This window comes from Eleutherodactylus coqui, chromosome 2, assembly GCF_035609145.1.
Source record: "Eleutherodactylus coqui strain aEleCoq1 chromosome 2, aEleCoq1.hap1, whole genome shotgun sequence".
NCBI classification, from domain to species: Eukaryota; Metazoa; Chordata; class Amphibia; order Anura; family Eleutherodactylidae; genus Eleutherodactylus; species Eleutherodactylus coqui.
In genome coordinates this window covers 326,728,455-326,782,991 of record NC_089838.1, presented here as the reverse complement: position 1 = coordinate 326,782,991, position 54,537 = coordinate 326,728,455, and the positions used below count along the sequence as shown (strand labels likewise).

At 44.9% G+C, this 54,537-nt stretch overlaps 1 protein-coding gene across 1 annotated transcript; it reads left to right on the top strand.

Moving 5' to 3' along the window:
- The first annotated feature begins 9,724 nt into the window (after positions 1-9,724).
- Positions 9,725-53,572, top strand: LOC136610888 (uncharacterized). The gene is made up of 5 exons (XM_066590088.1): positions 9,725-9,765; positions 24,196-24,597; positions 41,685-42,017; positions 44,582-44,968; positions 52,501-53,572. The coding sequence occupies exons 1-5, from the start codon at positions 9,732-9,734 to the stop codon at positions 52,662-52,664; spliced, it is 1,320 nt and encodes a 439-aa protein (XP_066446185.1). The 5' UTR covers positions 9,725-9,731; the 3' UTR covers positions 52,665-53,572.
- The last annotated feature ends 965 nt before the right edge of the window (positions 53,573-54,537 follow it).

Genomic DNA, 54,537 nt, shown 5'->3' with positions numbered 1-54,537 from the left:
AATGTTTGCTATTGTTTGTTTATATATTCTTTTAGACTTATTTTTCTGATTTATATATATTTCTGATTTACATATAGTGGTACTGTATACTTTGTGATCTAGTTGCTAGTTGGGATATTTCGTATACTTTATACTAAATATTCATCTAATAAGCCTTGTGGTAAATACTATGTAGTTTTGCTTGCAGAAAACTGAAAGCTGTTTTGAGGAAGACAGAACATTTAAACAGTGTAGACATAGTTTGCAATCTTTATCCTTTTGATACTTTTGAGATCCCGTAGTTGTCCTGTACAACGCAGGCATGGCAGCCATCTCTATGGCATTCCACTGTTTGTGGATCTGTCTGTGATGGGATTCCGGCACATGCATAATGGGTAGCGTAGTGACGTGTGGTTAGAACGCCCTATACTACCGTGAGATGTGGCGCGTTCTCGCGCCTGTGCAGGATGACGGTGGGACGCCGGGCTACTATGTTCTCAGCATGGAGCGGATGGGAATGATACACGGCAGACTCCGGATTAACACCTGTAAGTCTTTTAATTAATTGTGGGTGTGTACAGATTTTGTGATTGGGTTTTGTCACTATTTATTCAGTGCATTGCTTTGTTTGGTATATGCTTGACAAAGACCAAAGACTGTTGGTCGAAACGTTGCGTTTTAATGTTTGGACTACAATAAAGATTTGGATTTTACCATGAAAACAGTCTGGTAAGAGGTTGGAATCCCTTTTGCTGCCTTACCTTCCTATTCTGCTGCACTATTGAAGATTCCTGAAGTCCGGTGTTGCGTCCTCCAGAAATGCAACCTCAAAAACACAAACAAAAGGCACAACTGTGCAATAGGAAGCAAAAACTAAAGGGGAATGCTCTCCCTATCGTCCCCTAACCCAGGAGGGGGCCCTGCCTACTCGGCGGACCAACCGCTCTGACAAGTGCGAGCCCGCACGCGTGCCTGGGCCACTGACAAGTCCCTATAGGGGAGCCCTGGCACAACAGAAAGACAAAACCAAAAACCAAACAAAGCATAAAAGAACTTAGCTAGGAGCTTCAGCCAAGGTGTGTTCCTCCGTCGCTGTCCACAGGTAACTGAAGGATTGACCAGCACAGCAGATCATGCTGGCACAGTTTAAGTAGGAGCCAAGCTACTCAGCACCAGGTGCTGACTGACGTTACTCCTGCAACTATCATGCCCCTCAGCTCCAGGAGAAGCAAGGGCACACCCAAAACCTGGTCTGGCCTGCAAGCCTAGTGCAGGCCTCAGAACGGCTGCAACAGTACCTCCCCTTCTAGAAGGGGCCCCAGGACCCTTAGGACCAGGACGACCAGGGTTTGATCTATGAAATTTTTTTTCTAGCCGATCTGCATGAACATCCGCTGCAGGAACCCATGACCTTTCTTCTGGGCCATAACCACGCCAGTGCACCAGGTATTGCAGGGAATTCCTGACTAGACGGGAGTCCAGAATGCGACTGATTACAAACTGCTCCTCCCCATCCACTAGCACGGGGCCAGATGTGGTGAGTCATTCCCAGAATCAATGAATCTTTTGAGCAGAGATTTATGGAACACATTGTTGATTTTCATCGTGCTGGGAATTTCTAACCGGAAGGCCACCGCGTTAATCTTTTCAATTATTTTAAACGGACCGATAAATTGCGGGCCCAGTTTAGCCGATGGTTGTTTGAGTTTTTTATTTCTGGTAGACAACCATACCAAGTCTCCAACACAGAATCCCGCCGCCTCAGAGCGGTGACTGTCTGCAACTCGCTTGCTGCGCCGAACGGATCGCTGTAAACTTTTCTGGACCTCCGCCCACCCGGCCTCAATATTGGAACAAAAATCATTTGCTCCTGATACCTCCGCAACCCTCTTGGAAAGGGGGCGAAAACATGGGTGAAATCCGTAGTTACAAAAGAACGGTGAGGTCCCCGTAGCCTCCAGTGGTCTATTGTTTAGAGCAAACTCGGCTAGGGGTAAGAACTTCGACCAGTCCTCCTGATTTTCTGAGGCATAACAAAATAAATACTGCTCCAGGTTCTGATTACACCTCTCCGTTTGCCCATTGGTCTCAGGATAGTATGCCGAGGAAAACTTAAAGCTGGACACCCAAACGAGAGCAGACTATTCGCCAAAAGCTAGACACAAATTATACGCCGTGATCAGAGACAATATTCTCTGGCAAACCATGTAGTCTAACAATGTGGCAAATGAACAAACTCGCCAACATCTTGGCATTAGGTAAACCGGGGAGTGCCACAAAATTGCACATTTTACTTAACCGGTCCACTACCACCCACACAACCGTGTTGCCATCGGAAAGTGGTAAATCCGTAATGAAGTCCATGGACAAATGCGTCCATGGTCTCTTAGGAATAGGCAGCGGCACTAACATACCGGCTGGCCGACTGCGGGATGACTTGGTTCTGGCACACACCTCACATGCCGAAACAAAACTGAATGTATCCCGTCGTAATGACGGCCACCATTAGGTTCGCGAGAGTAACTTACGGGTATTATTAATCCTCGGATGCCCGGCCAACACTGAACTGTGAATCTTGGCCAGCACCTGTAACCTTAGATGAACTGGAACAAAAAGCTTCCCAGCAGGAAGCTTTGACAGGGCCAAATTTTGTGCTTTACGGACTTGCTCCTCTAACTCTAATGACACTGCCGACACCACCACTCCTTCAGACAGGATAGGGGCAGGAGGTTCCTCAGAAACCACTGGAAGAAAACTTCTGGAAAGATCATCGACCTTCACATTCTTCCAGCCTGGATGATATGTAACTAAAAAATTGAAACGGGAAAAGAAAAGCGACCAGCGTGCCTGTCTGGAATTAAGTCTCTTGGCAGATTCCAGATATATGAGGTTTTTGTGATCCGTGAAAACCGTTACTTTGTGTCGTGCCCCCTCTAGAAAATGGCACCACTCCTCGAATGCCCATTTAATCGCCAGCAATTCCCTGTCCCCAATGTCATAATTTCGCTCTGAAGACGAAAATTTATGGAAGAAGAATGCACACGGGTGGAGATCTTGTAATGTCTCCGTTCCCTGAGATAGAACTGCTCCAACCCCCACCTCAGAAGCATCGACCTCAACAATAAAGGGCCTGGAAGAGTCTGGCTGCACCAGAATCGGAGCAGTAGCAAAACACCTCTTCAATCTCTGAAATGACTGCATAGCTTCCGTCAACCATTTAGTAGGAAAGCACTCCTTCTTTGTCATATCAGCGAGAGGTTTAACTATCACCGAAAAATTCCTAATGAATCTACGGTAATAGTTGGCGAACCCCAAGAACCTTTGTAAGGCCTTCACATTTTCTGGTAGGACCCAATCCTGTACAGCTCGGACGTTCTCAGGATCCATGATGAACCCCTCGTGGGTAATTATATGCCCCAAAAATGTGATTTCTTGTACAGCAAACACACACTTTTCTCTTTTGGCGAACAAACAATTCTCACGCAAAGCTTGGAGGACCTGGCGAACATGAGAAACATGGGACTCGAAATCCGGATAAAAGATCAAAATATCATCCAAGTATACTAGTACAAATCTGCCCAAAAATTGAGGGAGAACCTCATTGATCAAGGACTGGAATACAGCATGGGCATTAGTGAGACCAAAATGCATCACCAGACTCTCAAAATGCCCCTCTGGGGTATTAAACGCAGTCTTCCACTTGTCCCGCTCCCTAATCCGGATTAAATTATATGCCCTGCGCAAGTCCAGTTTGAAAAACCAGTTGGAGCCATTCAACTGCCAAAATAGATCCGGAATAAGGGGGAGAGGGTATGGATTGCATTTCGTGATTTTGTTTAAATCCCTAAAGTCAACACAGGGACGTAACCCGCCATCTTTTTTCTTTACAAAAAAGAAACCCGCTGCTAGTGGGGAATTAGATGGCCGTATATGATTCCTTCTCAAGCTGTCCTGGATATAATCTTTGAGCGCCTGTCTCTCAGGGGCAGATATGTTGAACATGCGACTCTTGGGGTACTTGCAGTCAGGGAGAAGTTCAATGGCACAATCCCCCTCTCTGTGCGGTGGTAATTTGTCTGCCCCCTCTTGGGAAAACACATCAGAGAAGTCAGCGATAAATTCAGGCAACTCCTCTGCCTGAATGGAGGCTATATCAGCAGAAATGCAACCGGACAGACAACCAAGGCTCCATTTAACAATATCCCCCTTTTCCCAGTCCACTACTGGGTTGTGTAGGCACAGCCAGGGCAACCCCAGAACTACTTGCGTAGGGAGGGATTCCATGACATATAGTGTTATACATTCCGTGTGGAACAGCCCAATCTTTAAATGGACATTAGGTACACAAAAGCTCAGATTTCTCTGAGATAGTGGAGCAGCATCAATGGCGGACACAGGGATGGGAGAATCCAAAGCACTCATCTCTAAGCCTAAACGTTTGACAGTCTCCTGATGTATTAAATTAATACTAGCTCCACAATCCAAAAAGACTCGTATGGGACTGTCACCACTGCCACAACGAATTTCAGCGGGAAGTACCAGCCTGGAAGAGGATGCCCAAGCAATCTGATGGCCCAGAGGAACCTTCCCTCTAACCTCCAGGCCATCTAGTTTTTCCCACTGGGCATTACGACGTGGGCAAAACTGACCCATATGACCTGTATGATTACAGACAACGCATCTGCCATTAAACTGTACCGTCCTTCTCCTCCTAACCCCGCCAGCCAGAGACCCCAGCTGCATGGGCTCTTCCATACCTGTAGGTAGGAGGTCGGGATCCGTAGACGGTTCCTGATGTCTCTCCCTGATCCGTCTCCCAACTTTAATAGCCAGAGACATGGCCTTATCTAGACTGTGAGGTACTGGATGTCCTACCAGTACGTCCTTGATCTCATTGGACAGACCACAATGGAACTGGCTCTTTAAAGCAGGGTCATTCCACTGAGTTTATGCTGCCCAACGTCGAAACTTAGCACAGTAATCCTCAACAGTGGAATCTCTCTGTCGTAAACGTCTGATATTTCCCTCAGCCACCGCTATCTTATCGGGGTCATCATAAATAAGACCCAAAGCAGCAAAAAAGTTATCCACTGAGGTCAGAGCCTCAGACGTCGGGGGTAATGAAAACGCCCATGCCTGTGGCGCCCCCTGCAGGCTGGACATCACAATGCCCACCCTCTGGGCGTCGTCCCCTGAAGAGCTAGGACGCAGTCTGAGGGTGCGGTCACACGAGCGTAGGCGTATTTACGTTCGCACGTGCGCAGCGTTTAATCGCCGGAAAGAACGTTTTTCGGCAATCATGACCGGAGCTAGAAAGCGTATTATCGTTTGTTCCTACTTTGCAAACTATCTTTTCGGTCATCGAATATGCGTTGGCGCGTATTTCGGTCGCGTATGTTCCGTCTTTTTTTCGGGTTGCCGTTTTTACGCGCCGTAAAATCGTCCGTGCGAACAAATACATTGGAAACCAATGCCTCAGATGGTCACGTTTATACGATTGGGCTCAAAAACGCGCCGTTTATGCGCTCGTGTGAACGCACCCTGAAATAGAGCTTACAGGCCTCTCGAAAGGATCCGAATGTCTGCCTATAATCAGAAAAACGGTCCGGTAGCTCAATTTTTGGTTCCTTGCTGGGAACCTGCAGCGTAAGTTGTCGCTGTTTAATCTCAGCAACCTCCGCAGCCAGCGTGCCAAGCTGGTGCAACAAAACCTCAAGGGGATTCATGTTAACAGCACAGAATCTCCCTGAGTAGGTAAGGGCTGGTCAATCTATTGCGTCCTCCGGAAATGCAACCTCAAAAACACAAACAAAAGGCACAACTGTGCAAAAGGAAACAAAAACTAAAGGGGAATGCTCTCCCTATCGTCCCCTAACCCAGGAGGGGGCCCTGCCTACTCAGCGGACCGACCGCTCTGACAAGTGCGAGCCCGCACGTGTGCCTGGGCCACTGACAAGTCCCTATAGGGGAGCCCTGGCACAACAGAAAGACAAAACCGAAAACCAAACAAAGCATAAAAGAACCTAGCTAGGAGCTTCAGCCAAGGTGTGTTCCTCCGTCGCTGTCCACAGGTAACTGAAGGATTGACCAGCACAGGAGATCATGCTGGCACAGTTTAAGTAGGAGCCAAGCTACTCAGCACCAGGTGCTGACGGACGTTACTCCTGCAACTATCATGCCCCTCAGCTCCAGGAGAAGCAAGGGCACACCAGCACTGAGCCACTATGTACCACACAGAAATGAGCCAGCACCCACTCTTATGAAAGCTGTCCAAAAGGAAATCTGTGTTGCCCATAGCAACCAATCACAGTGCAGCTTTCATTTTCCCTTTAGCAATATAGGAAATAGCAAATTGGCAACAAAAATTACAGGGGAAGTCTGTGAGTTTAAAAAGAAAATACACAGGCATCGCCGGGTAATCAGCTAGTCTTTGATAAAGTCCTCCTGGTGATTTTGGATTAGATTTGGAAGAATATCTAAAAGTCTGAAAGCTAAAATCTTGGCATAGATCTTAGCATCAGAATTTAGCAATAATTTGGGTTTAAAATTTGCAGAGAGTCTTCGATTCTTCCGGTTTGAGAAGCGCAATAATTAAAGCATTCAAGATTTCAGGAAGAAAGGAACTACGCGCAGTAACGCAATTAACAATTCTTAAAAAGTATGGAGCAAAAAGTTAGCAAATGTTTTATTGTATTCCTTTGTGAGACCATCAGGTCCACGGGATCTATTAATTTTCAAAGAGGCTACAGTGTTTACAACTTCTGTAATAGAAAACCCTTTATTAAGGAATTCAATTTAAGCATTAAAAATGACGGAAGAGACATGCCCTTTAAGAATTCGTCAAAAAGTTGTGAGTTGGGATGGAAAATGTTTTTAGCATCTTGCAGGTTACGGCGCGGCACACATTTCTGTCTTTCCTTATTCCTTGGAATCTAGCCGGATGGCAGCAGCATAGACAGATTGTTCTTTCTGCTCTTGGTAGGAAGTTGGATCTCATTTCTAGAGCTGAGTTTTGTTTAGTTCAGTAATGAAAGTTCTCCTAGACCGGAAAATATAATTCGTATTAATGCAAGAATAGACATATAATTAACAGAACTGAATACAGTGTTACACACAGGGGCATAGCTAATGGCTCATTGATGCCGGTGCAAACGTTCAGCTTGCACCCCCTCTCCACAAACGGCCCTTCATGGTTGCCGGCTGTGGTCCGCCTGGGAGCTTCCCTTGCATCAAAATAAATTATAAATAAAAGGCAGCATATTTATAAAACAATTTTTATAACATAATGGACTTAAAGGGGTTGTCCGGCCACACAGGGTAAAAATTTTTATAATGCTGCTGCTTTCCTTTAAGTAAGGATAGTAACAGACAGCATACAGGGGCTCAAACCGGCCAGCAGATCAGCTGCAATGTCAGTTTCTTACCTTAGATTCTGATCTTCACTGCAGCTTTCAAAGATGGCGCCTCTGTGCTGCCTTCCCACAGTCTCTCCCCGCCCAGGCCCCGCCCCCTGCTGCATACTATAATCAGAGGGGTTGTGGCCAGGGGAGACTGTCATGGTTCACGATAAAATCCTACCATGAGTGTAAACAGACACCACGAACACACACACACATCACTGCACCCCCCCCCTCACACATCCATCCATCTCTCCCTCTCCACCCCCCCTCCTTCCCCCGGGACTTCTGACAGCCGGGTCTCCAGACACCACGAACACACACACACACATCACTGCACCCCCCCCCCTGCACACATCCATCCATCCATCTCTCCCTCTCCACCCCCCCCCCCCCCGCGAGAGCCCCTCCCTCCACTCATTCTTACCTTGGAGATGAAGAGCCAGCAGCCATGCCTCCCCTGAGCTTCCCAGCGGCTGAAGTTCTTCTGCACATGCGCAGAGCTGTGCTGGAGAAGCTTGTCCCCATCGTTCCGACAAGAAGAGGAGAAGAGACTTATCGGAACCCATGGCAACCGAGGAGCAACACGGGAAGGGGGGGGGGGAGGCAGCACAAGAGGTAAGTGAATAACTTCTGTTTGCCTAATTTACAATGCACAATGTATATTACAAAGTGCATTGTATTGGGCAAACAGAAGTAATGAGACCTAATGTTTATGGCCGGACAACCCCTTTAAATACAACAGCTCAGCTCCCACAAATAATGCAGTCACCATATAATAGGCTCTACACAGTGATAGTGATTACAGTGCAGTTACCTCCAATGATCACAGGTTGACACCTCCTCTGTGATGACTGTATTCAATGTTCTTCTCTAGCTCAGCCCAGACTACCATGTAGCCTTCCAGCCACAACTCCTTTTTCTGCACACACACACTCTCCATCCTGATGCAATCCCCTCTGCTCAGTGTCTCCCCATAATAACAGTGCCCCCTTTGTAATCCCAATACAGAAACTCTACTCTTTTGTACCCTCCACAAGGTGATAATGCTCTGTGCCACCACAAACCTATATTGCCCCAGCCGCACCCCTACAAATAGTGGTCCCTCTGTGCCCCCACAGAACAAAGTTATTTCCTTTCCTACTCTTACTGGTACATATAGTGCCCACAGCATTGTTCACATGCCAATAACATAAGGGGAGGGAAAAGGGCACGTACAAAAATATATATCTGGGAAATGGGGAGCCTGAAAATTTTCTTGAACCTTTCAGCAAAGCTTTGATTTTTATTCTGTAATTCCCCTAAGTGCTCCTGTGGGCCTGTAATGATAAGCGTTGGCTGCTGGGACCTGGTTCCTGTTCACGATGTTCGCGGGGTCCAACTGGGAAGATTATAGATTTTTCTCTTTTCATGACTGTTTCTGCCACTGCTGGGGATCAGATGACTGATGGAGGAGAATGGAGACCCTTTTACAACTGGCGCTTCCCTCTATAAAAATTTTCCCCATGACCCCGGAGTGCAGCATAAAATGAAGTGACAGGTTTTCTGCAATTCCGTTCAGTGTGGATCCACATTTGATGGGAAGATCCAGGGATTAGAGCGACATCCTGGTCATCGGTGCTGGACTAGCTGGGGACAGGATTTTATTGCCAGCCTTGTTGGGTTGAAACAGAGTGGGTGGTGTGTAATAGCGCTGCGGTTACCGATGGTAAGAAAGGGATGGTCCAGGAATATGGTGTTCAGGTGGTCATCCTTATGTAGGATATGATGGATTTCTTTGCGGTTTTCCTTTGGACCCTCTAGCTGCGGATTGTAGGTCACTACTAGAGGTGCACAACCAGTTTTTTCTTTCTCCGTGTATTGGAGTAATTGATTTCTGGGTATCCTGGTGACTCTGGTGATTTCTGGATATCCTGGTGGCTCTGGTGATTCCTGGGTATCCTGGTGGCTCTGGTGATTTGGCCATCAGTTGAGGTGGGATGGTAGCCCTGATTTATGTCCTTGCTGTAATTGATGACCAAATCACCAGAGCCACCAGGATACCCAGGAATCACCTACTAACTTCATGTAGTTTTGTTAGCCATTAAAAGGTCTTATATCTACAGGATTACTTGGTTTCTCTTACTGAGAACAATCACATTTTGCTCCACTGCCGACACCGGACCAAACCTTTTTCTTTTTAGTAGACTTTTGAAATTCATAACAAGTTCTTCATTTCCTATTTCCTGTATATTGCATCTATATTTATCTTGCAAGAAGAAGTGCATGTCCCAACGTCTTCTAGGTTATTTCACATTTTCTGCTCCTTTTTAGTTCCTCTTTCCTCTTGGCACTCTCACAGAAGCCTCCATCACTATGAGCGGTGCGCTGCTTCTAGGCTTACTATGGGGTAGGTGATATACAGTCTGTCTTATATGGTTTATATTGTGCTGTTTGGGAGTGTGTGATATGTACTAAGGGTTGTGGCCACCATCTAGGCACGGCCTACAGACAGCATCAAAATGTAGAATTTTTTCATTTTTATTTCACTTATTTTGTATTTCATGTTATATATAAGATAATCACCACGGGCAGGAGCATGGCTGATGAATGTTAATGTTGATACTGTAAGTGTAAAGTGATGCACAGTGGCCACACAGATTATATTACTGTAAAAACATTAACCACTTCAGGACCAGAGATTTATCACTTAATTTTTTTTTCCATCTACGCCTTTCAAGAACCCTATTTAATTTTTCCATTGACATTAATGGTAATGGTAAGGCCGGCTGCACCTGACCAGATTTGCATTGTGGAATCTGGAGCTTTCCCTGCACATGGGTGGAAATCAATTGTGATTGAGGAAAAATTGCAGCACGTTCTATTTTGGTGCGGTGCCCACACTGACGGCTTCCATTGAAGTCAATGGAAGCCATCTGACTCAAGGCCTGTCTGCAATTAACACTTCGACAGGTCGCAGATTCTGCGGTAAAATCTGTACTGTGCATATCCGACGGCGAGCCAGCCAGATCATCCGCAGTACAGAAGAAAGAAAACGACTGACAGGTACGCGGGGGACACAGCCGGGCACAGGGTCAGATTCCGCTGCGGGATCTGGCATCTGGAATTTGATCCGGCCGCGTGCAGCCAGCCTGAGAGGGCTTGTTGGTTTTTGTGAGGGACGAGTTGTATTTTTAAATGGTACCATTTAATGTATGAAAAAACTTTTTAAGTGGACAGAAATGAAAAAAAATGCAATCGCGCCAATTTTGGTAGGTTTAGTTTTTACAGCGTTCACAAGGCAGTAAAAATGACATATGAGCTTTGTTCTATGGGTTAATACGATTACAGGAATGTCAAATTTCTATAGTTTTTTTATGTTTTTCTATTTTTAAAAAGTCAATCAAATTTTTTCTTAAACAAAAATTAGTTTGTCATCGTGATTTGAAAACCAAAACTTATTTAGTATTTTTTGTTCATTGTGCTTTGCCAGAACATCTTTCCCCGGTGACCTTTAGTTTTTGTTAGTTTGGGGTACATGTATCTTTTTAGTCCGGATTCCAAAAAATATCACAATTCTGTCCTTTTTTACAATTTCATCATGCCGGATAAATGTGATATTTTAATATTATAAGCAATCAAATTATCACAATTTCAACTGTTTACTGCACAGGTGTCAAACACAAGGCCCGCGGGCCGAATCCGGCCCGCTGCCTCGTTTTTTTGTGGCCCGCCGGCTGTGCAGTAAGTTCCCTCACCTCCGTGCTGCTGTCAGTATGCGATCTTCTCTCGGCTTGTACTGTCTAGTGCAGACATTAATAGAGGAGTGCCGATAGCAGACTGAAAATGGCAGCGGAGGAGGGAAGAAGACTGCAGAGAACATGAGAGCGAGGCTGAGGAGGAGCAGCTGCAGGGTGAGAGCCTGGTCAGCCCGGACCTCCCCTCACTGGCCCTTCCTCTGTTGCAGGCCTGGGAGACATCAGGGGCCCAAAAAGGACTAAGAGCAGCCAGTACACCTGCCGATGGGACCATATTGGATGCAGGTAAGTATAAAAATGTGTATAGAAATGCAGAAGTGTGTGTATATGTGTTTATATATATATATATATATATATATATATATATATAGTGTGCATGCATCTGTGCGCATGTGTGTGTAATAGTGTGCATCTGTGCGCATGTGTGGGTAAGAGTGTGCGTCTGTGAGCATGTGTGGGTAAGTGTGTGCGTCTGTGCGCATGTGTGGGTAAGAGTGTGCGTCTGTGCGCATGTGTGTGTAATATTGTGCGTCTGTGCGCATGTGTGTGTAATATTGTGCGTCTGTGCGCATGTGTGTGTAACAGTGTGCGTCTGTGAGCATGTGTGGGTAAGAGTGTGCGTCTGTGCGCATGTGTGGGTAAGAGTGTGCGTCTGTGCGCATGTGTGGGTAAGAGTGTGCGTCTGTGCGCATGTGTGGGTAAGAGTGTGCGTCTGTGCGCATGTGTGGGTAAGAATGTGCGTCTGTACGCATGTGTGGGTAAGAGTGTGCGCCTGTGTGCATGTGTGGGTAATAGTGTGCGTCTGTACGCATGTGTGGGTAAGAGTGTGCGTCTGTACGCATGTGTGTGTGTAATAGTGTGCGTCTGTGCACATGTGTGTGTAATAGTGTGCGTCTGTGAACATGTGTGGGTAGGTGTGTGCGTCTGTGCGCATGTGTGGGTAAGAGTGTGCGTCTGTGCGCATGTGTGGGTAAGAGTGTGCATCTGTGCGCATGTGTGGGTAATAGTGTGCGTCTGTGCGCATGTGTGGGTAAGAGTGTGCGTCTGTGCGCATGTGTGTGTAATAGTGTGCGTCTGTGCGCATGTGTGTGTAATAGTGTGCGTCTGTGCACATGTGTGTGTAATAGTGTGCGTCTGTGTGCATGTGTGGGTAAGAGTGTGCGTCTGTGCGCATGTGTGTGTAATAGTGTGCGTCTGTGCGCATGTGTGGGTAATAGTGTGCGTCTGTGCGCATGTGTGGGTAAGAGTGTGCGTCTGTACGCATATGTGGGTAATAGTGTGCGTCTGTGTGCATGTGTGGGTAAGAGTGTGCGTCTGTGCGCATGTGTGGGTAATAGTGTGCGTCTGTGCACATGTGTGGGTAATAGTCTGCGTCTGTGTGCATGTGTGGGTAATAGTGTGCGTCTGTACGCATATGTGGGTAATAGTGTGCGTCTGTGTGCATGTGTGGGTAAGAGTGTGCGTCTGTGCGCATGTGTGGGTAATAGTGTGCGTCTGTGCACATGTGTGGGTAATAGTCTGCGTCTGTGTGCATGTGTGGGTAATAGTGTGCGTCTGTGCGCATATGTGGGTAATAGTGTGCGTCTGTGTGCATGTGTGGGTAATAGTGTGCATCTGTGAGCATGTGTGGGTAATAGTGTGCGTCTGTGTGCATGTGTGGGTAATAGTGTGCGTCTGTGTGCATGTGTGGGTAATAGTGTGCGTCTGTACGCATATGTGGGTAATAGTGTGCGTCTGTGTGCATGTGTGGGTAAGAGTGTGCGTCTGTGCGCATGTGTGGGTAATAGTGTGCGTCTGTGCGCATATGTGGGTAATAGTGTGCGTCTGTGTGCATGTGTGGGTAAGAGTGTGCGTCTGTGCGCATGTGTGGGTAATAGTGTGCGTCTGTGCGCATGTGTGGGTAATAGTGTGCGTCTGTGCACATGTGTGGGTAACAGTGTGCGTCTGTGTGCATGTGTGGGTAATAGTGTGCGTCTGTGCGCATATGTGGGTAATAGTGTGCGTCTGTGCACATGTGTGGGTAATAGTGTGCGTCTGTGTGCATGTGTGGGTAATAGTGTGCATCTGTACGCATATGTGGGTAATAGTGTGCGTCTGTACGCATATGTGGGTAATAGTGTGCGTCTGTGAGCATGTGTGGGTAATAGTGTGCGTCTGTGTGCATGTGTGGGTAATAGTGTGCATCTGTACGCATATGTGGGTAATAGTGTGCGTCTGTGAGCATATGTGGGTAATAGTGTGCGTCTGTGAGCATGTGTGGGTAATAGTGTGCATCTGTACGCATATGTGGGTAATAGTGTGATGGTACCATCCAGACTGGAGGTGCTGCTGCATATCTGTCTCTCTCTCTTATCCTACCTTATTTTTGTGTGGGATGCTTTGCTCTACTAGTGCCAGCATAGGTTTATTACCTTTTTCGCTAGTAGACTAGCCTAGACTTTATGTCGTATACCAACCTATTTAGGTTTTTTTGCTGAACTACTATTTCAGGGTTCAGCTGACCATTCACCTACACTACTATTGCTCTTAGGTGTATGGTTTTGGTGTTGCTATCCGCTGGTTATAAATTAATTAAAATTTCAGGAAATATACTTGAAGATATACAATATTCAATTCAGAAATCGAATGAATAAAATTTAGAAATCGAATGTATTGTGTTTATTATCTATTATGCAAATTTTATTCATTCGATTTCTGAATTGAATATTGTATATCTTCAAGTATATTTCCTGAAATTTTAATTAATCAATAGCCAGCGGATAGCGGGTGTGCACAGAACTTGGATGAAGGTTGCTGTTCTCCAGCAACCCAAATAAAGCTTTATTGAAGACCGTGGAGCGCAGACTGAAGCGTTCCAGGTGTCTTACCTGTATGACGTTTGATCTACCTGGGTAGGTGTGTACCACGCCCCCACTCATTTTCAGTTCATTTTGTTATAGTTATATAACATATTTTGAAAAAAACATCAAGGCGCCTTCCCATAACACATTTGCGTTGAACCTAATAACATTTGTGAACCAATTTATCCTTGCTGTCCGGTTTTTCTGGACAACAAGCATATGAGTCATCTACCTTACTTCTGGCATCGCTCCAGAATTATAACCTTCATTGCTAAATCTATGAGTCATTGACCTTCATTGTGGTCACCAGCCCCTAACCACGGTCGTCCGGCACTAGTTCATTCCAATATTATCTATAGGTGCCACCGCCTTTTCTCGTGAGTTAATACTCAATATAGGGCGCTCTCATAGTTTTTTTTGACCACTGGCTCAATGTTGAGCCTATTTTAGTTTGGTATGTCTATTTGTGTATGTGACGTCGTGTCAGCGAGGCACCTTAAGTTTTTAAGTATTGTGTAATAAACGTTACGTTTTAAGGAATACACACAGTGAATATTTCCAAAAAAATTTGTTTCTCCCCGTATTCCTCTGCCTCTGTTATTTCTAGAACATTTAGTGAAGATCGTGATCCTGTGTCACAGCTGTCACAGAGGAGCGCGATGTTCTCCCATTGAACAGCAATACAGCCGGCTCCATTGAAAGCAATGGGCTGCCGGCAAGCGCTGTAGTAATTTTCAGGGAAGGGCTTTAAATATAAGCCCTTACCTGAAAACTATCCTAAAAAAGTGTAAAAAATGAAAAAAAATCTATGCTCATCTCTCTGCAGCTGCCGGGGATCAGCTGTGTCCAGCCGGCTCTTCTCCTGAACTGCTCTTAGCAGTATTCAGCAGGCGGTGATATAAAATCCCCGTCTGCTGAATGGGCTGCCTCTGATTGGCTGAGCACTGTGACCAATCAGAGGCAGCTCTCAACTATTGAATGACAGCTGAGAGCTGCCTCTGATTGGTCCCTGCACTCAGCCAATCAGAGGCAGCACTCATCCATTCATGAACTCATGAATGGGTGAGTGCTGAGCCCTGGCAGCTGCAGAGAGGTTAGTATGTATATATTTTTATTTTTTTACACATTTTTAGGATGGTTTTCAGGGAAGTATTGTATTTCGCCGAAAATTACTACAGCGCATGCCGGCAGCACATTGAATTCAATGGGAGAACATCGTGCTCCTCTGTGACAGCTGTGGCAGAGGATAGAGCTCTTTTTGAGCGTCAAAACGACTGTATGACCGAGCCCTTTTTTCGCCGGCTTAGGTCACTGATTTTTTTAATGCACCAGTTATGCGCACAAAAAATCGTGCGACTAAATGCCCGTGTGACTGAGCCCTAAACGCCTGATCTATCAAAATAGAGGAGGAATTATCCTGTATGATGAATGTCATCAGGAAAAAATCACAAGGCCAGAATTGCACCTTTTTGGTCACCCTATTTCCAACAAAAAATGTAATCAAAAGCGATCATATAATTGTATGTAATCCAAAATGTTACCAACAGAAGGCATACAATAAAGTTTTTGTGGTCAGAAGACGACAACAGAATCATTTTAAAAAGGTCTGTTTTTAATTAGCATAGCAATAAATGTGGTATTATTGGGATGGCCCACAGAATGAAGTCATCATGACGCTGTTGTTGCAGTGAAAACAATATTCACAAAGATGACTCAATTGTGGGTTTTTCCATTTCCCTTCACTTAGACAATTTTAAATGTTTTTAGTACATGATTTGGTGCATTAATAGTATCATTGCAAAATACAACATGTTCTGCAAAACAGCAAGACCGCAGACAGCCACGTCTTTGGATAAATAAAACAATTGTGATTTTTTTTTTTAACATGAGGAGGAAAAACCAATTGGGGTCCTTATGGGATTACCCTAGCAGGTAAGGCCTAATATCCACGGGCGGATTTTAATTATAAAATCCGTGCGTGGCTCCCTCGCGGGAGATCCGCAGATCAAGAAGCCCATAGGGATGCATTAGGATACGCAGGGCAATTTAATGCATGTGGATGTCATTTTTTCCCGGCGTGCAGATCGCATGCGCAGGAAGAGATCACAGCATGCTCCATTTTTCTGCAGATCCGGCAGCAATGGCTTCTATTAAAGTCAATGAAAGTAGTCATATCTGCGGCACAGATGCAGCTGTCATTGTGGCTGTGCCAAGGATTGACGGGAGAGCAGGAGATTAAAAAAAAAAAAGATGGCGCATGCGCCCGGCATGCCACCAGCGTCTTGAGCGCATCCACAGCGCAGAAGAAAGAAGATCGGGCCGTGATGGAGAAGAGCCCCGCAGCATCCGGACAGGTGAGTAAAGTGTCATTTTTGGCCTCATGGCTGCGGGCACGGGTGGAAACCGCTGCGCGATTCCACAATTGGAAACTGTGCGTGCCCGTGGACCTTAGGGATCCGCAGAAAAATGGAGCATGCTGCGATCTCTTCCTATGTCAGGAAAAAAAAAATCCCATGCACATGCTTTTTACTGTTCTGCTACGCTAATGCATCCCTATGGGGGTTTGATTGGCGGATCTACCTTGCGGGTGCCCTACACGGGTTCCACCAATCAAATCCGCCCGTGGACATTGGGCCTTACTCCAAACTTTGAAAGATTCCGCTCTATCCACTGGTGATCACATGGTATGTACAAAAAAGCATGTATATATGATTGATGGAATTCCTGCGACAAACCATGTATCAGAAAAGAACAAACACATCATTAACTAGCGTTACAACCGCAAAACAGACGATGAGTAATGCTGACTGTTGTTCTCAGTAATGCACACTGTATTCACCATAGTATACAGTGTAGTGTCTATATATTTATTACTGGGTTTTTTATGTCCCACAATTATTTTTCCTTTGCTGGGGGGTTTTATTTGCAGACTAGCGGAGTGCCAATGGGCTGAAATATTCGCCCTCCTTTGCAAAGCTCACTATGTCTTGGTGGCAAGAGTTGGCCATTTTCTCTGTGATTACCGCTTTTGTGCCGTACATCTACCGGTATGGCAGGTCCTTTTACAACTTACTCCCCATATGGCAATACGCCTGCCATGCTATAAGTTATACGTCTGCCATGCTATAAGTTATACGTCTGCCTTGCTATAAGTTATACGTCTGCCTTGCTATAAGTTATACGTCTGCCATGCTATAAGTTATACGTCTGCCATGCTATAAGTTATACGCCTGTCATGCTATATGTTATACGTCTTCCATGCTATATGTTATACGTCTGCCATGCTATAAGTTATACGCCTGTCATGCTATATGTTATACGTCTGCCATGCTATAAGTTATACGCCTGTCATGCTATAAGTTATACGCCTGTCATGCTATATGTTATACGTCTGCCATGCTATAAGTTATACGTCTGCCATGCTATAAGTTATACGCCTGTCATGCTATATGTTATACGTCTGCCATGCTATAAGTTATACGCCTGTCATGCTATAAGTTATACGCCTGCCATGCTATAAGTTATACGCCTGCCATGCTATAAGTTATACGCCTGCCATGCTATAAGTTATACGCCTGCCATGCTATAAGTTATACGCCTGCCATGCTATAAGTTATACGCCTGCCATGCTATAAGTTATACGTCTGCCATGCTATAAGTTATACGCCTGTCATGCTATATGTTATACGTCTTCCATGCTATATGTTATACGTCTGCCATGCTATAAGTTATACGCCTGCCATGCTATAAGTTATACGCCTGCCATGCTATAAGTTATACGCCTGCCATGCTATAAGTTATACGTCTGCCATGCTATAAGTTATACGTCTGCCATGCTATAAGTTATACGCCTGTCATGCTATATGTTATACGTCTTCCATGCTATATGTTATACGTCTTCCATGCTATAAGTTATACGCCTGCCATGCTATAAGTTATACGCCTGCCATGCTATAAGTTATACGTCTGCCATGCTATAAGTTATACGCCTGTCATGCTATATGTTATACGTCTTCCATGCTATATGTTATACGTCTGCCATGCTATAAGTTATACGCCTGCCATGCTATAAGTTACACGCCTGCCATGCTATAAGTTACACACCTGCCATGCTATAAGTTACACGCCAGCCATGCTATAAGTTATATGCCTGCCATGCTATAAGTTACATGTCTGCCATGCTATAAGTTACACGCCTGCCATACTGACATTTATCCGGTACATGAATGATAATCCTTTCAATTTAAAATTTACTTTTCATTTTCATTCCATCAAAATTCCATTTTTGGATTTGATGCCACATTCCACTCCAGGGGATCCAAAAAAGACACAATCCTCTTGCTGGTCATACTGCACTGCACGTAATTCTCATCCACAATGCTTAATAAAAGCCATTTCTGTGGGCGAAATTGTAAGAAACAAACCTAATTATAGTGAACTTCACATCTACATAAACAGGCTAATGTGGTATGTCAGAGGTGGAAATTGTGAGGTCACTGCACCAATGTTGTTCCCTCACCAACCTTCTGACTCTTTTAGCTAAATTACGCATTTACACCCAGGGGTGGATGCCTAAGCAATTCAGTTCCACTCCAATTGTGACAAAGCTCCAATTTGTGTGTTTTCTGGTTAAGACCTCTGCTTGCTCCTGACTACATATGACTTCTCTTGTTGACCTTGGCTATGTTACTGACCTTGGACTCCGCTATCTGTCTGCTGCCTGCCTAAATTCGTATATGGCCTGATTACCGTTCTAGAATGTACGCTGCCAACCCTGACCTCGGCTAGCCTTCTGGATAGGTTTGTGTTCAGACCTTTTGCCACTGTGCCTCGGCCTTGTATGGCATCAGCAGCCACATTACTGAGACTATTTCTGCAAGTAACATCTTAAGAACCCTACAATGATGACTAAATCTCACTTGTAGGAGTCAAGGGTGAAAACCATGAATTCCTAAGTGCTGCCTTCAATTATAGCCCAAAGCCAAAGCAATGTCTTGCAAGGCAAGTCCACATCTGTCTGCCTCATTTCTTTAGCATGCAAAAGTGTATTCTGTTCTTTCTGATCTTCTGGTTTTGATTCGTGCCTATCTCACTCAGCTTCTCCTCGCATCAACTTGTTTATTGACCCCGTTTACTCGATCTGGCCTGGCCCATGGCTCGCTTCTCAGTTATGGAAGAATTCCTCCTGTCCTGACCTCTGCTCTGTTCCTCGACTGGGTCTCATCTACACCCTACAATACTGCATTATGATAAACCTGACCAATTTGTATCCACTGCCTCTTAACTAAGATTATTTCTGGGGTAGCGGTCTAGGGTCCCCACAGCAAAGATACATTTCAAATTGGTGGGGTTAAAGGGTGAAAACCTTGGAGTTAAGTCTAAGCCAAATCAGTTGAGAGGCACTGCAGATCCACATCCTCTGGCTTGACACGGTCTAGTCATGGATAGTATAACATCATCTGCATGTTAGCTACTTGTGTTCTACAATACCTGTTTTTATTCCATGAATAGACAATGGCTGAAGGACAGTTTCTGTCAGTGGCTCCATAACTGATGTGATATAAGAGGAGGCAATGGGCAACCATGTCCGGTATCAAAACTGATGAAAAAGCTTACTGATAAAACACCTGAAGTATGTACAGTACTGGCATGTCGAAAATAAACTGTAATTGCTAATGGAGGAGTCATCATATAGAAGAACATGAAAGAGTTTGCCAAGTATTTCCCCTGTTGAGTCATACTCCAGCTGTATCGGTCTTTTGGGAATAGGCATCATTACGGATAGGTTGAGTGTCAAAACACTTTCATTCTTTCGTAATCGTCACAAGTTGGCAGACTCAGAGCATTCCCGGTGTTATTAAATAACACATTTTATCAAAAGCCTAAGCATAGGGGTGTTGGTGATACACAAAGAACCTCTTCCAAAGCTATATGCTTAAATTCATCTGGTACATCAGGTATAATTTCTACCTTATATAAAGTTCTGTCCTTGCCCCCCAATAATTTGCCTTCCATGATTAAATGGGCGTCTGACATTGGGAAAACAAAAGTCCTAGAAGGTTGGGCATGTATTATTCAAAACATAGTGTGCTGAGCGGACCTAACACAGATATTGTAGCCTCTGAGGTGACAGGGACCTACCTGTCACCTGGCCATCGGAGTCCTCCAGGGGAAACTGTGTGTCCTCCTCATCAGCTCAGCTCCGGCTCCCCGAGATTGGGGTCTCAGTCACCACTCTGTCTCCCATTGGAACCAAACAGTTCTCATTCCTGTTCCCATTCTCACCTCAGTAACACGGGAATGAACGGAACTTGTATCCATATTGCAATTAACCCATTTATTCAATACAAACAGTCATCCTGCTTTCTCCATGAGTGCTGGGCGAACAATCCTTGGACCTCTGTAGCGTATCCAATTCCTCTTACTCTCGGCCTTGGGCTAGAGGCTATACAGTCTCACATCAGACTACTTTCTGCTTTACTATCACTAAAGACCCCTTTACACGTAAAGATTATCACTCAAAATTAGTTCAAACGACCGAAAACGAGCGATAATCGTTACATGTAAACTGAGGCATCGTGCATTTTTTGTTTGAACGATGATTATAGATGAACTTAAATCCATCCTTCAGCTAGTGAGAGATAAAGTATCTTCTAATAGACCGCACACTGTTATCTCAACGGAAGCCAGCAGATAACATTGCAACCTGCTGACAGCCACAAATAGAAAGATACAGCTGTGTGCACAGCGGGGCGTGTGTATAATCACACACTTGGCTCTTTAAACAGCTCCTGGCTGCCCTTTTACATGCAAATGAAGACAATAAAGTGTTAATGGCCATTGATGGCCATTAACACTTAATGTAAACTCAATGCAAAATCTTTAAATCTTTCAGTCGTTTGAAAGATTATCTTTGCGTGCAAATGGGCCTTTACTCTCTGTCAGGAATGGGCACGGCTTTCTATTATATACCACACTTCAGTTGCCAGGGTGATGAGGACATTTGACACGTTGTGCCTGGCATGGGTTGCCTTATCAGCACTCAGGGGGCAGAGTCTTAAAAAACAGATTTTAACTGGAAAAATAATAATCTTAATCAATATGACACCCCCTTCCACAGATATTGTCCTTAAAGAAATTGGAACCTAGGACCCCAGCATCGCAAGACAACAGTGCTAACCACTGAGCCACTTTTATTGAAGAGCCTCATCCTCTTCCCTCCCCTCTTCATGCTCAGGAAGCAAATCTGGAAATGAAGATGGAAGTGCTTTCCAGCTTAATCCTTTTCCTATTTGCGTGTGCTCGGGCTGTCGGGGTGAGACGATGGGGGAAGTAGTTGCGGCTCCTGTCAAGGTGACTGCTGTGCTCCTCATCACCACATCCTATGACCACAAAAGGGAAAGGGGTGTTTGTCACTCGTGACGCCAGTGCTATACAACAGTTTTTGGAAAGAGACGCAATCAGGAGGAGACAGAGTCGTGGGAGAGAAGAAACACTTTACTGAAATCCTCACTGAATAGAATCAGTTTCTGACTGTATAAAGTGACATTTACTTGTATAGAACTCCCATTCACTGGTTGTGGAGAGAGTCGGGAGATCTGGAGAGGTAATTGTTGCTGTCGGTGTGATGCTGCTGGTAGTTACTGTATCTGTCCGGTTCTATGCAACAGGAAGAACTTTGGTAGGAACATGAAGATAACAATATGGTGTTCCCAGTCATGGTTACCGGTTACTCAGTTACTCTTACCGGCAGAAGGATCCCTTTGGACTCGGATTGTCTGGGTTTCCTTCTGCTCATATACCGCCTTTTCTTTTCACCTCCTGTCCTCTTGCACAACACTAAATACAACAGCTCTTCTCCTAACTCCGTCTCCTCTAACGCTCGCCTCTCTCTCCTTTCACCTGCCATTCTCTAACTGCACACTTCCTCTCTGTCCTCCTGTGCTGGCTCTCCCCATCTCCATAGCACCACAGAAGCCAATTGCAGCGCTCTTCTCATTCCTTTCTCCACATCACCCCAACGACTCCAGCCAAGAACAATTTACTTGACAACAGGCGGGCTGGCCAATAGGAAGTAAAATGACGGCAGCCAATCAGACGGGGCCGGTTCTCCAGCAGATTTATACATGACTCCATTGCTGGCAGATTACCTCTACTCTTAATGGGGATTAGAAATAACCCCATAAAGGGTACGAGGCAGCTGTCTGCACTAACCTTTATATTACAACAGTGTTAATTAGTGCCCTTCTGGGTCACTACACATTGACTACAATGCAATAAAAAACGGATCTGTCTATAATCTGTTTTTGTAACAGGAAACAAAAGTGCAGCAGTCCATGTTTTGTTCCAGTGTGAAAACCAGAATGGAGATGGAAACTACAGAAACGCATTGAAGTTGAAGGTCTTCAGTTTAAATGGATTTCTTTGGGCTGTAAAAACTTTAATGTTTTCTTTCCGTTTTGCTATTCTTACAATGGAAAAACAATAGAGAAAAGAAAACACTGCGAGAAGTCCCTTAACTAGAGATGAGTGAGTATACTCGGTAAAGGCAATTGCTCGAGCGAGCATTGCCTTTATCGAGTACCTGCCCGCTCGAGATGAAACGTTCGGGTGCCGGCAGCGGGCAGGGAGCTGGGGGGGAGAGCGGAGCGGAACGGAGGGGAGAGCTCTCTCTCCCTCTCCCCCCCCCCCCTCCCCGCTCCCTCCTGCTGACTGCCGCTACTCACTGCTCCCCCGCACCGGCACCCGAACCTTTCATCTCGAGCGGGCAGGTACTCGATAAAGGCAATGCTCGCTCGAGCAATTGCCTTTACCGAGTATACTCGCTCATCTCTACCCTTACCATATAGTGTAGATGTAAGATCAATTAAAAGAACTTTATATTGAAGTGGTTACATTATACAGTATGTGTACAAATGGTCGTCGTGACAAATGAACGTTCTGTTGTTGTTTGCCATTTAGTCGTTCATGACCCTCGGTGACCCTAAAGGGGACCTCCCTACATGTTTTTCGGTTTTGCACTGCTTCTTTCAGTTCTCTGATATCCATGTGTAGTGGCCCAGAGGGTACTCTGGAATAGTCACATCAACTTTTGTCCTGCACGCCTGTCTATGCTCTTTCCTTAGGCATAGAAGATGCTGCGTGTCAGAGAAACCCTGTTTCTCCTCTTCCTAAGCTCAGAGCTTAGCGCTGGCAAGAGCAGGTGGTTATCTATTGGCTATATGTCACGCCTCCACTGATTGGTGGGTCTGGTCAGGGTGTGGAGAGGAGAAAAAGTGCAAGAAGAAAGGAAGTGAAGAAGGAGTGAAATAAGAGTAGTCGGAGAAGAGTCTGCAGCAAGTTGTGGTCAGAGAAGGAGGTGTGTTAGCAGTTCAGCAGTGTGTGTAGTGTTTCAGCAAGCCAGTAAAGGCAGCGAGGTCCCTGTCAGCTCCCTTGTCCATCCCACAGTGAGGAAATCTGAGTTAGAGGCCAGCGTTCCACAAAACAGTGAGTTAAACTACACAGTGAATTCAAAGCCAGGATTAGTTCAGAGGCCATTTTCAACCTTCATCCAATACCTATATCATATACTTCCAGTAAGCCTACCAGCTATCCAATACTGAGGAGAAAATATTACTGAGTAACCTCTAGGAAAGTAGAGAAAGAGAGCATTGAAGAAAAGTGTTGTCTAAAGTGCAAGTCTGCTTTTTTCAACATGTTAAGTTACTGCATCATTGCCGGCTCTGCTATATCCTTAATGAGCAACAATTCAATTGTATTTCACCTGTATTCACAAAAGCTTCAGTAAACCTGTGTGCTCCCAGTTTACTAATACAAGCTACTGGACTTGCCTCCAGTTATTTCACCACCACTACACTTGGGAGTTCAGGTTGGAGTGCTGGCGTCACCTGTGACAAAACAAATGTTTATTTCAAATGTATCCTTATACATCATTTTTACCACTGTGCGAGAGCTGAGCAGAACACCATTATCGCCACTGTGGGGAGGGATTACAGTGGCAACCATCTTGCAATCCACATAGTCTCACCCACTTTGGCGCGCTCAGCTCGGCTATTGCACATGCCAATATCAGCTTTGCCAGTATCAAGCTATTTATGGTGCTGCAAACATTTGCTTTCTAACTGTTACATCTGTAAGTAAGCAAATGTTCAGTTGGTAGGTAGAATGTCACATAATTGTATTGTCATGCCTCGATGTTCTAACTAATATTGTTTTGACCTATTTTTATGATTCCATCTGAAGGTCTTTCCCACGGATCTTTGGCGCAGTACTGTGTAGAACAGCCCTACGAAAAAGAGTCATTCACGGGAGAGTCCATCACGGTTCCTTGCAGTTTCACCTACAGGGAGAATATAAGCCCCTTGTCAGTGAGTTTAGTAGTGAGAGCGGGTTCGGGACATTTATGTCTAACTGGCGATGGGGAAATACACAACTCTACCACAAATCACACAATCCCAAAATATGACGGAAGACTTTCTGTCCAGTTGGATCCGGCAGCCAGGACTTCATCATTTACTATAAAGAATTTAACTGGTCTGGACAGTCAGATGTACTGCTGTCGTTATAGTATCAGCTTGCCCAAGGACTCATCTACTGCATGGGAATACTGGCAACTCACAGAAGGCACCAGGATATCGGTGAAAGGTAAGATGAGGCCCCAGAATGCTAGGAGGGGAGGGATAGCAGGTGTCCAGATCGATCTCAGGGAAAGAGCGAGGCACTACAGACAAGCATGCATACACCAGCTTTGGAGTGGTACTAACACAGAGATAAAGTGAGAATGACCAGCATTCTTTACTAAGAGATGCTGGTATTTATGTGCAGCAGACTAGGGGGGATTGGCTGGTGGAGAATACCACACCCAGCCAGCTTAATTAACTCCAACTTGTGCAGGTGTGAACATGGAAACCTGTAGAACCACAAGCCCCAGATGCACAACTTAACAGTACCTCCACTTTAAAAAAAGGGGCCTTTGGACCCTTTGGACATGCAACTCCTCCAAACCACATACATGTACAGGATTTATCTAAAAAGGCCCTGACACCAAGGCAAAGATAGCGAATAGAAAGGAGTAACAAATTGTGCACCTATAAACAGGACCAATGTGCCTTACACAACCAGCCTCGGTCATAGTAGTCTGCAAGGAAAGTACACAGCCCAGAGGGGAAAAGATGGCAACCCTCTTACTGACACAAAGGACTTATGTATGCGTTCTGCATTAGGCCTATATGGATGTCAGGTAGCAGAGGGAATATGACACAGGTGCATACTACACGGGGGTCTGCAGCAAACAGTAAGGCTGGTCATTGTGTTACATACGCTGGGCTCACCTCGCCACAGCATTGACACAGCAGTGTTATTGCATTCAAACAGGACCTGCTGGCTGGAACACTAAAGGGACAGTGAACTGCATATTGGGATCTGGACGCACGAAAAGAGATAACATAAGGACTGACAAACGACCAAAACAGTCACCTTGCATACCTGCACACGTAACAGATGGAATTGCTATAAAAGTGTGAGGCATTAGTTCGTAACATAGTATGTTAGGCTGAATGAAGACAATGTCCATCTAGTTCAGCCTATTTCCACCCTCCAGTTGATCCAGAGGAAGGCAAAAAACCCCAAAGAGGCAGAACCCAATTAGCCCATTTAGGGGAAAATTCCTTCCCGACTCCATATGGCAATCAGAATAATCCCTGGATCAACCTTGATAGTTCCTACTTGACTAAGACCCAGAACTACAAACCCGCTGATCCCCTAATGTGTATATCCTGTAATAGTCTTCCGCTCTAGAAAGACATCTAGTCCATCTTAAACTCCTCTATGGATTTTTCCATCACTACGTCCTCAGCAGAGATTTCCACAGTCTAACTGCTCTTACAGTAAAGAACCCTTTTCTGTGTTGATGATGAAACCTGCTTTCTTCTAGACGTAGCGGATGTCCTCTTGTTACCGTGGCAGTCCTGGGTATAAACAGATCATGGGACAGATCCTTGTATTGTCCCCTCATGTATTTATACATATATATTTGATCGCCCCTTAGCCGTCTTTTTAACAATCCTAATATTGATACCTCTCTGGATATTCAAGTCCTTGCATTCCATTTATTAGTTAAGTTGCCCTTCTTTGAACCTTTTCAAGCACTGCTACATCTTTCCTGAGCACCGGTGTCCAAAACTGTACACATTATTCCATGTGGGGCGTGACAAGTGCCTTATATAGTGGTAGAATAATGTTCTAATCCTTTTCCCCTATACCCCTTTTAGTACACCCCAAGACTTTATTTGCTTTTGCAGCAGGTGACTGGCATTGGTTACTCCAGTTTAGTCTACAATCCACTAGTACCCCCAGGTCTTTTTCCAAATTACTTTTCCCTAGCAGTACCCCATTTAGTGTATATATGTAACATCCGTTTCTCCTGCCCATTTATCCACATTGAACTTCATTTGCCATTTTTCTGCCCAAGCCCCCAGCTTATCTAGGTCCTTCTGTAGCTGCACATTGTCCTGCCTTGTATTAATTGTCTTATATGGTCTTGTATCATCTGCCAATATTGATATTTTACTGTGCAGCCCCTCTATCAGGTCGTTGATAAATATATTGCACAGAATGAGACCTAATACTGAACTCCGTGGCCCCCCACTAGCGACGGTGGCCCAATCAGAGTACGAACCATTTATTACCACCCTCTGCTTTCTATCTCTGAGCCAGTTCTTTACCCAGATACACACGTTTCACCCAATCCAAGCTGCCTCATTTTATATATTAGCTTATTATGCGGCATGGTGTCAAATGCTTTAGAGAAATCCAGATATACGAGATCAATAGAGTCTCCCAGGACCAGCCTAGAACTTACTTCATCGTAGAAGCTGATCAGATTGGTCTGACAGTTATTCCGTTGTTCTCCTTGAAGTATTCTAGGATGGCGTCTCTCAGTAACCCCTTGAATATTTTTCCAGTTACTGAAGAGAGACTTACTGGCCTGTAGTTACCAGGCTCTCTTTTGGACCCCTTTTTGTAGATTGGAACCACGTTGGCAATGCACCAATCCAATGGTACAACCCCAGTCTTAATAGTGTCCATAAATATTAGAAATAGTGGTCTAGCCATCACATCACTTAGTTCCCTTAGAACCCTTGGGTGTATTCCATCTGGACCCGGTGATTTATCGATTTTAATCCTCTTTAACCGGCTCTGCTATATGTAGCTGGGGGTTCATTCTATTCCCCTGCATCTCCTGTGACATTTCCTTTTCACTCGTGAATACACTTGTAAAGAAACCATTTAATAGATTTGCCTCCCCCCCCCCCCCCCCGCCCTTGTCTTCTATGATTTCTTCTGCCTTATTTGGGCCAGTGCTCTTAATATAGTTGAAGAATAGTTTAGGGTTATTTTTGCTCTCTTTGGCGATCAGTCTTTTTGCCTCCTCAGCAATCTTGATCTTTCCTTTACATATTTTGTTTTTTTTCCTGTATGATTTTAGCGCTTCTTTGCTGCCTTCTTATTTTAAAATTTTAAACGCTGTCTTTTTTTTTCGTTTATAGCCCCCCCTTACAGTCTTGTTGAGCCACATTGGTTTCCTTCTAATTGTGGTTCTTTTTTTTTTTTTTTAAACGGTATGAACTGCTCATATGAGGTGATTAGGATGTTTTTAAACTTTTCCCATTTGTCATCTGTACTGTTATTTTTGAGAATGTTGTCCCAATTAATGTTACCGATAGTAGTTCTAAGCTGATCAAATTTTGCTTTACTAAAGTTTAGTTTATTTGTCGCTCCCTGATAAAGCTTCTTATTGAATGATAGCTGGAAATGTATTATATTGTGGTCACTGTTTCACAAGTGCCCCTCAACCTGCACCCCCATTATTCGGTCCGGTTTGTTAGTTAGTACTAATTTCAGAGTGGCCTTCCCTCTAGTTGGCTCCTGCACCAATTGGGTAAGGTAGTTATCTTTAATTGTTCTCAAGAACTTAACACCCTTGTGAGATTTACAGGTTTCATTTTCCCATGTTATATCCGGAGAGTTAAAGTCCCCCATGATAATTACTTCGTTGCAGTTTGAAACCTCTTCTATTTTCCTTAATAATAAGATTTCAGTTTCTTCTGTTGCCTTTGGTGGCCTATAGAAAACCCCTATCAGGATTTTGTTATTTTTTTTCTCCTTGTATTTCTACCCACAGAGATTCCACATGTTCATCTCCTGCCCCTATATCCTCCCATAGCCTTGGCATTAAGTATGATTTAACGTACAAACACACCCCTCCCCCTTTCTGTTCACCATGGTCTCTTCTGAAGAGATTGTAACCCTGCAAATTCACTGCCCAATCGCACTTATCATCAAGCCATGTTTCCATTATTCCAACTATATCATAGTTTTCATCAGTCATTCTCGCTTCAAGCTCGCCCACTTTGCCGCTCAGACTTCTTGCATTCATAGCCATACAATTTATACAGTTGTTATTGTTCTTTAAATTTATTTTGCTACTAATGGTACTATTGGCTGTTCTGTCAGTTCTAACTGTACTAACCCCACCCCCTGCTCGACCCCCATTCCTATTACTTAGACCCAGGTCGCTATTGACACTTTCTACCCCCTATTTATCTTTTTGCCCTCCCCCCAGTCCCTAGTTTAAATACTCCTCCAGCCTTGGGTTGGCCAACTCGCTTAAACCCGCAAGCCCAACTTCAAAGGTCATTGTTGTCTTGCGGGTCCCTACTCTAATGAGACAACATCCACCAGAACCCTGCTTGCAAACAGGGAGATCACCCAGATAAGGGCGGCCCCGCACTGGACCTTAAGGGCCTCACTAGCCCAGAGATAATGCACAATCCAGCAGGACAGGACACAGCTCACACCAACACATTAGGGCTAGCATGCAACACAGAACACCATGAACACTGAACATGCCTGTTCACACCTGATGCCTGTCCATCTGCACAGACACTGAACATGATACTTTTCACACACATATACACTGAATATATAACAGGCATGCATGAAAACCAAACCCTAGAGTGAAGGACTACCAGCTTTCTCTAGCTGAGGGACTGGTGTATATATATGCAGCAGACCGGTGAGGACTGGCTGGTGGGAGGAACTCCAAACCCAGCCAGCTCGATTAACCCTCACCTGTGAAGCTGTGCTCATGGAAACCTGTAGAAGCACAGGTCACAGACGCACCACCTAACAGTAATACTATAGAATTTTATTGTGTTTTGACAGGCAGTCTATCAAGCTATGCCACAGTAGTCCTGAGGGCTTTTAGAATGGCACCTTGTGATCTCATCATTAGGGGACTGTTTTGAACTCCAAAATACTGATCAGAGCATTTGATAGTCAATGTTAGAATTCACAGTTAAAAAGGTTAACAACGACGATCATCATTTACACTCATCGCAGCTGTTGCGGGCAGGTGTCAGCTGTGAAAGACAGCTGGCACCCACATTGTATGGAGTGGGATTAGCCCCGATTCTGCACCTTCATGACATAAGTATACATACTGGGTCGTTAAGGGGTTAAAATGACCCTAGATACCCTACTACTGTATATCCTATTAAATAGTTCTGAATAAAGTCCTAACATATTTCCCCCCAATAATAAAGAAGTAAAAGGGGCCAGGAAGCCAGGTACCATGAAGAAGGTCCAGTGACTGAATGGCCAGAGAGAAGGCCTGTTGTCTTCCCTGTAACAGTCAGTGAGAGAAGGGACCTGGAGACAGAGGCAAGTAAGCTAAAGTCCAGAGCTGATCGAGGGCCAAGTGAATGACTGGTTTAGAGGCTGATGTCATGTCCGTGCAGCACATGAGCACATCACTCAGCATGGACGCAGTGTGATGAGGACAACTACTGTAGCTGACCGACTATTGTACTGAAGAACAGTACGCACCACAACTGAAGTACATAACCCCGATGTAAGGTCCGTGTGACACCAGAGTACAACACGCAGCATGGCAACAAGGAACGTACACACAGTAGAAAATAGCCGCCCACCGCGCAATGCTAAACGGTAGCACCACTCTAGGGAGAAGGAAGTCTGGCCCTAACCTAGCATGGGAGGTGAAGGGTTCCTGCCTAGAAGTGGAGTATTCGCCTCGATAAAGACAGCCCCACGGTCTTCATCCTCGGCTTTGACTGTCCCTGAAGGGACCCCTGGAGAGATGAATCGAAAAGCAAAGCAGAAATGAAAGGCAAAAATACAACTGAAAAGGAACACACAGCAACTTATCTGTAAGTAGCAAAACACCCAGCACAGCAGAGCTCCAAACTCCAAGTTCTCTACTATGGAACAGAATAAGCAGCACTGAGCACCAGGAGGGGTGAGAAAATAAAGTCACTCAGCACCTGAAAACTGGCAAAGTGAATAGAAAACCACACCTCCACACTAATCCAGCATGCATCTATGCAGCAAAGACAGGCAGCACCAGCAGTTTCCACACATGGTGCATTAACCCTTGACCTGCATAACAAGGTGACAGGTCTTTGCCTGTGTTGAGGCCACCATGGCATGACATTGTCACGACGGACAAGCTGTGACAGCTGATATACCAGTTAAATACGCTCTAGCAGACCAGAGGGCCCAAGTGTGATAATTTCCATAGATGACTGTGATGCTGGGCTCGGCCAGAGCACCAACACGTGAGAGCACAATAAATCTCCCTGCAATGACCAGTGGCAACCAGAAGACTAGGCCGGAGATGCAGGAGCTGAGAGAGAGCTGGAAAAAGTGAAAAACAGCTGGAGGAACAGGGTTAGTGTCGCTGGACTGGTGGGGAGTCAATGCTCTGACCGATGTGACAGCCTCAACAGCAATAGAATGAGTGCATTTCCTGGACTTGTGAGTGGGGCTGTGATTAACTCCAAGCTAGAGACACCTATCCATATTACCTCTATCAGGAAGGTCCCTAGTGACTGGTCAGTGTGACAGCCGTTCAGAAAGGTCAACCCTTTGAGACTGGTAGGCCTTCATTAAAAAGACAGTTTACCGTAGCGGGTGGTAGGCCTAGTTGTTCAGGGCTGTAATATGTTTGCAACATTTCAGGTAATAATATGCCCTCCGAGGAGGTAAATATGTGTACATAGTAAAAAGCTTTTCTGCTGTAAAAACTGTCTTATTGCCTCCACCTGCTTACTGCTACACATTTAACATCATCACCTGAATATCACACTCTATGGACCAGGTAATAGTAATGTGTATAATTCACCTGTGGTTATATTGCATATTTACGGTGAGTTCACATATTGCAGATTTGCTGTGGAATTTCGGCTGCAGATTTCACACTGAAAATCTGCAGCATTGCACAGTACAATGTAAGTGCATGGGGCTATAACAAACTCAATGTACTTACAGCAGAAAAATTTCACTGTGGATTTTGAAATGCACAGCATCTTGCCATAATATCAGCAAGAGTAATTTGTTATTGGCAGCTATGCCCGGGCGGAGAATCAGCAGCATGCATTTATTTGTTGTGTTGGGAACATGAGGGCACTGATGGAGTGCAGTAGACACCAAACATTCTGGTGTCAAAGAGAGAAAACACCTGCTGGTGTGGGAAGATAAAAGGATCAATTCTTAACACACTCAGGGGAAAGTTGTTAGCTCAGCAGAGCTGGAAGGGCTGCAAGCCTGAGGTCCAGTGTGGATTAGTGGAGGCCTCAAGTCTGACAGAGAGGACTACCCTAAACTCACACCCTGCTGGGTTCCGATAATGGACCATGTCATATGCTGTATATATGTTACTTGTGATGTGGAATAAAACTGGCATGCACCAGATTTAAAAGGAAAAGAAGTTTCTGGAGGATTTCAACATGTGTGGAGCGTTTCTATATGTGTGTGCCCATTCCGGATTGAAAGGACGGCAATCAGATAGGCAAGTGACCCTAACTTGCTACAGCACTTTCACACACAATGGAATATTCAGCACCAAAAATTTACGCAACTAACGTACAGATTTTGATGCAGAATTGAAAAAAGCAGAATTCTCCATCAAAATCTGAAGTTAGCTATGTGGATTCGGTGCATAATTCAGGGACGGCTTATTCCAGAATGCTTTTGTGTAATATTCTGTCCTATCAGGACTCGAACGAGGAACCTCCTGCACTCCAAGCAGTAGCCCTCCTTATTGACCTATCCAGGCCTTCAGACAAATCCCTCTTTATACTTTGACTTTGTTTTTCAGATCATACTATCCAGCCCTTTTTCTAGCTCCGCCTGTTACTGATTAGGATTTCCTATAAAAGCCTGGGCCTGACACACTTGCATTGTGTGATTATTGTGCTCCATTGTCAGTATCAAACTTCCGCTCCTCACCTGCTCCTCTCCTGCATATGTGACTACCTGCTAATAACTCCTGGCTTCCCATCTGACTATGCTTCCCGCCTCATCCATTTGTACTGCAAACATGACTACCTGTTGATGACTCCTGGCTTCCCATTTGATTATGCTTCCTGCCTTATCCATTTGTACTGCATACGCGACTAACTTCTGACGACTCCTGGCTTCCTCCTGACTACTCGCCGATCTCGCACGGCTTCTATACTAGCGGTTCCTATCCAGCATCTGCAAGATCTTACACTGTCCTATGTGGAAAGTGCCTTAGGGACTTTTCACAAGGAATGGAATTCTCTGCAGTACATCTTTGGTTTTCGTCCACACTCATGCTGTAAGAGTCAGATGAGCTGAATTTCTCTATTTATACTTACCGGTCATGTGGGTCTATGCACCCCCGTGCTTATAATGGTGGTGGCTGTGTTCTGATTTAGGGGTCTGATTGCTCGTATTTATCTATGTATAAGCAATGTTTACAAATCCATATTCTCACTGATCGGCTGGGAGTGTCTGGCACTAGCTAGGGGGAGGTACCTTCCATGTGCTATATATACTAGGGCTAGCCACAGGCAACATTCATGCCCTGACCTACCATCAAGGCTAGAGGCGCTGCTCTTTTTTTATTTTTATTCTCCAGCGGTGGGTTCTCTCTATATCTTTAACAAAGAGGCAGGACTGACGCTTGCTAGTAACATCAACGGCAGTTGTGCAGTCCATTAGGGATCCTGCTGAGGCTTTTGTTAAAGCTACAAGGCTACTAATACCTCCTTAGCCCCATGTTGGTTTGGGTCCCCTATTGGGGAACCCATCTGTGTAATTTGGCATGCCACGGGATGGATACTACATAGGAGGGTGACATCATTTATTCGTCACCAGTTCTGTATTCTCTTAGACATGACTTTTTCTGTCAATTTACAATTAGAGATGAGCGAGCACCAAAATGCTCGGGCGCTCGTTACTCGAGACGAACTTTTCGCGATGCTCGAGGGTTCGTTTCGAGTAACGAACCCCATTGAAGTCAATGGGCGACCCGAGCATTTTTGTATATCGCCGATGCTCGCTAAGGTTTTCGTTTGTGAAAATCTGGGCAATTCAAGAAAGTGATGGGAACGACACAGCAACGGATAGGGCAGGCGAGGGGCTACATGTTGGGCTGCATCTCAAGTTCACAGGTCCCACTATTAAGCCACAATAGCGGCAAGAGTGGGCCCCCCCCTCCCAACAACTTTTACTTCTGAAAAGCCCTCATTAGCAATGCATACCTTAGCTAAGCACCACACTACCTCCAACAAAGCACAATCACTGCCTGCATGACACTCCGCTGCCACTTCTCCTGGGTTACATGCTGCCCAACCCCCCCCCCCATGACCCAGTGTCCACAGTGCACACCAAACTGTCCCTGCCCAGCCTTCAGCTGCCCTCATGCCACGCCACCCTCATGTCTATTTATAAGTGCGTCTGCCAGAGGAAAAGCAGGCACACACTGCAGAGGGTTGGCACGGCTAGGCAGCGACCCTCTTTAAAAGGGGTGGGGCGATAGTCCACAATACTGTACAGAAGCAATGAGAAATGCAATCCTGTGCCACCTCCATCTGGAGCTGCACACGTGGGCATAGCAATGGGGAACCTATGTGCCACACACTATTCATTCTGTCAAGGTGTCTGCATGCCCCAGTCAGACCGCGTTTTTTTATAAATAGTCACAGGCAGGTACAACTCCGCAATGGGAATTCCGTGTGCACCCACAGCATGGGTGGCTCCCTGGAACCCACCGGCTGTACATAAATACATCCTATTGCCTTGCCCATCACAGCTGAGGTAATAAATTCATGTTTAATGCAGGTGGGCTTCGGCCCACACTGCATGCCCCAGTCAGACTGGGGTTCTTTAGAAGTGGACACATGCAGTTACAACTCCCTGTGGACCCACGGCATGGGTGGCTCCCTGGAACCCACCGGCGGTACATAAATATATCCCATTGCAGTGCCCAACACAGCTGATGTTACGTGAGCTGTAATACAGGTGGGCAAAAAATTAATTTGATTACACTGTAGGCGAGGGCCCCCAAAAATTGGTGTACCCAGTAAAAATAAAAATTGGTTGAGGTGAAAGTTTCAACGCTTTAATGAGCATTGAAACGTCTAAAAATTGTTTAGAAAAATTATATGACTGAGCCTTGTGGGCCTAAGAAAAATTACCCGTTCAGCGTGATTATGTGAGGTTTCAGGAGGAGGAGCAGGAGGAGGAGGAGGAATATTATACACAGATTGATGAAGCGAAAAGGTCCCCGTTTTTGATGGGGATAGAGAACGATGCTTCCATCCGCGGGTGCAGCCTACGTATTGCTTAGGTATCGCTGCTGTCCGCTGGTGGAGAACAGAAGTCTGGGGTAATCCAGGCTTTGTTCATCTTGATGAGTGTTAGCCTGTCGGCACTGTCGGCTGACAGGCGGGTACGCTTATCTGTGATGATTCCCCCAGCCGCACTAAACACCCTCTCTGATAAGACGTTAGCCGCAGGACAAGCAAGCACCTCCAGGGCATACAGCGCGAGTTCAGGCCACGTGTCCAGCTTCAACACCCAGTAGTTGTAGGGGGCAGAGGCGTCACCGAGGACGGTGCTGCAATCGGCTACGTACTCCCTCACCATCCTTTTACACTGCTCCCGCCGACTCAGCCGTGACTGGGGAGCGGTGACACAGTCTTGCTGGGGAGCCATAAAGCTGTCAAGGGCCTTAAAGAGTGTTTCCCTGCCTGTGCTGTACATGCTGCCTGATCTCTGCGCCTCCCCTGCTACCTGGCCCTTGGAACTGCGCCTTCGGCCACTAGCGCTGTCGTATGGGAATTTTACCATCAGTTTGTCCGCCAGGGTCCTGTGGTATAGCAACACTCTCGAACCCCTTTCCTCTTCGGGTATGAGAGTGGAAAGGTTCTCCTTATACCGTGGGTCAAGCAGTGTGTACACCCATTAATCCGTAGTGGCCAGAATGCGTGTAACGCGAGGGTCACGAGAAAGGCATCCTAACATGAAGTCAGCCATGTGTGCCAGGGTACCTGTACGCAACACATGGCTGTCCTCACTAGGAAGATCACTTTTAGGATCCTCCTCCTCCTCCTCCTCCTCCTCCACCACCTCAGGCCATACACGCTGAAAGGATGACAGGCCAGCAGCATGTGTACCCTCACCAGTGGGCCAAGCTGTCTCTTCCCCCTCCTCCTCATCTTCCTCCTCCTCCTCCTCACCGCGCTGAGATATAGACAGGAGGGTGCTCTGACTATCCAGCGACATACTGTCTTCCCCCGGCTCTGTTTCCGAGCACAAAGCGTCTGCCTTTATGCTTTGCAGGGAACATCTCAAGAGGCATAGCAGAGGAATGGTGACGCTAATGATTGCAGCATCGCCGCTCACCACCTGGGTAGACTCCTCAAACTTTCCAAGGACCTGGCAGATGTCTGCCAACCAGGCCCACTCTTCTGAAAAGAATTGAGGAGGCTGACTCCCACTGCGCCGCCCATGTTGGAGTTGGTATTCCACTATAGCTCTACGCTGCTCATAGAGCCTGGCCAACATGTGGAGCGTAGAGTTCCACCGTGTGGGCACGTCGCACAGCAGTCGGTGCACTGGCAGATTAAATCGATGTTGCAGGGTGCGCAGGGTGGCAGCATCCGTGTGGGACTTGCAGAAATGTGCGCTGAGCCGGCGCACCTTTCCGAGCAGGTCTGACAAGCGTGGGTAGCTTTTCAGAAAACGTTGAACCACCAAATTAAAGACGTGGGCCAGGCATGGCACGAGCGTGAGGCTGCCGAGCTGCAGAGCCGCCACCAGGTTACGGCCGTTGTCACACACGACCATGCCCGGTTGGAGGCTCAGTGGCGCAAGCCAGCGGTCGGTCTGCTCTGTCAGACCCTGCAGCAGTTCGTGGGCCATGTGCCTCTTATCTCCTAAGCTGAGTAGTTTCAGCACGGCCTGCTGACGCTTGCCCACCGCTGTGCTGCCACGCCGCGCGACACCGACTGCTGGCGACGTGCTGCTGCTGCTGACACATCTTGATTGCGAGACAGAGGTTGCGTTGGAGGAGGAGGGTGCTTTAGTGGAGGAAGCATACACCGCCGCAGATACCACCACCGAGCTGTGGCCCGCAATTCTGGGGATGGGTAGGACGTGAGCGGTCCCAGGCTCTGACTCTGTCCCAGCCTCCACTAAATTCACCCAATGTGCCGTCAGGGAGATATAGTGGCCCTGCCTGCCTGTGCTTGTCCACGTGTCCGTTGTTAAGTGGACCTTGGCAGTAACCGCGTTGGTGAGGGCGCGTACAATGTTGCGGGAGACGTGGTCGTGCAGGGCTGGGACGGCACATCGGGAAAAATAGTGGCGACTGGGAACTGAGCAGCGCGGGGCCGCCGCCGCCATCATACTTTTGAAAGACTCCGTTTCCACAACCCTATACGGCAGCATCTCCAGGCTGATAAATTTGGCTACGTGCACGTTTAACGCTTGAGCGTGCGGGTGCGTGGCGGCGTACTTGCGCTTGCGCTCAAACACTTGCGCTAGCGACGGCTGGACGCTGCGCTGACAGACATTGGTGGATGGGGCCAAGGACAGCGGAGGTGAGGGTGTGGGTGCAGGCCAGGAGACGGTAGTGCCTGTGTCCTCAGAGCGGGGTTGGATCTCAGTGGCAGGTTGGGGCACGGGGGAAGAGGCAGTGGTGCAAACCGGAGGCGGTGAACGGCCTTCGTCCCACCTTGTGGGGTGCTTGGCCATCATATGTCTGCGCATGCTGGTGGTGGTGAGCCTGGTGGTGGTGGCTCCCCGGCTGATCTTGGCGCGACAAAGGTTGCACACCACTGTTCTTCGGTCGTCTGCACTCTCAGTGAAAAACTGCCAGACCTTTGAGCACCTCGGCCTCTGCAGGGTGGCATGGCGCGAGGGTGCGCTTTGGGAAACAGTTGGTGGATTATTCGGTCTGGCCCTGCCTCTACCCCTGGACACCGCACTGCCTCTTGCAACCTGCCCAGCTGCTGCCCTTGCCTCCCCCTCTGAAGACCTGTCCTCAGTAGGCTTAGCAAACCAGGTGGGGTCAGTCACCTCATTGTCCTGCTGCTCTTCCTCTGAATCCTCTGTGCGCTCCTCCCTTGGACTTACTGCCCTTACTACTACCTCACTGATAGACAACTGTGTCTCATCGTCATCGGCCTCTTCACCCACTGAAAGGTCTTGAGACAGTTGCCGGAAGTCCCCAGCCTCATCCCCCGGACCCCGGGAACTTTCCAATGGTTGGGCATCAGTCACGATAAACTCCTCTGGTGGGAGAGGAACCACTGCTGCCCAATCTGAGCAGGGGCCCGAGAACAGTTCCTGGGAGTCTGCCCGCTCCTCAGAATGTCTCATTTTCATGGAGTGAGGAGGCTGGGAGGAAGGAGGAGCAGCAGCCATAGGATTCTGAGTTGCAGCAGTGGACCGCGCAGAACTGTGGGTGGACGATAGGTTGCTGGAAGCACTTTCTGCCATCCATGACAGGACCTGCTCACACTGCTCATTTTCTAATAAAGGTCTACCGCGTGGACCCATTAAATGTGCGATGAATTTGGGGACGCCAGAAACGTGCCTCTCTCCTAATCCCGCAGCAGTCGGCTGCGATACACCTGGATCAGGAGCTCGGCCTGTGCCCACACCCGGACTAGGGCCTCGCGTCCTCGGCCGCGCCCACGTCCTCTAGGCCTACCCCTACCCCTCAGCATGCTGTATTACCAGTAATGCAGAAACAGAAGGCTGTAATTAAATGTGCCACTTATTGGCCTGTGGTTGGAGGCTCACTTCGCTTACGGAACGCCAGGAAATAATTTGGCGCAAGCCTGCTGTAACTCTTAGCTGGTTGCGTATGATTTTGTAGAACTACTACACCCAGCACACACGGACCCAGAACACTGAGCACAGTGACAGGCAGGCCAAATAGATTTTTTGCCCAATATTTTTTAGAAAAGGCCCACTGCCTATATTCAATCAATAATATATGTCTTCTGTCCCTGCCTCCTCACTTCTGTCCCTGTAGTATTACTGCAGGGTGCAATGCTCTGCACGGCCGATATACCAAAAAAAAAAATGTGCAACACTGCAAGAAGCAGCCTCCACAGTACTGCACACGGTTAGATGTGGCCCTAAGAAGGACCGTTGGGGTTCTTGAAGCCTACACTCACTCCTAACACTCTCCCTACAGCAGCTCCAACACGATAGCACTTTCCCTCAGCTATGTCAGAACGCATCTGTGGCGAGCCGCGAGAGGGGCCGATTTTTATACTCGGGTGACACCTGATCTCGCCAGGCACTCACTGCAGGGGGGTGGTATAGGGCTTGAACGTCGCAGGGGGAAGTTGTAATGCCTTCCCTGTCTTTCTATTGGCCAGAAAAGCGCGCTTACGTCTCAGAGATGAAAGTGAAAGTAACCCGAACATCGCGTGGTACTCGTTACGAGTAACGAGCATCTCGAACACGCTAATACTCGAATGAGTATCAAGCTCGGACGAGTACGTTCGCTCATCTCTATTTACAATACATATTTAATTCAGTCTGTCAGCCTCATCTTAGCTCCCGTATCTCCTGAAGATCCGCCATATTGACGGTGAAACGCGTAGAGCTAGAGGAGCAACACAATTAGTTGGCAGAATTAGCAATCGACACTATGAACTAAAGGAGCTGCAACAAGTTGGCCTCGTTAGTAGTCGAAATGATCCGAACCATTGAGTGGACAGCACTATATTCTCAGTGTCACCATAGTAGACACCTTGAGTCTATCAGGGTTCTCACTTCTCTATCTGAGCTGTCGCTCTACCCTTTTATGTGTGTCTGCGTTCTTTTGTTTTTTGTCTGTCTTGTCACTGGAGTGTTGCAGTTTTCCTCCTATGTCCAGATACCCCACCCCAGCTGTCTAGCCCTAGTGTGTATGTTTTTAGTAGGTTCTAATAAAGAGTATCAATTGTGTAGCAAGTCCAATCTGGGAAGGGTTTTCGTCAGTTTTCAGTGCAGATTTTGTTGCCTTTTTAACTGCAGAATGCCTTCAGTAGAACATATTTCAAAATTTATTGGGGTTTTCTCCCACAGACTTTACATCTCCTGTATCTTAGAAGTAATTTTGCAAGCTATCCTTAATTTTGCTGCAGAAAGCTTTTTTGCTACGGAATTTAATCTTGTGGTTTTGAATAGTCCAATAAATCAGGATGAAGGCAGCAGTGATGGTGCAAAAGCAAGAAAATCCTTTTATTCCTCCCAACACAAATAAACGACGTTTCGGCTAGTGCGCCTCTGTTTTTGCACCATCACTGCTGCCTTCATCCTGATTTATTGGACTATTTGTATCTTTGGTCTATCTGGATCTGGACCTTATTGGGCGCTGCAGGATTTCTGTCCAGCCCTGCTGGGTTTGAAAAGTGCTGCTGACAAACTTCATCGTATATATCTTGTGGTTTTGAAGTATAGGCGCGGTTAGTAATATAGCAGCAGAAAAATTGTGGTGTTAATTATTTTAGCTCAACTGCACAAGGAAAGGCTAGAAGCAATGGGATGGAACTGAAAGGGAGGAGACACAGATTAGATATTAGACAGTGAGGGCTCCTACCCACTTGCATGTTTTTAATGCTGCATTAATGCTGTGTTTTTTTTAATGCAAATGTCAATAGGACTTTCTAATGTTAAAAACGCATCGCAAGTTTGTGCTTTGCATTTTTCGTGTGATGCGTTCCTAAAAAACACAAGTGGGTAGGAACCCTGAGAGTGATGAATGAGTGCAACTGGTTGCCACAGGAGGTGGTGAGTTCTCCTTCAATGGAAGTCTTCAGAGGCTGGACAGACATCTGCTGGGATGATTTAGAGAATCCTGCATTGAGCAGAAGGTTGGACCCGATGATCCCCGAGGACCTGATGACCTTGGAGGTCCCTTCCAACTCTTCAATTCTATGATTCAATAGTAATAGTGACCCACATAGTGTTCCCAGTAGTAAGTGTCCCCTATATTGGTGGGTTAAGAAGTAATAGTGTTCCCTATTTTGGGCATAATAGTAATAAGAAACCCCCATAGCAGTCCCAGTAGTAATAGCGATCTCCTATTGGCCTCTTTTTTACAGGCATTCCACTCACCCAGATAGCCGCTCTGGTGGCAGTATGGAGTCTGTAACCGCTGACATCCCCCTTGGCATCTACGCTGCATACAGGAAGGCGCATACATCACCAAGGGGAAAGTGAAGTGAAGAGAAATGGGGGGAAAAATGAGATTCTGCTTGTTTCAAAGGAGTATAAACTGCAACAAAACTACATAGTATGTTTGGCTGAATGAAGACAATATCCATCTAGTTCAGCCTATTTCCACCCTCTAGTTGATCCAGAGGAAGGCAATAACCCCCAGAGGCAGACATAACTTATTATCATCAGTACGATTACTACGATACTAAACTTATACAGTATTTTTTTGCTGTACTACTTCTATCTTGTTTTCAAAGATATTACATTTTTAAAAATTATTTTCTGCCACCATTTTCTGCGGGCAAATGGTTTTTTATTTTTCCATTGGCATAGTTACATGAGGGCTGATTTTTTTTTTTTTTTTTGTGGGACGTCCTGTAGTTTGCATTTGTACCATTTTGGAATATATATGACATTGGTTGCTTTTTATTTCATTTTTTCTTAGAGACAGAATAAGCAAAAAAGCGCATTTGTTTTTTTTTTCCTAAAGACATTCATTGTGCACAGCAAATAATGTGTTACTTTGATGGATCAGACTTTTACGGATGCGATACCAAATATGTATTTGTGTTTTATTATTTAGATTCTTTTATTATAAATACGGCAAAAGGGCGTTTTTAAAACTTGTATTATTATTTTTTTTAATTATTAGTAATTATTTTTCCTTTTTTTTTTAGTCCCCATAGGAGACAAGAAATTGTGATGCTTTGATCGCTCCTGCAGTATGATATAATGCCATAACATTACATGATACTGCAATCAGGCAGGCAGTATATCAAGCCGTCCCAACAGGGACGGCTTGATAGGCATTCTGCCATGATAGCCCTGGGACCTTTCAGAAGGCCTCCGGCTGCCATCAAACCTACACTGCTCCCTGCGATCTCATTGCGGGGGGCAGTACAGGAACCCTGAAGTCTGTTTGGGGGATTTAAATGCTGCTGTCAATTCTCAGGGTTAACAGCTCCAATGAGCCTTGTGGCTTATTGGAGTTGTTGCTGCTGGGTGTCGGCTGTAAGAAACAGACAGCAGCCGCAATGTATGGAGAGAGATCACCGCACGATCTCCCTTCATATGTGTCCTGCAGCTGCAGGACGTAAAAACACGATATGCAGGTCACTAAGTGGTTAACATTTTATGCTTACTACGAATACAATATTATATCTTTTACTGGTCAGGTGAGAAGGAGATGATTCTGGAGCAGGAATCTCTTATCCTTGCCTTCCCTGGAGAAACGGTGACCATCGCTGCTCGATTCGCACTGAAGAACCAGACCACGACCCCTAATGTGACTGAGTGCCGGGTGTTCATGAGCACCGCTGACAGATGGTGTGGAAATCAGATGTATCTAGCCACATGCACACAGAGGAGGGATGACAACCTTGTATTTGTTAAAATCAACAACACTGACAACATCCACAATGGCTTCTACTGCTACTCTATACATGTTTTTGGAGGAGGATACAAATATACCGGGCGTAGAACTATTGGAAGCCAACTTCTCGTTCTAGGTAAGTCTGTGCAGAAATATCACTTAAGTTACATAGTGGTCATTCTGTCTCTTTATACATGCAATACTTCATCTGACCACAGGGTGTGCTGTTAAAATAAGCTTCACAAAGCATAATCCCAATATGAAAATAATTTATAGGATACCCGTCTCCAAAAGGACATGTAGAAAAGGGCCGTCTCCACCATAGCATCTATTAAATCAATTTAGCAATCTAATCACAATCAACAGTTGTTCCAGTATAGATGATGACCAGTCACTATGTACAGAGCACGCTAGGTATAGGGATGTAATATAGTGGCATTTAAGGTTACAAATACTTTCAATTTATAACACAGAGCCAATCTGCGGCTCATGTGATCCAGCCTATCATCGACAAAACGGAATCGGTGTTGATCTGGAAATGGGTTCAGTATACATTTTCTTTGGGGCTCTTATTCACTGAACTCAGCACTGTAGAGCATCACTGAGCGGAGCTCAAGACAAGAATGGGGGCCACAGCAGTGATATGCTGCCTGCGCAGCCTTAAGTTTTCAAACAGAAGCAGGCAGCTAAAAGCAGGCTGTGGTACAAGTTTCGAAGCCATGAGCTCTCAGGTTCAGGAGGCAGGGCCAGTGGTGAGACGTGACGGGCCCAAATGAGGTGCAGAGTGTGCGCCGCTCCAGGGGCTGAAGGATGGAGGAATTTATTTGCAGCACCACATCCAGGGCTCTTCTAAACAGGGAGGCCCTCTGCTTGTAGTGCATGTCCCGTACGGTCCTCTGCTTGTAGTGCATGTCCCGTATGGCCCTCTGCTTGTAGTGCATGTCCCGTATGGCCCTCTGCTTGTAGTGCATGTCCCGTACGTCCCTCTGCTTGTAGTGCATGTCCCGTACGGCCCTCTGCTTGTAGTGCATGTCCCGTACGGCCCTCTACATGTCCTGTACTGCCCTCTACCTGTACTACATGTCCTGTACTGCCCTCTACCTGTACTACATGTCCTGTACTGCCCTCTACCTATACTACATGTCCTGTACTGCCCTCTACCTGTATTACATGCACTGTACTGCCTTCTACCTGTACTACATCTCCTGTACTGCCCTCTACCTGTACTACATGTCCTGTACTGCCCTCTACCTGTATTACATGCACTGTACTGCCCTCTACCTGTATTACATGCACTGTACTGCCCTCTACCTGTACTACATCTCCTGTACTGCCCTCTACCTGTATTACATGTACTGTACTGCCCTCGACCTGTATTACATGTCCTGTACTGCCCTCTACCTGTATTACATGTCCTATACTGCCCTCTACCTGTACTACATGTGCTGTACTGCCCTCTACCTGCACTACATGTACTGTACTGCCCTCTACCTGTACTACATGTCCAGTACTGCCGTCTACCTGTACTACGTGTCCTGTTCTGCGCTCTACCTGTACTACATGTCCTGTACTGCGCTCTACCTGTACGACATGTACTGTACTGCCCTCTACCTGTACGACATGTACTGTACTGCCCTCTACCTGTACGACATGTACTGTACTGCCCTCTACCTGTACGACATGTACTGTACTGCCCTCTACCTGTACGACATGTGCTGTACTGCCCTCTATCTATACGACATGTGCTGTACTGCCCTCTACCTGCACTACATGTCCTGCATTGCCTTCTACCTGCACTACATGTCCTGCATTGCCTTCTACCTGTACTACATGTCCTGCATTGCCTTCTACCTGTATTACATGTCCTGCATTGCCTTCTACCTGTACTACATGTCCTGCATTGCCTTCTACCTGTACTACATGTCCTGCATTGCCTTCTACCTGTACTACATGTGCTGAAGTGTCCTCTACCTGTACTACATGTCCTGTGCTGCCTTCTACCTGTACTACATGTCCTGTACTGCCTTCTACCTATACTACATGTGCTTTACTGCTCTCTACCTGTATTACATGTCCTGAACGGCTCTCTACCTGTACTACATGTCCTGTACTGCTCTGTACTTGCACTACATGTCCTGTATTGCGTTCTACTTGCACTACATGTCCTGTATTGCCTTCTACCTGTACTACATGTCCTGTATTGCCTTCTACCTGTACTACATGTCCTGTACTGCCCTCTACCTGTACTACATGTGCTGTACTGCCCTCTACCTGTACTACATGTCCTGTACTGCCTTCTACCGGTACTGCATGTCCTGTACTGCTCTCTACCTGCACTACATGTCCTGCATTGCCTTCTACCTGTACTACATGTCCTGTATTGCCTTCTACCTGTACTACATGTGCTGTACTGCCCTCTACCTATCCTAAATGTGCTGTATTGCCCTCTACCTGTACTATATATCTTGAACTGCTCACTATCTGTAGTTTGGGCTGCTTCAGAACAAATTAGTAGACTTCCATAATTACCTCAATATATAAATCTGTCCTCTTACCAGGGTCCACTCATAATAAAATACGTTAGTAATGTGAGGGATTTTACGCTGCTCTTAGATTCGCCCAAATACCGGTAGTACATTTCATTGCCCCTGTACATACTGTAAGTCGTTACCATCATAATATCCTATATTTTCTTTAAAGAGCGGAGCCGTGCTACAACGATCAACCAAACAACTGAAGTGGAGATGAGAGGACCGGTGAGAATCAGCTGTAACTTCTCCGTAGAAGACATGATACGCACATTTTCTGTAGGAGATAGAAGTGTTCTGTGGACTCAGGTCTACTGGATGTTCGGAGAACCAAGAGAGCACTTTGTTTATCATCCTAACACAGACTACATACACCCCGACTACAAGGGGAAGACCAAGCTGATTGGTCAGTCTGATCTTCTCCTACAGGACTTCCGTGGTCCAGATAACACCACGCTCTTCTGTCGGGTTGCAGTAAGATTTTGTAGTCCAGTTGGGCGCCCAAATACTATCACCACAATCCTTGGAGAAGGTCCTGGCACTCTCCTCAGAGTCCTCGGTAAGTAACTGCAAGCAATGGGAAATGTACGACGTACAAAGCAAAACTCTAGTGTATGCTACAGTTTGCGCATCTGATGGTTCTAGCTTCTACATAATTTACTCTAGGGGGCGTGTCCATTATATATAATATAACAACCATTGCCATAATCGAAAAGCATTTTAGTGGATCACCCTTGTATGTCATATGTTATTTGTACTATAAAACTAAAATATCAAGTCATAAGGAGTGTACAAAAGAAACAAACAAGTATTCAGAACCGTACTGTATTATAGTAGTTATATTCTTGTACATAGGGAGCAGTATTACAGTAGTTATATTCTTGTACATAGGGGGCAGTATTATAGTAGTTATATTCTTGTACATAGGGGGCAGTATTATAGTAGTTATATTCTTGTACATAGGGAGCAGTATTATAGTAGTTATATTCTTGTACATAGGGGGGGCAGCATTATAGTAGTTATATTCTTATACATAGCAGGCAGTATTATAGTAGTTATATTCTTGTATATAGGGGGCAGTATTATAGTAGTTATATTCTTGTACATAGGGGGCAGTATTATAGTAGTTATATTCTTGTACATAGGAGGCAGTATTATAGTAGTTATATTCTTGTACATAGGGGGCAGTATTATAGTAGTTATAGTCTTGTACATAGGGGGGGCAGTATTATAGTAGTTATATTCTTGTACATAGGAGGCAGTATTATAGTAGTTATATTCTTGTACATAGGGGGCAGTATTATAGCAGTTATATTCTTGTACATAGGGGGCAGTATTATAGTAGTTATATTCTTGTACATAGGAGGCAGTATTATAGTAGTTATATTCTTGTACATAGGAGGCAGTATTATAGTAGTTATATTCTTGTACATAGGGAGCAGTATTATAGTAGTCATATTCTCGTACATAGGGGGCAGTATTATAGTAGTTATATTCTTGTACATAGGAGCAGTATTATAGTAGTTATATTCTTGTACATAGGGGGCAGTATTATAGTAGTTGTATTCTTGTACATAGGGGGCAGTATTATAGTAGTTATATTCTTGTACATAGGGAGCAGTATTATAGTAGTCATATTCTTGTACATAGGAGACAGTATTATAGTAGTTATAGTCTTGTACATAGGGGCACTATTATAGTAGTTATATTCTTGTATATAGGGGGCAGTATTATAGTAGTTATAGTCTTGTACATAGGAGGCAGTATTATAGTAGTTATACTCTTGTACATAGGAGGCAGTATTATAGTAGTTATATTCTTGTACATAGGGGGCAGTATTATAGTAGTTATATTCTTGTACATAGGGAGCAGTATTATAGTAGTCATATTCTCGTACATAGGGGCAGTATTATAGTAGTTATATTCTTGTACATAGGGGGCAGTATTATAGTAGTTATATTCTTGTACATAGGGGGCAGTATTATAGTAGTCATATTCTTGTACATAGGGGGCAGTATTATAGTAGTTATATTCTTGTACATAGGGGGCAGTATTATAGAAGTTATATTCTTGTACATAGGGGGCAGTATTATAGTAGTTATATTCTTGTACATAGGAGGCAGTATTATAGTAGTTATATTCTTGTACATAGGGGGCAGTATTATAGTAGTTATATTCTTGTACATAGGGGGCAGTATTATAGAAGTTATATTCTTGTACATAGGGGGCAGTATTATAGTAGTTATATTCTTGTACATAGGAGGCAGTATTATAGTAGTTATATTCTTGTACATAGGGGGCAGTATTATAGTAGTTATATTCTTGTACATAGGAGGCAGTATTATAGTAGTTATATTCTTGTACATAGGAGGCAGTATTATAGTAGTTATATTCTTGTACATAGGGGGCAGTATTATAGAAGTTATATTCTTGTACATAGGGAGCAGTATTATAGTAGTTATATTCTTGTACATAGGAGGCAGTATTATAGTAGTTATATTCTTGTACATAGGGGGCAGTATTATAGAAGTTATATTCTTGTACATAGGGGGCAGTATTATAGTAGTTATATTCTTGTACATAGGAGGCAGTATTATAGTAGTTATATTCTTGTACATAGGGGGCAGTATTATAGTAGTTATATTCTTGTACATAGGAGGCAGTATTATAGTAGTTATATTCTTGTACATAGGAGGCAGTATTATAGTAGTTATATTCTTGTACATAGGGGGCAGTATTATAGAAGTTATATTCTTGTACATAGGGGGCAGTATTATAGTAGTTATATTCTTGTACATAGGAGGCAGTATTATAGTAGTTATATTCTTGTACATAGGGGGCAGTATTATAGTAGTTATATTCTTGTACATAGGGGGCAGTATTATAGTAGTTATATTCTTGTACATAGGGGGCAGTATTCTAGTAGTTATATTCTTGTACATAGGGGGCAGTATTCTAGTAGTTAGAGTCTTGTACATAGGAGTAGTATTATAGTAGTTATATTCTTGTACATAGGAGGCAGTATTCTAGTAGTTATATTCTTGTACATAGGGGGCAGTATTATAGTAGTTATATTCTTGTACATAGGGAGCAGTATTATAGTAGTCATATTCTTGTACATAGGGGGCAGTATTCTAGTAGTTAGAGTCTTGTACATAGGAGTAGTATTATAGTAGTTATATTCTTGTACATAGGAGGCAGTATTCTAGTAGTTATATTCTTGTACATAGGGGGCAGTATTATAGTAGTTATATTCTTGCACATAGGGAGCAGTATTATAGTAGTCATATTCTTGTACATAGGGAGCAGTATTATAGTAGTCATATTCTTGTACATAGGGGGCAGTATTATAGTAGTTATATTCTTGTACATAGGGGGCAGTATTATAGTAGTTATATTCTTGTACATAGGGGGCAGTATTATAGTAGTTATATTCTTGTACATAGGAGGCAGTATTATAGTAGTTATATTCTTGTACATAGCAGCGAATTATAGTAGTTATATTCTTGTACATAGGGGGCAGTATTATAGTAGTTATATTCTTGTACATAGGAGGCAGTATTATAGTAGTTAGAGTCTTGTACATAGGAGTAGTATTATAGTAGTTATATTCTTGTACATAGCAGCAGAATTATAGTAGTTATATTCTTGTACATAGGAGTAGTATTATAGTAGTTATATTCTTGTACATAGCAGCAGAATTATAGTAGTTATATTCTTGTACATAGCAGCAGTATTATAGTAGTAGGTTTTCTACAGTGGAATTAGTTGCAGAAAATACACAGCAATTAGGCCTCAAGTCCACGGGCGGGTGGGATCCTAAGGGTGCGAGCCCACCCTGCCCTCGACATAAGGACATTACTTACCATTTTGAATCCTCTCATTACGGCTGTGTGGGTCATCTGTCTTCTCCTCCATGGATGTGGGCAGGCGCACTGGCATGTGGGCGGTCCGTTGGCCGCCCCCCTCTGCAGTGGAGCTTTTTTTTTTTTTGAATCTCCTGCTTTCCCACAGGATCCGTGGCACGCTTGCAGTGACAGTTCCGAGTGTGCCGCAGATCGAACGGCTAGCATGGAAGCTGTCCCTGCAGGATTTTCTGCAAAATAGAGCATACTGCAATTTGTTTTCTGGACCAGAAGGCCCCCAAAGCAAATCAACATGCTTTAATTAAGCAACGGACGCCGATGATTGCTTATGGGGGGCTTGAATTGCAGATCATCTGTCGAATAGCAGATGGAATATTCAGCTATTGAACTACTCCTGTTTTCATCATTGACAATCCTGCCTTTAAAGGTGGAGTCAAGCAGAAACAGCAGTCATCTGTATGGTTTGTAGGCTCCCCCAAACCACAGACACAGCATAGATGGGCTTTTATTTTTCAACCATTCTCGTAGTTTAACTGAACAAGAGTTGCATCATATATGTGGAGGCCATGACTTATCCTGGTCCCCTAACCTCATACCAAAATAATGATGATAGGCAGTCTTCACAGGAGGCGTCAGACTGCGTCTCTGAGATGAAAATGTTGTTTCATCACAAATATAAGAAAAATTATTCACTAAATTTACACATTTTCATGGCATTTTGATATAGCAAATTTTACACTTCATATGCACTCCAAAAGCAGAAATTCTGAAAACAAGAAAAACAGAAACAATATGAAACTCATAAAGTCATAGCAACATTTATTATGTTTATAACCTACAAACATGTGGAGAACGTTGTGTTATGTCAGCTGAGAGGTGTGATAACTCCCCCAAAAAACATTCCCACAAAATAAAAATGTAAACTCTACACACTGACGTCACTATCTCTGAAGCGAGAGCTACTCGGGCATTTTTATGGTGATTTCTGCATTCAGCAGATGGAAATACATGAGAATACGCTAATTTAGAGCCCGAAACAAAATCATTGTTGGGCAGTGTTATTGGCATTGTTTGGCTCGATGCAAGGCAGCTGAAACTCACAGAGAATTAGTCTGACCAAAGTTAGGCCGCATTCACACGGACTTGGTCAGAACTCACATCACACATCCCATTATTTTGCCGTACGACCTATTTTGCAGTTTTCTTACATTTCAGAGCATATTTTGCTTTAAAACGCTCCAATAATCCTCTGATATGATGTTGCTTTAATACCTTCAAGGCCTCAGAGGCAGCAAAGCAGCCCAAACACCATGGATCCTCCACCATGTCTATAAGCGTATGGTCTATAAGCATAACGATGGTCTGCCAGAGGGCTCTAGTTTGGTTTCATCTGTCCATAGAATGTTTTACTAGAAGGATCGTGCTTTGTCCACATAACTTTCAGCAAAGTTCAGTAGTTTGTATTTATACCTTTCTTTAAGCAGCGGCCATGGAGCCCTTGTTTTTCTCATTGTGCAGCATATGGTATGGGTTGAAACCATCACTCCAGATGTCTCAAACTCAGCCTGAAGTTCTTCGGATGTTGTATGCGGTTTCTCTGCCACATTTTGAACCAATATTTGTAGGTTTTCTCTTAGTTTTCCCCTTTTCACCACATTCTGGAGGGTTCTTGACCGTTCTATAACTAGCTATTTTCTCTATAACACTTTGAACTGTTGAAGCCCATATGCCGAGGTCTTTTGAGTGCCTGTGAAGTGGTTGTACCAAGATTACAGGTTATAACCTATCCACAGGATAGGGGATAACTTGCTGATGGATGGGAGTCTCACCACTGAGACCTCCGACGATCCCAAGAAAGGGGGTCCCGTGTCCTCTCAATCTCCTTACTGTGGGTTTACTGAGGAGAAGACTGAATGGAGGGCTGGTCAAACAAGTGCACTGACACTCCATTCATTTTCATTGGGAATGCGGGGATACCCAATTGACAAGCGTTTGGGTATTTCCATCAGTTACATTGAAATGAATGGAGCACTACAGCCAGCACTCCATTCATTCTTATTTCACTGTGAGGATATAAGCGACCCAGCAGTGACGAGCAGAGGGGGACAGGGGACCCATGTTCTTGAGATCAGCGAGTGTCCAACTGGTGAGACCCCCACTGATCAGCAAGTTATACCCTATACTGTGGATAGGTGATAGCTTCTGATCTTGATACAACCCCTTTAAGGCTTTACACAGGATGACTATTGTCCGAATAGTTGCTTGAAGAAGTCAATGTAAGTGATAGTTGTGCCGTGTAATACACCAATAGGGTGATGAGCAATAAATCATTAAAGGGGCTGTCCCGCGCCGAAACGGGTTTTTTTTTTTTTCATCCCCCCCCCCCCCCCCCCCCGTTCGGCGCGAGACAACCCCGATGCAGGGGTTAAAAAAGAACACCGGACAGCGCTTACCTGAATCCCCGCGCTCCGGTGACTTCTTACTTACCCGGTGAAGATGGCCGCCGGCATCTTCTCCCTCGGTGGACCGCAGGGCTTCTGTGCGGTCCATTGCTGATTCCAGCCTCCTGATTGGCTGGAATCGGCACGTGATGGGGCGGAGCTACACGGAGCTACACGGAGCCCCATTGAGAAAAGCAGAAGACCCGGACTGCGCAAGCGCGTCTAATTTGGCCATTAGACGGCGAAAATTAGACGGCAACCATGGAGACGAGGACGCTAGCAACGGAGCAGGTAAGTGAAAAACTTTTGATAACTTCTGTATGGCTCATAATTAATGCACAATGTACATTACAAAGTGCATTAATATGGCCATACAGAAGTGTATAGACCCACTTGCTGCCGCGGGACAACCCCTTTAACTAGTTGCTAGTCACAACATTTCAGTTTAGCTAAAAAATAGTCGCTGTTTTTTTTAATTATTGTCCGGTGTAAACAGGCAATCACTTGTCTTTCAAAGACTAGCCAATAACTTTGTAGGGAAGTGTTTGCTGCATCAACCATGATGTTGAACAACAATCGCTATGTGAAATCACACAAACAGTTGTTTACACACTAACTCACTTTAGTCGCTATTTCCAGTGACTATTGAAGCAGTAGCTGCCGTGTGTGAAGCCACTCTTAGGCGGCGATGATAGGTGGTAATAGGATTTGGGGCCTCATCAGGTGGATGTTGTATCATTGCCACTGTGAAATAACAGGAAAAAAACGGGCCTCATTAAGCAACAAAGCCGCCATTTGTAGGCTATGTAACTAAAGTCATGTGAGCGATGACACAGTGGGGACAGGAGAGTCAAGTTTCTAATTCATCGCAGATTAGTCTGTTTCGTCTCTATTAATCGTGTTCTATTATTGTTTTCAATTTTGTAACCTTTTTTTTCCTGCCAAGTTTTCATTTTGTTATTTTTGTGTCTCCTCTGAATTAAACATTGGAGCTGATCTATATCTCAGGCCGGCATCCTATTTGCACTGGAATCTCATTTTGGAGGCTCTGTCGCAGTTCCGGCAGAAAATACTGAAAAAAAACAACGCTAAATGCAACACTTTTTCTTCAAATAAAAATGCAGGGCAGCTAAGCAGAAACTGAACGGGCCCCATTATAGTCAATGGGTCCATTCGGCACTGTTTGATTCCGTCATAAAATGGATCTGTTTGGCCAGGGTATTCCCTTATCCTACTCCCTGAATGAAGCAGAAAGACATAACCCCCAACGTAGATGTGAAAGCAACCTAAGACATTTCACTAAATGCAATAACAGGAGATATTTTACATGGTGGATATAATATTCAGGAAAGCCAATAATGTTGACCACAACTGTAGATAACACAGGATCCAACATTTAAAATAAATAATGGCCACAGCTCACCTACTACCCCTCCCTGCACAATGACCTCAGCACAGGTCACAGAGCATGCCCACAACACTCTCCAGCACAAATCTATGAGTCATCTCTTCTCTGTTGCACCTGTGGCCTATAACTATGTTGTAAAGGATATCTCTAAACACTATTAACTAAAGCTCTTTAAAGATGGCCGCCCCCACAGTCATGTCTGGAAAATAGAATTAAAAAAAATCTACAATCCCAAAATAAAAAAAGATTAGAGAAAACGGGAAACGTTTCTCTATCTGGTTTTAATGAATAAAAAAAATTGCAGAATAAGTTGTCGCTATACAAATAAAGGTTATTTATCGGTGATGTATTCAATATCTGTTTTTTTGTTTCCTAGATCTAATAGATTCTCCAGAATCTGTTGAAAATGACCAAGTTCTGATAGCTGTAATTTATGTGGGAGTCAAAAATCTCATCTGCCTCCTACTTGTGATCTTGTCTCTTCTGTATCTGAAGAAAAGAAGTCATCGACCTGACGAGGAATATGAAGTGAACACTTGAGACAAAACTGCACTCAGAATCAAAAGACGTTCAGTCTCCGGTTATGACTGCTGATGGAACATTATGTTACGCTGTATGACGCATATAACATGTTAGATTAGCAGCTCTAAGAGGATGATCCACTAGAACAATGGTGATCGTCTATTAGGGCCCATGGATGTCACAAATGGGGTACTCTTCATGGGACCCTTCGTTTAGAGTGCAAAGCCACTGATTATGATAGCCGATGTGGCTGGTTAGTTCTCATGTAGATAAAGGGCCCCATAGTGGTTAATGTAGGTATGAGCATGTTGGTCTGTGAGACGTTTCTAATCAGTTTTCACAAGCTCCATCCTGCTTCCTTACAGTATGCTCCATTGGTATCTGTTATATTTAAATGGGTTGTCCAGTTGTAACCCCTTTAGGGGGCCTTCCCACTTGCCATATAATTGCGCGATTTTTGCATTACGCAAAAGTGAGTGAAAATGCAGAATTATGAAACTAATGATTTCAATAGTTTCATTGCCATTTGTAATATTTTCACTCATGGATATGTCCTATCTTTTTGTGTTTTTTTTTTTAAATCTCCCATGTTTCCCTCCTTTTTATTGCATTGCAACATACAAGCCTGCGATTTTTGTGCGATGCAAAGCATTTTTAACATTAGAAAGTCTTATTGTCGTTCTCGCGAAAAAATTTCAAGTGGCAGCAATGTTTTTGCACGGCTAAGCATCGTTGGCACTCCAAAATCGTGAGAACAAAGACGCCATTTTTCAGCGATTTTTCTTGCGGCAAAATCATGATTGCCAGTGTGAAGAAGCCCTTGATGCATTTCTGTAATGATGTCATGTACTTGCTTTTTTTTTCTTTTGGGAACTGACCCCTATAATATGTAATTATACTATGTATGTGGTAATGTAGATCTATATAAAGTAATGTAGATCTGTAATAAAGAAGTGGAAACACATCCAGGAATAACGTTTTCTTCCCCTCATTCTCTGCATTACGCTTACAGTTTTATCTTTACTTATTTCTTCATTTGGTCTTCTCAATATATTTCATCTTTAAACTCCAAACACATATTATCATGCGATGATTGGGCATTGGCTCTACTTGGACTAATACTGGTCGGACAGTTGGGTTACGACATAAGAGAAACAAATGGACCAGCAGCACTTGCAGAAAAATACTTGATGAGGGAGGAGATCCACCACGAAGTAGAGTAAAAAAAGCGTACCTTTATTGAATATCCCAGATAGTAAACGGACAGCAACGTTTCGGCTATAAAATTGCCTTTGTCAAGCTCAGTAAAATGGCATACAGACACCATATTTAAATGTACTAGCACCAATCAGAAAAGACATAGAAAACTACACCCACAAAGTACTTGCCTCTGGTTGGAGTGCCAGGATGTCCATCAAGCAATGCAGCTACAGATCATCTGCCCCACCTGTGGAACCCCCGTCCCTCATTGATGACATCACTGGGGCGTCATCATATGTAAATCGGCAGCGGAACGCCCCATGTGGGTGTGCGGGATAAGCAGAGACTGCGCCTGTATATAGCCACCGCGATCACAAACGCAGGCCAGCATTGAAGGAGTGGAGCACCCGCAGAGGGAACGCCCTGACTAGCTCCAGCGCGTCACTGCGGGGCGGGGCTCGGGGATGTGTATTATCAGCGTCATTGCGGAGCGGAGAGCTACGCGTGTCACTGCGGGGCGGCGTAACCACGGATAGTACGTATAACAACTATGGGGCTATGCATTCCTCTGTTTCCAATGGTAAACAGGGCTGTTTTCCATGCCTCAGCTGCGTCAGTTGCAGCAACTTAATCCGTGGCAACTGTTTTCATCACCCTAGGACAGGTCGGAGATTTGACATCCGTGGTAGGT

Excerpts from the sequence above, each read along its gene's own strand:
- LOC136610888 (XM_066590088.1), top strand. The coding sequence starts at position 9,732 with ATGAGCGGTGCGCTGCTTCTAGGCTTACTATGGG. Across the intron at positions 24,598-41,684 it reads CACCAGGATATCGGTGAAAG|GTGAGAAGGAGATGATTCTG; the intron begins GTAAGATGAGGC and ends TTTACTGGTCAG. Across the intron at positions 44,969-52,500 it reads CACTCTCCTCAGAGTCCTCG|ATCTAATAGATTCTCCAGAA; the intron begins GTAAGTAACTGC and ends TTTGTTTCCTAG.